Source organism: Staurois parvus, unplaced genomic scaffold, assembly GCF_062004578.1.
Source record: "Staurois parvus isolate SC_StPar_1 unplaced genomic scaffold, SC_StPar_1.0 ptg000019l, whole genome shotgun sequence".
NCBI lineage: Eukaryota > Metazoa > Chordata > Amphibia > Anura > Ranidae > Staurois > Staurois parvus.
In genome coordinates, this window is record NW_028317815.1 from 4,247,365 (window position 1) to 4,319,453 (window position 72,089).

Sequence of the window (72,089 nt, forward strand, 5' to 3'; positions counted from 1 at the left end):
TGTAGATAAGAACTAACTTATGTGGCATGTCTTAGTTTCCATTAATATTATTTGTCTAATGGATATTATTATTACAAGATTAAAGAATGTATACTTTCTGATAAAGTACACTTATGCAGTCTCACCAACTCCCCTAAATCAAAGGACACAATTTTCCCCTGTCAAAGATGTCATGGGCCTGGATCCTCAAAAACCTCTTTGTGACCATCTCAGGAGTGTCCCCAAAGTACACAGCAGTGGGTCTTATATAGTGTCAAGTACACATATTTCAACAATTTCTACAAGATTTTGGTGTTATCACTAAATCTTACTACAGTTACAGCTTGGTGTAAAAATGACTCAATAGTACATATTGATCCAGAAAAATGTTTACTAGATAGAGGCAAAAGGTAATTAATTACTACACTGCTCAGATTAAGAATGTAAAGATACCAACTCTAGGATGCCCTACTGTAGACCTGGTGGAGATTTGAGGACAAACACATGACCATCTCGTCCAAGAATAGGGCTCAAAATCTTTCATCAAAATATACTTTACACATGGGTTGATTTCCAGCAAAACGACCTTGTAGGCACACAACCTTTGGTGTTTAGAAAAAGTATCAAAAGTATGAAATATAGGCTTCTAGCAGAAAAAAAACAGTTGCCTTGTCTATAAGCGCTAGGTGTTTGATAATTTTGCACTTTTTCGTACTTAGGCTATTTGCAGATAACCCAGTAAAGTTGCTTCCCAATGTAGTACCCCCTCTATGTAGCCAGGGGGAGCTAGATAGGTTTTTTTTTAGTTAGGAAGGCTGAGTAGCAGCCTGGGACTGAGTCAGATGGGTCAAATGTAGGTCAGGGTTGAAGGCTCTGCAGGTCAGTTCCTTAAACCTCCTCCTGCTCTAGAAACTTGGAGAAGATTCTAGAAGCAGTGGGTGGAGGTGAGGAGGGGCTGGCCTGCACACTTAGAGGACTCTGACCAATCCCCAAGCAGCAGACTTTGCATGGGGCCAGGGCAGCCTTTAAGTGTGAGACAGCCTCTACAGCAGCAGGAGAGTTGGGGTAGAAGGTGAGGTGAGAGCTGGGATGAAGGAGCCTGGGAGGGGGCCAAGTGGGAAGGAGCTTACCTCCAGGCATAGCTGATGGAAAGGAGGATCACTCAACTTCAGGAGTCCCCTGAAAGAGGACCATCTGTGCAGCAGGGAAGGAGCCAGCCCAGCAGAAGGCCTGAAGGCAGCCACTAACCCAACAAGCTCACAGAAGAGGAAGAATGAGATCTCTTAAACCCCCTGGGTCAGATCAGGGGAATGGGTGTTCAGGTGGGAAACCTGGCTAGCCCCCATCTGGAACTTTGCAACTAAAGAGACAGATTCAGGGTCCCTTTGCTCAGGGATTCACCCAGTACAACTGGATGAGGAGAGTATTCATCTATGGTCTGGGGTGGTAAATCAGGAGAGGCTGGAGAGCTCTCTAAGAAGAGATTTGCTGTATAGAGACTTGTGCATAGTTGCTAAGGAGTTGTCTTCAGTTGCAGTTTCCTTGGGCATCCCTTACCCCCCTCAACCCCATCCAAGTTCAATACCCTAATAAAACTTAAAAAAAACAAACTCAAGGACTGTTTACTGTCTTCAGAATGCAGGTCTGTGAAAAATGCATGTTGCCTGCTGTGCAGGATTATGGGGGGACCCAAAATTTCAGCAACTCCCAAGGGGGTAGTGCTACACCATAGTATATATGAAAGAGGAAAACCATAATATTTCAACATGGGAATTGATTGGAGTTGGATGGAAATTGTATGCAGAAACGTCCATGAATTGGCCATTTTTAGCATACTTTTGGTGAAATATGATGGGAAAACATACATACATTCTCATTAATTTGTTTGATTGACATATAATGCTGCAGAAGAGAAACTACTGACAAAGGATGTCTCATGGTATTTTATTATGCCTTAACAGGGATATTGCAGAAGGTTTTCAGAGTGGCCTGAGGAATGCGGTTCTTTCCTATGCAGAAGATGAGGGAAAAGCTGATGCTCTGGATGCTATCCAAAGAAACCTACAGTGCTGTGGTGTCCATAGTTATAGTGACTGGTTCGAATCATCGTGGTCCTTGGAGCAACAGTTTGATCGCCTGGAACACAAAAATGGTTCAGTACCCAGCAGCTGCTGCCAGACACGTAAGGGATGCCACAATATCCCTTTGGTTATTGAAGTGTCAGGAATCCACAGGGAAGGCTGTTTTAAGAAAGTCTGCGACTTTGTAAGCGACAACATGTTTTATATTGCCACTGTTGCTCTGGGGCTGGCATTAATACAAGTGATAGGCATTGTCTTATCGTGTTTGTTAGCCAACAATATACCACTTCATCTTCCAGAAACAGTTCCAACCTGATTTATGCTAATTTGCGTACCATATTTATTAATAATGGTGTGAACAAGTCACCTTTCTAGGATTAAATAATTGTAAAAAATGGCTTTTTAAGTTTTTCTTGATAAGCATGATAAGTACTAAAGCCTGTCTGATTTCAGTGAAAAGTGCCACTCCTGACAGTGCTGACACTGGGAAAGAAAAGGTATTTTCTGGTAGTACTTTACAGTTTGCAGTATTTGGCAGAATGTACTTTAGAGGGCAGCTGACTTGGACTTCCAGCTTAGCGGCAACTTCCATAACACATCACTTGACACCCATGTGTGCTGCTATGCCTTTATGAATAAATCATTACATTATTTTTTTAAATGCAACTGGCAGAAATAACTGAATTTGGTTTGTTTTCAGTAAAGTCCCAAGGCTCTTCTGAAAGATGAGAATAGCCCATGCATAAAAGTATCCATGCATAAAAGTATGTCATCCTATTAATCTGTATGAATCTTGAATTTTGTAAACTTGCTTTTTAAAGATCCCCTCACACTTACTTTTCTGAATCCTGTGACATGTATTCACTATCTCCTGTGTAACTAGGTCACTATGTAAGTAGGCACTACTGTGTCACCGAATTCACAGAGCCTGCCTTCTGAACTACAGAGGCGCTGAAAGGAGGAGTTTCAGGAGGTGGAGTCAGTACAAAATAGTCTGCTTGCAGGCAGCAAAGTACCATGGGATATGTAGTCCTTATAAATTGAAAGTAAACAGCAGAGGAGAAGTTGCAAAGCATGCAGGGAATCCAGGAAGTTGTGGAAAGAGATGACCAGCAGACAGGAAGAACTCATGACATGAAAGGAGATTTGTAAAGAGAGCTTACATTGGATTGTCAAAAATAAATATTGTTTGTATTGATATTACAATGCTGATGTTATCAAAATAAAGTGTATGCTGCGACCATTCTTTATCTTCTTGTCTATGTACCTGTGTGCACTTGAGGAAGGGCACACTTAGCTTATAACGCTTTGATTTCTGAATAAACAAGCTATTCCCATCTTGCATAAATGGCCCAGGACACTAATATCTGGTACACAATCTAAGCTGATCACACGTGGGCTGGAGTTTCACAATTTCAAATTTCTCCTGGTAATGCCCTAACTTCCATATGACACAATTCAGGGCTCAGGGCTCATTAGCTGCAAGCAAAGGGTAAAGAATAAAGTGGAATAAATACTTTATTCCTCACTCCCGCAAACTTCCTCATTTCCATACGACAGGTCCATCTCAGTCACCCCTTTTCATTGCTTGACTAGTCTCAGCTTTCCGATGTTATCACTCACAATGTGTGGCCAGCAGGAGCTTTGGAGAGTGGAGGAGAGCACTGGCTGCTGGGAGAGTGAGAAGTAAGATAGGTACTGTCAGGGGCGGACTGACCATTTGGAAACTCGGGCACTGCCCGAGGGCACAGGGTCAGTAGGGGGCCCCATGAGATGCCCCTGGTACCTTTTTCATAGGCTTTTTTGAGTTTGGGCAAGGACACAGGGGCCCCATGATCCCCTATTGCACGGGGGCCCCATGAGTTGTCAGTCCGCCCCTGGGTACTGTGCTTAACCCGATCCCCCAAGACAAAACAAGCATGTGGCTTTGTTGCCCTGAGATGCAATGCTGTAGAGTTGGGCTGGCCATCTCTTCTGTAGGTTGGAGGATTCTCCAGGGAGATCAGCACATTATTCCAGTAGGCAGAAATTAGAATACATTTACATAATCATGCACAAATTGAGATGGACAGATGTCTTGAGTTTCCAGCCATTGACTCTGACTGTCATTCTATTGTCACCAGTTTAATATTTTATAAGAACATATCAGTGAAGCTGGGCCATAATTGGAGTCATGTCACTTACCTGTTTAATGGAATATCAAACTGAGAGATAAAGACCTCGTGTTTACACTTGTATATGTAGATTCTAATACTGTAGGTTCCATATGTTTTAATTGTGTGCATTTGTGAACTGGGCTGTACAACTTTAGAATAAAAAGCTGATGTCACAAATATACCCCCTTCAATTTTGCATTCTGCTACAATTTGGAGCTCCACTTACCTGTGTATAGTACGTGGTTGCCTGAAAGCCTATGTTACCTTAATTTATTCCACATTTTACAAAGACTTCAGTATAAATGTATAAGTTTAAAGTGGAACTTAACTGTGTTTGAGCACCACAAACTGACAAAGCTGTTTAACTCATATTTAATATTCAAAGCAAGCTCACTCATCCATCCATGTTTCCATGCTTAAGTTTGTTGAAAAATCACTTGGAAATACAGCCCTATGGCAGTTCTAGTAAGAGCCATCCTGAGTAAGGGCAGATGATTCATGGGGCATTAACCTACTGGAATCCATCTGCCCTTAGCTCAGGCATGCAGTCAGGAGGGTGTGCTTAGCTGAGAAAGCCCCTCCTCTAGACGAAAGAAAAAAAAATGCCCATGAAGACTCCTGGGATGCATGAAATTATATTGGCCTAGACCAGGGGTCTCCAAATTGCAGCCTGAGGACCAGATGTGGCTCTTTGCTAGCCTTTATCCGGCCCTTGGGGCACTATTCCTGCCAAAGATATGAAGCAGTATTCCTCCCACTGACACCAGCAGGGGCACTATTTCTTTAATTGATAACACTTGGGGTACTATTCCTCCCAATAATACCAATGATGGGGCATTACTCTTCCTCCTACTGACCACCATCCCTGAGGCCGTGTTTATTCTCACTGATGCCAGGCCTGAAACTTTTTCTACCCCCACTGGCCACACTCCGGCCCTCTTAAAATCTGAAGCACCATAAACCGACCCTTTGTTTGAAAAGTTTGGAGACCCCTGGCCTAGACCAAAAATCGGAAAGCAAGTAAAGAAATGTGAAATAAAAAACCAAGTCAAGTAAATATAACACACATATCTATTTACTAAGGCTAGCAGCTTAAGGATTAAAATAGTTATTGTTGATTGAGAGAGTTTAGTTCTGCCTATTTGTACAGGCTCTGCAAAGCTATGAATTATTCTGTAACACTATTAGAATGCTAGTAGTGGGAGTCATATGAGGATACAGTATGTGTAGAAGAACAGATACAATCATCCTCAGGGAGAATACATTAACTGTCAGTATTCTTTTATGAAGACCAGAAGGCTGAACAGATAGAAGTGTCAGTTCACTATCACCCTGCTGTAGTGGTATCAGGCTACACTTTCCTGCAGCAACGATGCACATGTACCATATACTGTATAGGCTGTATAAGATATATTGTATATACTCCAGTTATGTTACCATACTCCAGTTATGTTACGAATGAACCACTTGCCCTCCTGAGGATTTACCCCCCTTCCTGACCAGGTTATTTTTTGCTGTTCAGCACTGCGCTATTTCAACTGGTAATTGCGCGGTTGTGCAATGCTGTACCCAAACAAAATTTACGTTTTTTTTCACACAAATAGAGCTTTCTTTTGGTGGTATTTGACCTCTGCATTTTTATTTTTTGCACAATAAACAAAAAAGGACCAAAAATTTTGGTTATAAAATATAACCAATAAACTCAAAGTTAGTCATAAATTTAGGCTAAAATGTATTCTACTACGTCTTAGGTAAAATAAAAATCTCAATACGTGTTTATTAATTGGTTTGTATATTAATTGGTTTGTTGTCTACAAACTATTATATATATATTGGAATTTACGTAGCTTTTACTTTCTGACTCCCTATTACATTTCTTGAGTTGCTAAAATGCCAGGGCAGTACACACCCCCCTCCCCCAAATTACCCCTTTTTGGAAAGTAGATGCCCCAAGGTTTTTTTTTTTACACAAAGTTGTCACTTAAATGATATATTGCTCACGTTTGCCATGGGTATATGTGGAATAACACCCAAGAACACATTCTTTTACTTCTTGTTCAAACAATTTTATTTACAATAAATCAGAGTGAGACAAGCAAAGAGACATTGCCAATGTACAGTGGACATTGAAATGGCAATAGAACATGAAAAAAAACATGAAAAAAAAAAACAATATGAATGAGGGTCATAGTACAGTTGTCTATGCATTACTAGCGGAAACAGGTAGGTAGTAGTTGACAACAAAAGACATTATTGTTCCAGCCAATCAAAATGATGTCTCCCAAATGCATTAAAGAAATAGGGGGAAGTTTAAAGGGGGGTCAGACAGGGGTGGGGAGGGGGGAGGGGAAGTGGAACAGCAACAATGACTCCATGAGCGTTCGGCAGGTGTACAATAACTCCTACGTATTGTGTACAAAGGGCCAATGACAGTATCTTTACCACATAATACCCAAATCAGGGGAGAAGGAGTGATTCGTCAAAATTAGGCGGGAGAAAGCACTCTACCCAGGGGCTCCATATGCGTAAGAATTTAGGAATCGTGTCGAGAATTGTGGCTTCCACCTTTGCATGTATCATGGCTTGCGTTATTCTGGTTTGACGGCCGCGACACTTAGGGTGGGAGTTTTCCAGGATTTCGCTATAACCTGTTTAGCCGCTGTCGTAACTTGCATGATGAGCCTAAATTGCGAATTGGAGATGCCAGGGGGGCACTGGTTGAGTAGGGCGGTCATTGGGTCGGGTTGTAGGGTAGTAGTGCAAAGTGTAGATAACATGGCGAAAATTTCATCCCAAAAGATTCGGGCTATTGGGCAGTCCCACCATATATGGTAATGTGTTCCTGTGTCTATACAGCCTCTAAAACAGTTGGGCGAGTAATTAGGGGTGAATTTTGCGATTCTCGCCGGGACCAAGTACCAGCGGGTTAAGACTTTATAATTCGTTTCCAATGCTATGATGTTCTGTGAGGATGATTTTGTGTTGGCCCAAATATGGTCCCATTCAGACGGATCAAGTTCCTTACCCAAATCCACTTCCCATTTGTGGGTATACAGAGGGGGGGACGTGGTAATCGAGGTAGTAAAGAGTGAATATAAGCAGGAGATAAGCCCACGTCTATGAGGGTCTTTGCAGCACGCTCGTTCAAAAATAGACATGGTGTCTGGTCAATTGATTGTTGTGGTGTAGGGGGCGTAAAAGTGTTGTAACTGCAAGTACCGAAATATCTCAGAGGCTGGGAGGCCATGTGTTTCCCGCAGCGAGGCAAAGGATTTAAACTTATTCCTCTGTAGGAAGTGATGCGTACGGAATAAATTAGCAGAGGACCAGGCTTTGAATAAAAAGGGTGTCTGCCAGGCCGGGGGAAAAGCTGGGTTTCGCAGGAACGAGAGCATAGGATTATGTGGAGATTGGAGGAGATAGCGGGTTTTCAATTTGTCCCACAAGGATAGGAAGTGAGACGTGATGGGGTTGGATATAGTGCGGCGGTCAATTGGTCTCAACCAGAGCAAGTTAGCTGTGGATAAGGGGTCACATTCAATCGATTCAAGCACAACCCATTGAGGGATTTCAAAAGTTGCATGATATTTAGGTAACTGGGCTAAGTGCGCTGCTAGATAGTATTTGCTAATATCGGGTAGGCCTAGACCTCCACTGAGCTTAGGGCGATAGAGGGTAGAGCGAGGTATACGAGGGCGAGTATTGCCCCAAACATAGGAAAAGATGCGACGCTGCAGTGTGCGGAGGTAATGAGGGGGGACTGGGACTGGGAGGACTCTAAACAGATATAGAATTTTTGGGAGAATTGACATCTTAATAACTGCTATTCTGCCTAGCCATGCGAGGGGAAGGGAAGACCATTTGGTCAGAAGGGCAGAAAGGTGGCTTAGCATCGGAAGAAAATTAGCTGCGTAAAGGTCTGATAGCTTAGCAGTCAGTTTGATTCCCAAGAAAGGGATATGGCACTGTGACCAAGGGAGTGGTAAAATCTGCTTCAAGTGCGCCAATTCTAAAGGGGGGAGAGAAATGTTGAGTGCTGTTGATTTATTAGGGTTTATTATTAGGCCTGAGAGCTCGCCAAACTTCTCGAGAAGCCGGAGTAAGGAAGGCGAGGAAGTCAATGGAGATGTGAGAAAGAGCAAGACGTCATCCGCAAAGAGACATAATTTATGATGTGTGCCCCCTATTTCGATTCCCTTAACATCCGGATTAGCTCTGATTAAGAGGGCTAGGGGCTCTATAGCCAGGGCAAGGAGCAGGGGGGACAGAGGACAGCCCTGTCTCGTGCCTCCAGAAATCGGGAACTGAGCTGACCTGTGCCCCAGATACCTAATTCTGGCTGAAGGCTCCTGATACAGCGAGAAGATCCAGGTTAAGAAGTGTGAGCCAAAACCCCAACGGTGCAAAATATAGTTGAGGTATGGCCATGAGACGGTATCAAATGCTTTCCGGATATCTAGGGAGAGGAAACAGGCAGGAATATTACGAGACCTGGCTAAGTTAGCTAAAAGAGATGCACGCCTGATGTTATCTCCTGCTTGTCTAGTTGGGATAAAGCCCACTTGGTCGTTATGAATTAGAGAACCAATACACAAGTTAAGACGTGAAGAGAGGATTTTTGCTAACAACTTGATATCAATGTTAAGGAGAGAGATTGGCCTATAATTGGATCACTGCGTGTCATCAGAATTCGGCTTTGGGATCATTGAGATGTTCGCTTGCACTGTTTCATGGTTGAAGGTTTGGCCTGATAGTAAAGCGTTAAAAGCGTTAGTAAGGATGGGAGTGAGGAGATGAGCAAATTTCCTATAATAGGTAGCCGAGAAGCCATCTGGTCCTGGGCGTTTCCGTAATTTTAGATTTTTAATAGCATCTAGGGTTTCGGCAGGGGAGATGGGTCGCTCAAGCGTCGCCAGCTGGCACTCTGAGAGTTTCGGAAAGGAAATGGAAGTGAGAAGCATATCAGCTTGTGCGGGGTCAAAAGGTGTGGAAGAGGAGTAGAGCTGTGACAATTTTTTTTGGAAGGTCTGTAGAATATGTTTCGGGTTACTGGTAAGGTTGCCAGAGGAGGTACGAATCCGGATAGGTTTAGTGAGTTGGTCGAGCCTACGAAGAGAGAGGGCGAGGAATGTATTGGGTTTATTCGCCCTAGTATAATATTTATGTCTAGATCTACGAAGTGAGAGTTCAGCTTGATCTGTGAGAAAGAGATCTAGAGCCAATCTAGATCGTTCCAAGGCTTCACGATTGGCCGGCGTAGGAGCCGTCTGAAAGGTTTGATGAGAACGATCATAGGTTTGCTCCAGTAAAAGACGTTGTTGCCTTTTGGTTTTATTTAAGAAAGATGCTTTGCTAATGCAGAACCCTCGTAATACCGGTTTATGCGCTTCCCATAACAGGAGAGGGGATATATCGGGCGACTGGTTAAGAGTGAAATAGTCTTTTAATGCTGCTTTGATTTCTAGACAGTGTGCTGGGTTTGCAAGCAGGTTATCATTAATGATCCAAGAGGATTCAGTGGGGGATGCAGCTAACGAGGCCATAGCCGTGAATACGGCGCAATGGTCAGACCAGGGGATTGGAATTATTTCAGAGGTCAGAAGCCAAGTGGAAGAGGCGGTGGTAATGAAAATATGGTCTATTCTGGAGAATGACTGGTGGGGATGAGAATAGAAGGTGTATTGGCGTTTAGTCGGGTTAAGTTCCCGCCATGTGTCTATCAAAGAATAACGTTGTAGTATGGTTTGGAAGGTTTGTTTAGGGGCAGGGACGGGGGATGGTTGAGGAGATTTGTCGAGAAAGGGATATATTACACTGTTAGAGTCTCCGCTAACAATTAAAGTTCCGCGCTTATGGTGGTCTATAACCGATAGTAGGTGGGAGAGGAATGGTAAGGGGTCTTGGTTTGGGGCATAGTATGCCACAATGGTGACATCCATATCTAGGAGTTGCCCTACTAACAGGAGGTAATGACCCTCTGGGTCCTTGATTTCGGTGGATAGCGTGAAAGGTGTTGTGCGGTGGAAAGCAATCAGTACCCCCCTGCGTTTGGTGGTGGCAGAGGCTGTATAGACCTGACAGTATCGAGGACCAAAAAACTTAGGAGTGGAGTTGGGAGTGAAGTGTGTTTCCTGTAAACAGACCACGTGAGCTTTAAGTGTTGCAAAGGTTCGAAAAGCCTTATTCCGTTTCTGTGGAATATTGAGACCCTGTACATTCAGGGTAAGGATATTCAACGAGCCCATGGATAAAGTGCATAGTGGTTTGAATAGCAGGGCCCTCTCACTCGGGATGTAGCCTGACAATTACTGTTGGGGATGAGAGCATTACGGAGTGTGTTGCGCAAAGTCATGGAGTCATGTTGAAAGGAAGGAGGGGGGGTACGGTATGAGACAGGTAACAGGAAAGATGGGGTGTAGTAGGCCATTAGTGGCCAAAAAGGTGGGTTCCCAAGGACACCCTGAGCAGGGTGGGCCAGGGAACAGTAGTAGCCCAAGTGTTAATAAATAACCAATAACACAGGGGCTGGGGTGTAGTGTGCAGGTACGCGGACCGCGAGGATGACAGCAATGTAATTAACAAACTGTGGCAAGGTCCCGGTAAAAAACAAAAACACAGGTACATAGAAAGAACATTCAACATTCAAGAAAATCAAGGATCCTAGACTCAGACGGCATTAGTAGTGCAGGTGAGACAACATTGGCGCAGGGGTGTAGCTTCCCATGTCGCCAAAGTCCAGGATCCCAAATATAAGCAACAATGTAGCACTGAAGGGGGGTGAAGAACAATCCCCGGGTAGTGGGGCAACCAAAATTCAACAGGTAGAGGGAGAAATGATAACAACGGTATTAACCACCCTGATAACCAAACGAGTACACCGTATGGTGTGTGTGGCATAAAAAAGGGGGGGAAAAGAGAAGAATAAATGTAGGACCGCGTTCAGTCCATGGTATCTTGTGAGGTTAGTCCTGGAGACGAAAAACGCCCTCTCTTGTGGAAATTGGATTGACCTTCAGTTGCACGTGCGGGGAGGGACTTCCGCGGCGAGCGAGATGTGGACCTCCGCTTGGCGCTTTCTGAAGGCGTCGCTGGGGGATGTAGTTGCAGGACCCGTAGGGTGTCTAAAAGATCCTCTGGAGTTTTGCATGTGAAATCTTGGGACTGGTATCGGAATCGCACTGCGAAAGGGAAGCTCCACCTATATTGTATAGCGTGTTGTTGAAGCACCTGTAAATGGGGTTTCATAGCCCTGCGCTTGGAGATTGTTGTGGGGCATAGATCTTGGAATAATTGGTAGGAATGACCTTGGAATTGTAGAGATTCCGCGCTACGGGCAGCTTGTAGGAGTTGCTCCTTAGTACGGAAAAAGTGGAGCCTGGCAATAATATCGCGTGGTGGACCATCTGCGCGTCGTGGCGCTAACGCCCTGTGGACTCTGTCCAATTCCAACCTGTCGATTGGGATAGCCGGGGCAAGCTCTTGGAACAGAGCTGTTATCGTGGATTGGACATCGACTATCGTTTCTGGAAGGCCACGGATACGTAAGTTTGAGCGCCGCGCTCGGTTTTCAAAGTCCTCCAGTCGTGTTAATAGTGTTGCGTTTTCGTCACGCAGAAGCTCCAGGTCATCCGCATATGTCTGAAGCGAGGCGTCAAGACCATCTACCCTCTGTTCTAGGTCCGCTGTGCGTTGTCCTAGCTCACGGATTTCCCTAGATAGCGTGGCAGTGATGCGGTCTGAGGTTTGTTTCAGAGCTTTGTGTAGCATTTTTTCAAAGCGTGATAAGAGGTCAGGATGTGTAAGGTCAGGCGTCAGGGCTTGTGTAGGGGCGTCGGTTTCAGTATCAGACTCACCCTCAGACGTGCAGGGATGGCTGGGCTGCGGGACCTGCAGAGCTGTAAATGCCCCTTCTGCATGCTTGCTTCCACGTGCTGGGGCGGTGGCCATTTTGGTGGAGGCCTTTGCCAGGGCCTCTTTGATTGTTTTAGGTGATGGGGGTACCTGGTGCCGGGATGCCCCTTTAACCATTTTGCTGCTTGTCAGGACGGGGGGGGGGCTGTTATAGTGAATTCAGCCCCCCCCAGCTCTCTCCCTCTTCAGCCTGTGTGCAGTGGTGAGCTGTGTGCTGAGGTGAGCTGTGTGCAGCAGTGGGCGGGCCTGTGCACAGCTCGCAGCGGGGATCGAGTCCTCAGTCAGAGTACTCTGACTTGGAGCAAAGGATCCGCCGCAGACCCGGGCGGATCAGACTCCGGGATGGTTGCCCAGGGGATCGGATCCCCCCAGAGTGTTTCACGGGCCGGGACCCGCCGCTTCTGGGTGCCGTCACCCGACAGGTAAGCGGAGCCTCATCGGGACATGTCCATCCCACCGGCCGCGCATGCGCACTCTCCCACATTCTTTTACTTCTACCGACTATGGGGATACCACATATGGCAGCCTAGCCACATACAAGCCCTCAAAATCCAATGACCACCTCCAGGCTTTCAAAGGGCATATTTCCTCATATCACTTCCCCACTACCTATCACAGTTTAGGAGGCTCTAAAATGCCAGGAAAGTACAAACACCCCCCAAATGACCCCTTTTTGGAAAGTAGACCCCCCAAGGAATTTGATAGGAGTCATGGTGAGTATTTTACAGATATAATTTTTGTCACAAGGTTTTGAAAAAGAAAGAACAGAAAAAATTAATTTTTTGTTTTCTTTCTGCATTTTCCAAAAACATGTGGCAACAATTGATATCTGCAAAACACTCACCATGCCTCTTAGCAAATACCTTGGAGTGTCTACTTTCCAAAAAGGGGTCATTTGGAGAGGTTGCTTCTACTATCTTGGCATTTCAGGGCCAACATTAGGAGCTTATGCCACACATCACCCACTCTTGAAGACCAAGCCTTTTCTGACACTTTTTGTTCACATTAAAAAACAGTTTTTTTGCTAGAAAATTACTTTGAAACCCCAAACATTATATATTTTTTGTAAAGCAGAGGCCCTAGAGAATAAAATGGTGGGTGTTGAAATTTTTTACGTCATAAAGTATTTGCGCAGCGATTTTTCAAACGCAAACCTTTTGGGAAAAGTACACTTTTTAGAATTGTAATGTACAAAAACACAATATATTGCCCAATTGTTTGATAAAATATAAAAGATGATGTTACACTGAGTAAATAGATACCAAATATGATATGTTTTAAAATTGCGCATGCACGTGCAATGGGTAATAGGGGCGATCAAAGGGTTAAATGTGCTAATCTAATGCATGCGTGTAAAATGTAGTGCTTTTACTCAGTGCCGTGTTCTCTCATCTCTCCCTGGACTGACGGGTGGGGGGGGGGGGCAGTGGGGGGTGCAGGTGAGTTCACACCCCAAAATAGGAAGCAACGCATGATTATGTCACTATGCCAAGAGCTGCTGCTCATCCGCAAAATGCGGGTAAGCGGTTGGCAAGTAGTTAAAAAAAGCCCTCTTATTCTCAACATGATATTTTTTTTTATTACATTTTTATTATTATTATTATTATTATTTTAATACTTTTATCAGAATAGTACAATGTTAGCATAGTAACAATGTACTACTTTTTGTGTTTTTTTTTTTTTTTTTACACTTTGCTTTGCAGGAGAAATAAAGATCATTTCTCCTGCAATGCAAAGCTTGCTGTTAAAACCTCCTCTGAAAGGATAGGATCTTGGGGCTTGTAGTCTTAAAGCCTAGTTATACTGTATTCCTCAGCAATATCTGGACTACAAATACCAGAAGTAGGGAAACTCCAAGGAATTCTGGGTGGAGATATATATTTCCTTGCTGCAGCCATGTTAACTGTCTTGGCACAGGGACTTGGAGAATGACAAAGGGGAGTGTGACTTCTCCCCAGGAGTTCCAGGCCACTGTTCAGTGGTGCATTAAGTGAACCCTGCTCAGTCGCTCTGTACCACATCACAGTGCAGGGTGACCCTCAGCATTCCAGTTACCGTGTCATTATTTGAAGATTGAACGAGGCATCACTGGGCATTGCAAAGGCCTCTTCCCCAGCGGGTTGACCAGTTGCCCAGAGGCCATCAAACAGCATCCTGTACTGCCAAGAGCCAGACATCACGCAGTGGAGTTCGGTTTTGCCACTCTCTAGGGGTTTGGTGAATGGGTGTATGCCCAGCAATCCTCCTTGTATAGACACTGTATGCAGACAACGTTAACCTGTCCTGCATCAAATTGGGATCCGCTGTGGAGGAGTGTTCTCTGTCAGAAAGTCCCTTTCTATGGCTGGTTTTTGTTGCATGGTGATAAATCTGTGCTCCAACACAAGCAGGCTGGAATTAAAGGACACACTCACCGTTGGGACTCCCCTATCCAAAGGGACTCCATCTGTGGGGAGGCTGCTAACTGTATATTAAAGTGTTACTAAACTCACAACAGTAAAATCACTCTGTATATGCAGTAAAGCATGCTTGTTATACTCACTGTGGAACCTAAGGGGTTAATCCTCTGCATTACGTAAAAAGGCAGTTTGATCCTTTCTTCTCTGTTCCTCCCCTTTTTCAAGTGACCACCGCTTATCTCCTGATAAGAAAGACTGAATCGTAAGCATTTTGCATATGCTCAGTTTGGTGTGTATTGCTAGAGAGGTTTTTTTTTCTTGGGAGAATGCATGTGGTCAGCATAGGGTCAATCAGCACTGGTCAGACAGAGGTCAGGGGTTTTGTATCCTCCTAGAGCAGAAAGAAAACTCCAAAAGCTTTAGCTAGTGCTAGGCTGGACACTGATAGAAGTCACAGGATTGCTCTAACTGCTGATGAGAAAAGGTATTTAGCAGTTTACATTTACTAAAATAATTGCATTTCCATGTTCTATGTACTGTGGGAGACCAGATATAGTGAATGCAGGGTCCTGGGTTTAGTAACACTTTAATATTGCTGAATTACTACTTGGTCATTTAAAAAAGAAACTCCTACTCAGAGTCAATATATTGTGTTGTTTATTGCCTGTGGTGTCAGGGCCTAGAGGGAGCTGAATGGCCAAGGATCTCTTCTTCCCCCTCTTACCCCTGGGATCATAGATCCACTGAAGATTTTACAGTGTCTCCATATATATTGTTATAAAATAAGGCTTAATGGTGCTACTATTTCAGTAAGTATTGTTATAAATCTCAGAGAGACTGATCTCCGTAGCAAGAGAGTATATTTGTTGGTAAAGTATTTCCTAAAATTCTAATATCTGTGTTGGTGTCTGCACTGACTCATCTAACTTGGTGTGGCAGAGGGGTAGAGTTTGTTCTTGTGGTTGAGGCAAAGCAACAGGGGACTCAAATACTCAAGTGGCTCCTTCGGGGGTAGAGCTACATATTCAATCAGCTTCTAGGATTTATTGTTCAAGCTTGATTGAACAAGCTGAAGTTAGAAGCTGATTGGTTACCCTGCACAGCTGCACCAGATTTTATTTGACCAGTTTTAGTAAATCTTCCCCAATCTCCACAAAACTAGCACATGTGGGTACATGTTCATTTCATGTTGAAAATATCAAATGAATATTTTAAGGTGGATCATTACTTTTGCTTGCTAGTAGCCTGCCACTGATATATTGTGGGGAGAGTGAGACATAGGAACAACTGGTGCAGGGCAAGGTGTGCCCACGGGGGTTAGTTTAGTGTTGAGGCCTATATAAGGGCAAGTTATCTTAGTGCTTGGGTTAGGGATTAGGAGTTATTAGTTTTAAAATTAGTATTAACCACTTCAATACCGGGAACTTTTACCCCTTCCTGCCCAGACCAATTTTCAGGTTTCAGCGCTCTCACACTTTGAATGACAATTGTGCGGTCATGCAACATTGTACCCAAACTAAAATGTTATCATTTTGTTCACACAACTAGAGCTTTCTTTTGATGGTATTTAATCACCACTGGGGGGTTTTATTTTTTGCTAAATTAACAAAAAAAGACCGAAAAGTTTGAAAAAAAAACCCCCACATTTTTCTTTGTTTCTGTTATAAAAGTTTGCAAATAAATAATTGTTCATCATAAATTTAGGCCAAGATGTATTTTGCTACATTTCTTAGGTGAAAATAACCAAAATCAGTGTTTATTATTTAGTTTGTAGGAAAGTTATAGAGTTCACAAACTATGTGACATATCTGAAAATTGATCAATCCTGAAGTGCTGACAGTCAATCTAATTTCTTGAGGCCCCAAAATGTCAGAACAGTACAGATATCCCCCATATGACCCCTTTTTCCAAAGTAGACAGTCCGACGTATTTCATAAGAGGCATGGCAAGTTTTTTGAAGTTGTAATTTTTTTGTCATAATTTTTTCGGAAAATGAGGAAATTAACAAAATTATTTTCACAATTTTTTTTTACATACTGTCACCAGTGCAGTACAGCGTCAGCATATAACTGGTGTGGCAGTGATCAGGGATACTGACTGGTGACAGTACGAAACAAAAAATTATCATTTTTTTTCAATTGTATTATTATTTTTTTATTTTTTATTACATTTTTACTCTTTTTTTAAGATTTTTTTTCATATTGCACTATGACCAAAGTAGTATAATGTTACCATAGTAACATTGTACTACTTTGGGAAAGTGATCAGTATTTTATTTTATTTTTTTTACACAATTTGATTGTTTATAGCAAATAATTTCTTTGCTATAAGCTAGCATTTAACTGAATGAAATCAAATCATTCAGGGTTTTTTTGTTGTGATTACCTGTGATTTGGCCACGGCTAATCACATGACACAGATGGGCTGTGATTGGCCCAGCCTGCGCATGTGATCACTGTGATCATTCACAGCTAGACACACTTGTATACAATGGATGGGATGAAAGGAAGCCATCCATTGTATACAACTGTCATGTGACCTGTGATTGGTCACAGCAGGTCACATAGTACTGGCAATGGGGCCGTTACACACATCTGTCATCGGCTGTTTCCGAGGTACACGGCCGGTGACAGATCTCGCCACAGTGCGGCCCTGATGCGCAAAGTGAGGTCCAGGAAGGATGCCATATGGCGCCCTCCCGGAGGGACGAAGTGTTTGCCCGGCCGCCTTTTGACCATAGGTTGGGCGGCAAGTGGTTAAAGAAGAGTTCCAGGCAAAAGGCTTATTTTCCCATGCAGTGGGGCTGTGCCTGCACTGCATGGGTTAACTGCTTGTTTTTGTTTAGGGGAATGCAGAGAGGCCACTCCCCCCCTGCACGCTAGCGTATTATGAATGGATTGTTCCTGATGTCATCACTCCCCTAGACCGGCTCTGGACATGAGGATGGCAGGAACAGTCCACCTCTGGACGTGGGGGAGCGCTGTTTTTCATAGGATTGAAGGATAAGATAAGTGTAGATTTTCCTTGCAGCCCAGGACAAAATGAGCAGTTAACCCATGCAGTGCGGGCACAGCCCCACTAGGTTTTAGGTTTAAATATTTACACTGTTAAGTCAGATTAACTGTTACAGCAAAACTTTGCTTAACTCATTGAGGGCATAGCAACAGGTTTGTCTTAACTCCCTCTAACTAAGCAGTGTATAAACATCTTTCCCTCACTTTTCCATGTCCCATACTTCTGAGTATATGACCGCATGCAGAAATGTTCAAAATTTGTTGGATGAACATACATAGCAATAATTAATGCAATTGACTTTAAAGGTACACATACTTTCCTGAATTTTTGTGTAGTTTCACATTGAGTTGACTATACCAAAATGTGTGAGTGGGGCCCAAAGGTTCCAAAGGATCCATGTCACAACACAGAAAATATCAACTTACCTTAAAAATAATATAGTATAATGATGGAGTAATAAAAAAAGTCACTCAAACACATAAAGCATGTAAAAATAATTTTATTGATAGCTGGTGGAATGCATTTGATTCAGCATTACAGTGTCACTGAACATACAGGTTGTTGGGCATCTCATAAACACTCTAGTAATAATAATAGGAATATTAATAATGTAAGATTCAATAGATTCATCACTCTGAAACACTTGAGAAATTCATCTGGAATGGCATTTTATATTGCTAATGCAACATAACACATTTTTCATAGCACTAAACTAAGAGTATCTTGGTACATTAATTATACAGCTAATACGTTGTCATATAAAAAAACAGTAGCACCTACTAGCATACAATTGTCAGTAAACACCAGGAAGGTTCTATCCAAACTGACAGGGTTGGTGATTAATAAATAACCATTATAATAGCATAATTTGCATTTGAGTATTTATTGCTTTGATGTAATACTGTCCTAGATACTGTGGTTTTTAGTGTTAGAACAACAGTAACAAAAAAAAAGATGGTTAATGTTTTCAACTTTTGGAAATAAACTTTTTTTTTTCTTCTTTTTCTAAATGAAAATCATCATTGTCATTATAAAATTTAATACAAAAATAAACTCTATATTTGTTCTTCTATTCTGGTAAACATGTGCTTTAAGACCGGTTCTCATAAAACTGAAAAGTGTAAGAAACTCTTGTTCCTGAAAAAAAGAAAAAAAACATAGGGGTGATTCCTGAAGAGTGATGCAAGGAAACGTTGTAAGAAATCTGATGGGTTACTTTGAGCAAAATCCCTATTTTATCTTTGTTCCCATGTTCATAAACTTGCCCCAGCAAATATTGCACAGCAATTCTTGGCATATTGCATTAATGAAACTTGACACACCACAATATAAACTATGTTGTCTTCCTATGAGAAAAAATATATGCAATCTGCTAAAAATACCTTTAAGCATACATATGAGTGTTTCCTATGCAGTTACAAAAGGTGCAGTTAGGGCTGTTAAAAAATGAAATTATGCAATGGCAATTGATTTAGAAATTGGAGCAAATGACTAGAGAATAAAGAATAAATACAGTAAACTATTAAGTTTGTTGGTGCTCATTTGGGAGCAATGTTTTGTGTTGTACACTATACTGCCATTTGTTTGTGTTTCTTATTGTAATCACAGGTCAGCATATAAGTTTGAAATATTTATTTTACAATTTACATCTCCCACTGATACTGTCATTTGATTTTTAAAACATTTATTTGACCATTTGATGCTATAGTGTATACTACTGTTTTACGAGTTATTATCTAAATGTTTATTGATATAATTCCTCTCCTTGAAATTGCTTATGACTATAAACTTGTATGGTCTCAGTGATCAGCAAATATCTAGTGGCCCAACATCAATGCAAATGAGGAATACTATGACACTGTTACCTGCATCTACTTTCTTTGATGTTCTGATACTATGAAGGGATAAAAATATTTTAGAGTACATACACATAGATATAAAAACTCCATAGCAATAATATTAGTGCTTTAGAGTTTCTTCTTAAAAAACCCCAAAACAAACCCATTCAGACTCTCTTGGCGTGTGCTATTAAATCCATAAAGGTCTACTGGTATCCACACACTTTCTTTAGGCTCGTTCACACTATAATGCAAAAGGCAACCTGCGTTGACATAAGTTTTGAGATGCAAGCTAATAAGCTTGATTTGACTTTTTCCCAATGGGGTGCAGCACTGGGACTGAGTCCTTAAAAAAACAATACATTTCGTTCATCCGTGAATTATGCATGTGTTGCAAAACATGTGTCCTGAAAGCTACCAAGAACTGAATTCAAGTAACATCGCTTTATTATCCCCATGCTGGTACTTTGGTAAAATACATTTTTATTGTACAGACTGCTTCTCCTAATAGCCAAAAATATAATTGTAAATTATTAGTATATATAAAGAAACTAATGTTTTGAAACTTCAGCCATTGTTCCAGCATCAAATAATAGACTAGACCAACCTTTCTCAAACTTTTTACCTGTAATAAGTCCTTACAGTAATTTTCAGGTCTCAGGGAACCACTGCTGAAATTATTATATGTATTGCTTACTTTATATTAGCATGCTCAGAAAGCTGTAGCTGTAGTATATGTGACTAGTGCAGACAGGGCTGTGGATAAGGGGGTACCACCAGTCCTCCTGTATAGGGCCCAGGTCAGCAAAGGGGCCCAGGCAGGTGGGTGAATTAGATGTGGGCAGGGAGAGTGATAAGCATGACAGGGAGAAATTACTGGAATCAATCCCCTGTATGGCTCTCTCTGCAACAGCTGGAAGCTGGCTTGTTCCCTTTCCCTTCTACTGGCTTTCAGCTGCTGCAGAGAGAGCCATACAGGGAAACGGTTACAGTAATTGCCCCACATTGGTGCACCCATCACCCTCCCTGTACACCATACAGTTCCCCCTGCTGCCCCCACGTCTGTAATGTTGCCAGCTTCCCTCCTCTCATTCCCATCGGCAGCTGCAAGCATACAATAGCATCCTTTAGAATGGAGAGTGGGGGAAGGGTCTGGTAAATATGTCACATTTACCAGCCCCTTCCTTTCCTGAATGAACACAACGAGTGATTGGTACCAATGAATGGGGCCCCGTGGTTTTGGGGGCCCTGTCAGGTTGGTTGTATAGGGTCCTGTGGTTTATAACAGCTGCCCTGAGTGCAGATCACGTGTTAACATTTTCTTGTCCTATATGACATAATTTTTTCAATAATAACCACAAAACAAATTATAACACTGATCATAAAATAAACTCAGACTGTGAATATTATAGTATCCCTTTATATTGGCAGTCAATCTAGAAGTGTCCTGTTGCACTGGTGGTCAGTGGAGAAATGCCTACTTACGATAGTGGTAAGGATTAGTGGCCCCTTACACTGGTAGTTGGTCAGTGGGAGAGGTGCCCCCCTATATTGGTTGTAAGTGTAATTTCTCCATATATTGGTGACCAATAAATAAATGTCCCTTTACATTGGCGGTAAGTGGAAAGGTGTCCCCTTGCATTGATGGTCATTGCAGATCTCCCTTACTTTGGAGGTCAGTGGTAGAGGTGCCCCCTACACTGGTAGTCAGGGGGAAGAATGTCCTGTTATAGACAGGAAAAATGATTATTAGTGTCAATGGTTACTTCCCTGAGAGACAAAAGCAGAGGCTTCACTGGTCCCAAACATGTAGCTGGCTCTACTGAGTGACACTAGGGTCAAAATTATGAAAGCACCAGAAGATCAGTTTGCCACTGCTTTACCAATCTCTGGAGGAATCCTAGTTGGGAAAGGTTGATCTAAACTGTTTTGAAACAATGTTTAGCAAAATAATAATAACAACTAATAATATGAAAGGTAATTTAATTATAATTTGCTGAAGGCTATCTTAAAAAATACATTGTACCCATTTTGATTCCCACTCTTTTCCTAATTAAGACATGTGGCAAATACGCTACCTATCTAATAGGGGAAAAACAGGGTTCATTCACCAGCTCAGAAAAGCTTGTCTTTGTGTACTCAGGATAAAGAATTCTCTATCAAGGGATAAGCTGATAGTATACTGGCTAAAGTAAAGCAAGCCTTCTATTGGTTCTGAATGGCTAGAATGTAAGCTAGGAAGGTCAACCTCTCTATTATATTACTATTTCATTGTGCATTGATTTTTGTACAAAAATAAAGTGAAAAATATATTCTACTACTAAAAACTATATGTTCCCTTTATATTGATAGTATCAATGTTATGCTTTTTAATACTCACATATTATTTATACTTACCTTTAATTAAAGTAAGAATTTGGCCCATCAAACTAGCTCAAATGTTTATTCATTATAAGAGCCAACCAAAATGAAAATGTAATCTCTTGGACCCTGTAATAAGATAAATACCCATATATTTTGCTGTGTTTTCAGTTCTATAATAGTTGTCTGAGTATTGCCATAAAATTAATCACTGAGGACTGTCAAAGATGGATATCCTGCCAGGTAGGAATATAGTGTTATATAGCACTGTGTATGCATACTGCCCAAGTGTCATGCTGCTTTATCTAATAGATTTACAGTAACTTGTGCTTCACACTGCAGACTACATGGAAAAATCATTAGGTTCCCCTTGACAGTTGTGACAAAGCTGTGTATGGAAGCTGCTGCTTGCATATTTAGAATACATTTTTCCATGCTCATGCAGTGATTTTGCATGGTGGTTTGATGCAGCTCTCAAGCCTAGTAGTCCACAGAATTGATTATTGCCCTGGGCTCTTCAAAAGGGGCCAATATGACTTGCTTTGGTGGTATAACTGAAATGATCTCTGCCGGATCAGGGGAGGAAATAGTGGTTATACGTTCATCCCTGTCTTCATATAGAGTATTAATATGGAGCAAAGGATGAGTGGGGTTGCGGTTGAAGATAGTCATGGGCTCAGGCTTGACCTGACTGAGGGTAACACTTGATGTTGAGACTGCAGCGCTCATCATGTGACCTCCGCATGTGAGAAATGTTGCAGAGACATTACCACAACTTTCAGATAATGGCTGATTTTCTTTCTCAATTACTTTTGCAGATTTTGAAGTATCTGTTATGAAAGAAAGGAAAAGTTAGAATCCACCAAATATATAAAAAATAGAGCTGTAAAGAGCAATTCCAAGGCATGCATACAGAGAGTTCACTGAATTTACCTTGAGTAATCTGAGCTCTGCATAATCTCCTGCAAAAAAATCACATACTGACCCACAAAAAGGTCAGAAGGTCGTGGAAAAGTTTTAGTGAACTCCCTAAAACTTGTGAAGTGCTGCCCTTTTTTGGTGTTTATTTACTAAAGGCAAATGCACTGCTCACTTTGCACAGGAATTTTGTCCAGAGCTTAGTGAATGTGGTGAAATCTTGTTTTACAAAGGATACCCAATCACATGCAAGAAAACAGTAAAACAGCATTTTTGCTTGCGCATGATTGGGTGATGAAAGTCAGCAGAGCTTCATCTCATTCAGTAAATTCTGGGAATAACTCCCATGCAGAGTAATCTGCATGTGCAAAGTGAACAGTCTATTTGCTTTTAACCTCCCTAGCGGTCTGATTATGTCCATATTTCTCTGCTCAAAGCGGTACATTTTTTTGCATGGAAATATGTATTTTTTTTATTGTAGGCCTGTAATTTTTAGGAATAACTCACTGAAATCTGTCCGAACAAGAGTCTAGTAAACATCCTGGGTATGTTACAATTTGAAACACGAAATCATAAATAATATAATTTAATAAATAATCATAAAAAATAATAATATAATAACAATAAATTCAATTCAATAATATAATCAAACCAAAAACACAGAAATTTTAAATATAGCGCCAAGTTTGCACATCACTGAGCAAAGTCGCAAAATTGTTTTCAGTGTCTGATGACGAATTTCCCCACGAATCATTATCACTCAATTCTGCAAGTGGTTCTAATTTACTATCGCTGTTCTCTAGCTGGTCTAAAACTGCTTTTGACCTAAAGGGACGCTTTTTGGACGCCATGGACATTTCTCAGTTTCCAGGCAGAACGAACAGTAAAAATGCAGGCAGGGCACAGGACAAAGCACTAGGGACAAAATGTATGTGAAATGCTTTGATACAGTAATGTTTTACTATGTGATTTTAGTGTATTTAGTGAATGTCACTTTTTGTCATTTTCAAATTTCCCGCCGCTCCATCCCCGTACGTCCCGACACTCACAGGGGACGGAACCCAGATGACATATGCTGGCATCCGCCGGAGGACATTGCCGGGGACACTGCACGAGGGACATCACGGGAGCGCAGGACAAGGTAAGAGAAGAACAGATTCCGGAGCAGCGCCGCATGGTAAGCCCGAGTGTAGTTTGGGGTTACCGCATGTGGTACTGAAACTTTACCCCGAGCTACACTCGGGAATACCGCCAGGGAGGTTAATAAATCTACACCTTTATGTCTCTTCTACCACTAACCACATTTAAACTTATAAGGTCAGTTTGAATTTGATTGGTGGTTGTAAGGAAATTTAAAGTAATGCTTTTCAATATTTTAGAAGCAGCATAGAGAATGTTCAAACATCATTACCAGGTACATTCCAGGATCTCCAGTTAAAAGTGGGCAGCATGGACTGAGAGCTAGGTCTACATAAAAAAACAAACTACTCTACAAGTAGGCTTTGCTAACTCTATGCATTTCAAGGTTTAGTTTGCAAGGCAGCTATGTTGGCATCGATATATACGCTCATGACTCATTACTGTATAGAAGCAGCCTTAATGACAGTTGAGTTTGGCAAAGGCATCCTGGCTTTTGCTTTTAGCTAGAATTAAAGTGGAGTTCCACTCAAAAGCGGAAGCTCTGCTTATTTGCCTCCCCCCCTCCACTGGCATATTTGGCACCTTTTGGTGAGGAGGGGGGAGCTGGTACCTGTTTTTGCCAGGTAGCCGCTCCCACTTCTGGCTCAGTTCGCTGTGGCGAAGTGACCAGAAGTCCGGCCCCCTCCTCCCTCCTGCAGTTTCCTGGGAACTTTCACAGGTTCCAGGAGACTGCTGGACCAATTGGGAAGCGCAGCGGGCACCAGGCTGTGAAGCCGCAAGCTGTCACAACCTGGTGCCCACAGTTGAGATGCCGGCGCCGTGTAGGAGAGAAGTAACAGCACAGGTGAGAACATTGCTGGACTCTGGGACAGGTACGTGTTTGTTTATTAAAAGTCGGCAGCTACAGTTTTTGTAGCTGCTGACTTTTAATAAACACAAAAATGGCTATAACTCTGCTTTAAGGAGTTTTGTAGCATTATCCCTCCCTGTGTTTTCTTTTAATTTTACTTCCAATGATAATGGTAAACATTACAAATAGCAGCAAAAAAAAACTGACAGATGTTCCAATCCACCTCCACTCTGTCCAAAACTAAAATAAAAGTTTTGCTATTAGTTATACTTTGATCTTATTCCATAGGAAAACTGAGAACTGTGTCTACTGTCAGGTCTAATAAAGCAAGCCATAATGGTCAGGTCAGATCTATGCCTTTTCTTATTATTCTTGAGAACTAATTGAATGATTGCATGAGGATGGTACAGAACTCCTAAAAGTTTGTGTTCTGCTATATTATTGCTGGCTTCAAATAATGTTGAAGTGCAGTTAGTCAGCACTGTTGATATGTGATTATTCATTATGTTCTCAGTCACTACATGGTTGTGAACAAGCCAAATCTGCACCTAAAGACTATCACAGGCTTTAGCTAGGCAGACCAGGAGAGAAGATCTTCATTCATTTATAAAAAAAAAAATCTTACCTTTTACATGTGCAGTCACACTATCTTCCTGACTTGGGAAACCATTCTCTTGGCTTTCAGACATGGCTATTGGAGCACTCTCCTGTGTCTCTGACTTGGTTTTTTTGCTACTAAGAATATATGGTTGGACATCTAATGAGAAATGTCGAGCATGTTTTTTCTCACCAATAATGCTTGGAATTGTACTACTGTCACATTTTTGAGATGAATGAGGTGAAGATTTAGAAGAAGCCTCCAGAAGTGGAGCTATTAAAGTGTCTGTTGCAGTTTTCCTTCTCATTGGCTTTGGCTTCTCCGGTTTACTATTTTCAATTTTCATTATGGCTAATTGTTCCTTAAAGGGTTGGGGTAGAGGATTGCTACTGGGGATCCACTTCATTTTCTTTCTGGGTCGCTTTATAACAAGCTGTTCATTGACATCAATATCTGCTGGGTCAACACTTGGGTCAACTGTCTGGATACCAGAGTCCCTCATGGTGGGAGTGGCATCATAATTAGACTGTGCTAATGCTGCAAGTAATTGACGAACCACATTGTCATACATTAGGTCACTCTCATTGGTAATAAAATCTAGACGATTTAAGGATTTGATATGATCACGATTTTCATTGCAAAACATGGCAAGGATATTTATATCACAAAACTGGGATTTCTGCCACTGCTTTTTAGTCTTTATGCCAACTTTATTTAATTTATCAAAAATGAAGTTGGACTTTCGGACGATGAAGAGATGTATTAAGTTGACAAGAATGATTAAATTCATAAAACTAAGTAGAAAAATATCTACTGAAGCAATGATTCTTTGGAGTTGAACAGATGGCAATTTGCAGTTTACCCTTATATGCAACTTTGAGTTACTGGTTTTAAGATGAGGCTCTCCCAACGCACAGGTGAATTCATTCTGCTTCTGAGTTGCATAATATGTGCTTAGATAAGTAATAGGTATGATGCTTAAACATATGATGAGCAAATGTCTGGCTAAGTATAGTTTGGCTAAAAAGTTACTGCGACCTCTTCTTTCCAGGTACTTTTCAAATAGGTTTTGTTCAGGGCTTTTTTCCTTTTCTGCATTCTCTATGATTTCTCTCTTCTCTTTTTCTGTAATGCCAGGACCTTTTGACTGAATTTGCTTTTCAATTTTGGGAGCACGACCTTCTGCTGCTCTATGATAACAATTGTCGATTTCTTGAAGCAAGAAGTTCAGCTCTGAAGTCAATCTAGTTGAAGCTAGGAACTCCCATCCCAGAGCAGGAATATACATGATTCCAGCAAAGGCCAGAAGAGCATATGGGAGAAATTTGTGCTCAAACAATGAAGGCCACTGACTGGCATTCACCCCTGGTAAAGCATCCTTAAGTTCTGTCCAGCAATATCCTCTGGCGTACAAGGCTTGATCCCGGGTGAAGTTGTGAGGTGTATAGCAGTATATAGGCTCCTCTGTATAACAGAGAGAAAAGTCACTGCTGTGGGGTTAACCTAAAAAGAAGCTCTGAAAAATAAATACATTTGAAGTGATAGAATGTTAAGTATATTGGCTAGACAAATGTCACATTCCCTTTACAGCATGTATAACAATACCACAAAGGTAGGCAAGACACAGTTATGTATTAGCCAAAGTAAAAATGAGTAAAAGCCAAAAAATTATGCATCTTACACACTGGGCATTCTGCTGCATTTGAAGGGACAGGCATAGTACACATGTGAAATACAGTGCCTTGAAAAAGTATTCATACCCCTTGAAATTTTCCACATTTTGTCATGTTACAACCAAAAACGTAAATGTATTTTATTGGGATTTTATGTGATAGACCAACACAAATTGGCACATAATTGTGAATTGGAAGGAAAATGATAAATGGTTTTCAGCATTTTTTACAAATAGATATCTGAAAAGTGTGGCGTGCATTTGTATTCAGCCCCTTTTGCTCTGATATCCCTAACTAAAATCAGGTGGAACCAATTGCCTTCAGAAGTCACCTAATTAGTAAATAGAGTCCACCTGTGTGTAATTTAATCTCACTATAAATACAGCTGTTCTGTGAAGCCCTCAGAGGTTTGTTAGAGAACATTAGTGAACAAACAGCATCATGAAGGCCAAGGAACACACCAGACAGGTCAGGGATAAAGTTGTGAAGACGTTTAAAGCAGGGTTAGGTTAAAAAAATATCCCAAGCTTTGAACATCTCACAGAGCACTGTTCAATCCATCATCCGAAAATGAAAAGAGTATAGCACAACTGCAAACCTACCAAGACATGGCCGTCCACCTAAACTGACAGGCCGGTCAAGGACAGTATTAATCAGAGAAACAGCTAAAAGGCCCATGATAACTCTGGAGGAGCTGCAGAGATCCACAGCTCAGGTAGGAGAATCTGTCCACAGGACAACTATTAGTCATGCACTTCACAAATCGGGCCTTTATGGAAGAGGAGCAAGAAGAAAGCCATTGTTGAAAGAAAGCCATAAAAAGTCCCATTTGCAGTTTGTGAGAAGCCATGTGGGGGAACACAGCAAACATGTGGAAGAAGTTGCTCTGGTCAGATGAGACAAAATTGAACTTCTTGGCCTAACAGCAAAATGCTATGTGTGGCAGAAAACTAACACTGCACATCACCCTGAACACACCATCCCCACCGTGAAACATGGTGGTGGCAGCATCATGTTGTAGGAATGCTTTTCTTCAGCAGGGACAGGGAAGCTGGTCAGAGTTGATGGAAAGATGGATGGAGCTAAATACAGGGCAATCTTAGAAGAAAACCTGTTAGAGTCTGCAAAAGACTTGAGACTGGGACGGACGTTCACCTTCCAGCAGGACAACAACCCTAAACATACAGCCAGGGCGACAATGGAATGGTTTTGATCAAAGCATATTAATGTGTTAGAATGGCCCAGTCAAAGTCCAGACCTAAATCCAATTGAGAATCTGTGGCAAGACTTGAAAATTGTTGTTCACAGAAGCTCTCCATCCAGTTACAGAGCTTGAGCTATTTTGCAAAGAAGAATGGGCAAAAATTTCACTTTCTAGATGTGCAAAGCTGGTAGAGACATACCCAAAAAGACTTGCAGCTGTAATTGCAGCGAAAGATGGTTCTACACAGTATTAACTCAGGGGGGCTGAATACAACTGCACGCTACACTTTTCACATATTTATTTGTAAACAAACGTTTGAAAACCATTTATCATTTTCCTTCCACTTCACAATGATGTGCCACTTTGTGTTGGTCTATCACATAAAATCCCAATAAAATACATTTACATTTTTGGTTGTAACATGAGAAAATGTGGAAAATTTCAAGGGGTATGACTACTTTTTCAAGGTACTGTATGTCAGTTTTAAAGCAAATCTGTGAAAAACATTTGAAGTCACTCTCATCTACCCCTCAACTTACCATTAGTTTGGCTCATCTCTTCTTTGATTTCTTCTACTGTCCCCAAAATAGGGTTGGCAATGTCCAACAATACTCAGTAAATGAACACTATGGGGTTGATTTACTAAAACTGGAGAGTGCAAAATCTGGTGCAGCTGTCCATGGTAGCCAATCTGTTTCTAACTTCAGCTTGTTCAATTGAGCTTTGACAAGAAAAAACTGGAAGCGGATTGTTTTCTCTGCAGAGCTGTGCTGATTCTGCACTCTCTAGTTTTAGCAACTCAACCCCTCTGTGTAACATAACCTACTACCCATGTGACAGCATAGCTCCTCCATACCTGGAAGCACCAGAATTGTGATTGATTGTTGGAAGGCATCAGAGAGGTGAGGAAGGGTCACTAAGGAAGCAGATTGATTTCTCTGCAGAGCTGCACCAGATTCTGCACTCTACAGTTTTAATAAATCAACCCCACTGTGTTATGCAACCTACTACCCATCTGACAGCACAACTCCCCCATACCTGAAAGTACCAGGATTGTGAGTGATTGTCGGCGGGCATCAGAGAGGTGAGGAAGGGTCACTAAGGAAGCAGATTAGTTTCTCTGCAGAGCTGCACCCGATTCTGCACTCTACAGTTTTAGTAAATCAATCCCTCTGTCTTACGCAAACTACTACCCATGTGACAGCACAGCTCCCCCATACCTGGAACTACCTGCGTTGTGATTGATTGTCGGTGGGTATCACAGAGGTACAGAGGAGTCACTAAGAATAATTGTCAGCACTAGAGATTTCTTAGTGCAGTTTAGGGGGAAGGGTGTTGGTTTTAAATTTTAAGGCAGGTTTGCTTTAGTGTGGGTGAGATCATGGATGTTTACCATAATCTCAATCATCAGAATAAATGTTTCCTTTTACTGCATGCAGCATCTTTACAGAATACAGCTGATGTCTGATACTGTCTGTGATCAAAGCAAACATCAATGGTTTTTCACTGCATATTAAAGAAAGTCTATGTATGACAGTTACTCCCCCCCCCAACTCAGAGTAAGCATATAAATAAATATTCATATGTATGAAGGATACCACATTGTAAGCATTATACAGAAGTGTTTTAATTAATAAGTGGGTGTTCTTATTTCCAAAAAATGCTTAAAAACTGTTCTTACTTTGGAAAAGAGGACAGGAGAGAGGCTGACAGAGAAGTGGACAGAGGTTCTAACCCTTTTCCACTCTCTGTGCGCATTTTTAGGAAGTTTTACAGCATATCCTGTCCTACTGCAGTTAACTAGAAGACTAAATATATGTTTGACAGAAACAGCACATTTCCAGAAACAATTTTTTTAATATTAATTAAAAAGACAGGAATACGTTACTTGAATTACTTGTAAGCATTGTTTCTTAAAGCCAGCCTATGGTCAACATAAAGCAAGCTTAAAGGAAGACTGTAATTAGAGAAATACGTAGGCTGACATTGCTACCAATGCTGATCATCTAGCCGCATTATTTCAGGATGTGGAAAAAATATGTTGATTGGATGTTTTGACTTCAGTTGTTGCATACATGTTTTAGATCCGTAAATCAGATACGACTAAAGCTGGAGACTGGCAGGCAGTTTAGGGTTGGAGGAATAAATTGTAATACTCATCTGATTCCTTGCTCTCATAGTCTTCCCTTCAGTGCTGGTCACTGGCTTTCCAATGTCATCACATACAGTGCCTTGCCATGACATTTTGTCATGCTACAACCAAAAACTTAAATGTATTTTATTGGGATTTTATGTGATAGACCAACACAAAGCGGCACATAATTGTGAAGTGGAAGGAAGATGATAAATGGTTTTCAAAATTTGTTTGCAAATAAATATCTGAAAAGTGTGGATTGCATTTGTGTTCAGCCCCCCCGAGTCAATACTTTGCAGAACCACCTTTCGCTGCAATTACAGCTGCAAATCTTTTTGGGGATGTCTCTACCAGCTTTGCACATCTAGAAAGTTACATGTTTGCCTATTCTTCTTTGCAAAATAGCTCAAGCTGTCAGATTGGATGGAGAGCATCTGTAAACAGCAATTTTCAAGTGTTGCCACAGATTCTCAATCGGATTTAGGTCTGGACTTTGACTGGGCCATTCTAACACATAAATATGCTTTGATGTGAACCAATCCATTGGAGCTCTGGCTGTATGTTTAGGGTCGTTGTCCTGCTGCAAGATGAACCTCCGCCCCAGTCTCAAGTCTTTTGCAGACTCTAACAGGTTTTCTTCTAAGATTGCCCTGTATTTAGCTCCATCCATCTTCCCATCAATTCTGACCCTGTCCCTGCTGAAGAAAAGAATCCCCACAACATGATGTTGCCACCACCATGGTGTGCTCAGGGTGATGTGCAATGTTAGTGTACGCCACACATAGCGTTTTGCTTTTAGGCCAAAAGTTCAATTTTTGGTCTCATCTGACCAGAGCACCTTCTTCCACATTTGCTGTGTCCCCCACATGGCTTCTCACAAACTTCAAACAGGACTTCTTATGGCTTTCTTTCAACAATGGCTTTCTTCTTGCCCCTCTTCCATAAAGGCCAGATTTGTGGAGTGCACAACTAATAGTTATCCTGTGGACAGATTCTCCCACCTGAGCTGTGATCTCTGCAGCTCCTCCAGAGTTACCATGGGCCTCTTGGCTGCTTCTCTGAGTAATGCTCTTCTTGCCTGGCCTGTCAGTTTAGGTTGACAGCCATGTTTTGGTAAGTTTGCAGTTGTGCCATACTCTTTCCATGTTTGGATGATGGATTGAACAGTGCTCTGTGAGATGTTCAAAGCGTGGGATTTTTTATAACCTAACCCTGCTTTAAACTTCTCTACAACTTTATCCTTGACCTCTCTGGTGGAGGGCTTCACAGAATGGCTGTATTTATACTGAGATTACATTTCACACAGGTGGACTAATTTACTAATTAGGTGACTTCTGAAGGCAATTGGTTCCACTAGATTTCAGTTAGGGATATCAGAGTAAAGGGGGCTGAATAAAAATGCACAACACACTTTTCAGATATTTATTTGTAAAAAATGTTGAAAACTCGAACCCCTCTTGTATTGAATTATATTGTTACTATACTGTCTCGTGTACTGTCTCCCAGCATAATGTAAAGCGTTGAGCAAACTGTCGGCACTATATAAATCCTGTATAATAATAATCATTTATCATTTTCCTTCCACTTCACAATTATGTGCCACTTTGTGTTGGTCTATCACATAAAATCTCCAGAAAATACATTTACGTTTTTGGTTGTAACATGACATAATGTTGAAAATTTCAAGGGGTATAAATATTTTTTCAAGGCACTATACAAGGCAAGACCAGCAGTTTTGCATTATAAGTGAGGATGGTGAGGACCAAATTACATCCTGGGAACATTGGAAAGCAGAGGACAGGGTCAGCTGCTTTGGAGTGAGAAATAAGGTAAGTATTACTGTGTATTCCTCTACCCCAGACCAAACACGCATTTTACTTTTGTGTGTGTGTTGGGGGCTGCAGGAGTAACTTTTTAACTATCCTGGAGGTTGGCTTTAAACCAAGCTATGTTTTTTGCTCTCCACAGTGCATAAAGTATATTAGCAAGTATACTGGCAAGTGTACAATTTATTCCCAAGGAGAAAATATATATATAGGTTCGTATTCAATAAAAATGCAAAGAGCATCACAAGAAGCCAATAAAAAATCAATTTGTAGTACTAACCGGATGAAAACTGATTGTAAGCTATGTACAATATCCTACTAAATAAAATCTGCAGTATTGGTCAGGTATTGAAACTTCTTTATGATTTCTATCAATAGAAAAAAAGTTAAGAATTTTCTCTAGTAGGTCATTCCCCATATTACAGTAACTGGAATCTGGACAAGCTGTAATTGTAATTAGACACAGATGGTAGTGAACTGAATTGTTCCGCTGTATATGAAAAAGTCACAAAGGAATATGTAGTGTCGACAAATACTGCACATGTAAGAGAATTGTGCCATCTGTCAAATCAGAATGGATTTTCATGTGGAAATAAACTAGAGTTTTTTATTTCATTAACTTCTATTTATGGAACTCTTAAGCTGCATGCCTGGAGCTGTTAACAGATTGACAAAACCATATACGCATAACTCCTATAGGAGTGGGTCAATTATGAGTATACTGTTTATTTACTGTATATTAACCATGTCGTTTTTGCTTTGTAAGTGTAATAACTAAAGAAATGTAAACCAATTTGTGAGGGTTAAAATTTTAGCTGACGTACGTGGTAGCAAGATGCATGGATAATGAGTAATCTACAATCTGTCCATGGTCCCTCAAACTGTTAGAATCTGGATTGATGGACCCCATAATTCCTAGCTTTCCCAGGAGCTGGCTGTCATTTTATGTTTGAGTGGAGAGGAAGAGAGTAGCAGAGGCAGTTATAAGTTATAAGTTGAACTAACCTGCAGAAACAGTTTGGGGTCCCCGGAAAATTTTACCAAAATGGGCATGTACTATATGCTCAAATGATGGCACATTTACCCTGCTAAGTGCTGCCCTCTAGCACTGCTATGTCTTCGACCCCCTGCATCACCAGAGCTTACATCTACTTCCAGGCTTAAAACCTTCAGCTGTCTTAACTGTCCAGCCCCAGATGGTGTAACTCCCACTAGAGACATTCAGGAGTTGATTTACTAAAGGTAAATAGACTGTACACTTTGCAAATGCTGTTGCTGCAGAGCTTGGTAAATGAGGGGAAACTATTGTTTCTCAACCAGGGTTCCTCCAGAAGTTGCTAGAGGGTTCCTTGATCAATGAGAACTGACTTCCATCATCCAATCGTGTGAAAGCAAAAATGCTTTTTTTTTAAACTTTCCTTGCATATGATTGAGTATTCTTTGCAAAGTGAAGCTTCATCTAATTTACTAAGCCATTGTTTCTAAACCAGGGTTCCTCTAGACCAGTGGTTCTCAACCTTCCTAATGCCGCGACCCTTTAATACAGTTACTCATGTTGTGGTGACCCCCAACCATAAAATTATTTACCAAGTAATTATAATTCATGAAGTGTCGTTTTACCTCCAATACTGCTGCTTTCAACACAGTAGCTGCTTTCAAGAGAGTAGCTGCTTTCAACACAGCAGCTGCTTTCTACACAGTAGCTGCTCTTTACACATCGGAAATATGTGTTTTCCGATGGTCTTAGGTGACCCCTGTGAAAGGGTCGTTCGACCCTCAAAGGGGTCGCGACCCACAGGTTGAGAACCACTGCTCTAGACGTTGCTAGGGATTCCTTGAGCAATGAGAACTTTCTTCCTCAGGATAAGAAACCACTGACACCAATGATCTTTTAACCACCCAAATGAAATTTACGTCCTTTTTTTCCCACAAATTGAGCTTTCCCGTGGTGGTATTCGACTGCCTGTGCAGTGTTTATTTTTTACGCTATAAAAAAAAACTGACAATTTTGAGAAAAAAACTGTATTTTTTAACTTTTTGCTATTAAATGTGTTCCGGAAAAAAACATTTAAAAAATCAAATTTCGTCATAAATTTAGGCCACAATGTATTCTGCTACATGTCTTTGCTAAAAAAAAAATCCCAATACGTGTAAATTAATTGGTTTACATGAAAGTTTTAGAGTTTACAAATAGCGGTATAGATACTGGAATTTGTTTTTTAATTTTTACTAGTAATGGTGGCGATCAGCAACTTATAGTGGGCCTGATTCTGGGGGGAACTGACTTGGTGTCACTGACATCCCCAGTGACACCAATACAGTGATCAGTGCTAATAAAAAGCACTGACACTGTACTAATGGTACTGGGCAGGAAGGGGTTATCATGAGGGGCAATCAAAGGGCTAACTGTGTGCTGGGAGTGTTTTACATAGGGGGTTGTGTCAGTGTGCTTCACTGTAAGGCTGTAAATTAGATAGGATGACAAATAAGCTCTATAATGCTAGCTTGAGGGTTGCAGAGCCTATTATTTGATACTAAGTCCCTTCTCTCCAATCGAATGAAGCCATTCTATACTTGGCAGTAACATCTCTTTTCTTTGTTCCAATCTTGTGATTTAACCTATCAGTAAATATAAAAGTCTGCATAAGCAAATTTCAGGTGTGTCACAAAATTCTGTAAAAACGCTGTACGTTTTATCAGTCTTTGGGCTCCAAGCAATTGACTAAAGCCGAGAAGTACAGCCTGTAAGGATGCTGTCACTAGTCTGTTGCAGGGGAAGTAAAGCATTTCTTTAGTCTCTCCTTGTGTTACTTTGACCATAACACTGTATTGCAGGCCACACATTGCTCAAATATTTACCGATTCCCGCTGAATCAGCCCACATTTAAGCTGTGGATGACCCTGTGATCACCCAGTTTGACAAAACTTGAATGAAAAACTGAATGAGCAGGATGAACAATTGGTGGTCAAACAGCAACTGCATCCAATCAGATCCAGTTACTATTCAGGTGTTCAAGCAACTGTGGATGCTGCAGCTGCTTGCATACAATAGCTGACAGTTCAGCGTAAAGGGGGGATGGAGGAGTCCGTTTATTTTCTTTCATTCACAGGCTGCAGAACAGAACTCTAGCTGTGTATGACTAGCTCTGTAGCAAGTTTGAAAGTGGGAAGAAGAGGAGGTGGCTCATCTGTGCAAGATCTGTCCACTCCACTCAGGGAACAATGGCTATGGCACAATGGCTACGGTACAATGGCTACGGCAAAATGGCTATGGCACAATGGCTACAGCGCAGGCACAATGTACCTGAGTACCTGAGTTAAGATGGCAACACCTTTAGGGGGAAAAGGGAGAGCATTGTTAGAAGGAATACATTTCTGGAAGAGTTACACTTAAACAGTATATACAAATCAAGGTCATATGGAATCAAGGTCATATGGAATCAATTAGCTCCAAAGTATTTTTATAATATACTAAACTTATATAGAATAAAATAATATAAAACCAATATGAAATTTATATAAAATCATTAAATGTTATGTGTACGGTAAGATGTAACATGATAACAAAAAGTAAGTTCATCAGTCAAATAAATAAATTGAGTTAGTTAGTAGAACGGTGACAGATAAAACTAACTGTTATCTATAAAACAATTTACATCGAACTCAATATTGAGTCCTACAGGGTAAGATGTATCTAGCTCGAAAATTCATTTAGATTCTAGTTGGGACACCACCCTTCTCTTATTTGTGCCTCTCCAGTGTGCTTTAACTACATCTATGCCCACAAATTGTAATGAAGAAGGGTCCCACTGTTTCTGTTATCTACCTATACCTTAACTTGGAAATAAATATTTTGAAGCAGTATCACGCTATATGGCCTCCTCCTTTTTTGGGCTCTTTATGAGTCCAACCATCCGCAGAGTTCTGTGCAGAGGAGAGGGAAGCTGCTATCATCCAGGAGGTACCCAGGGAGGAATCCATATCAGATGGGAGAAACCGTCTTCAAGGTGTTACAGCTGACCCAGTGAGATATTGTATTCTCAAATGCGCAAATACTTTGTGCATCTGGTGAGTGCGCAATTTACTTATTTATCACCAGAAGTGGTTGGGAAGAAATCCTCAACACCATATTTCATATCTTGACCATTACATGGACATTTGATTGTGCACCATATACTAAGTTATATGCTTTTTTACCGCATGATATATACTGTTGATTTTATAAGCGCTGCACCTTTATTTTTTAGATTTTGCTTTGGGAAGGTTGTATTGGTACCTTTTTTGGTGTCCCAGCTGCTTTGACATATAGCGCTCACTTTCTTCTTTCCAGTATATACAAATATACCTGACACTACATCCCTTTTAATTAATGGCTTCATTTTTAATGACTGCTCATATTTTACCCTTGAACATACAGTTTGTATTATCACCTATAGTATCTCCTTATCTGTGTTGAGCTGAGAATATCAGCTTGAATGATATTAAATTGAGATATGATAAAGAGGAGCTGATTCCTCTAATGCGAACAATCTCAATGCTAAAATCAGAATTATTACAGTAGTATCAAATTATTAACATAGTCCTTCACATTCAATTATTATTTTTATGCTTATATATTATATTTATATTTTATTTCCTGTTTAGTCGAAGAAACACTGCTTTGTTTGACATTTACCTGGCTTAATACTCATTTTATTTACATTTTGTACTATAATTGGATGAATGCCATGTTACTGTTTGCTCATACCTGGCTGCACAATAGAGCCCAGAAAAGTTGGATAGTTCTCTTGTAAAAGGTTAGCAATTAAGAAACTGTATAGATAATGCGGTAGTGTCTAAAATGGGACACAATGGTTTGGGGTCAATTTTTTTTTTAGTTTTTTTTTGAGTTTGTAAGTTTTTATACTGTTGTTTTTTCATCTGTTTTACAATCCACATGAAATATTTGTTTTACAATTAAACATTTAATACACTGCAAAGAATTACCAGAAGCACTTAAGTGTTACTAAACCCACAACAGTAAAATCAGTCTGTACATGCAGTAAAGCATGCTTGTTATACTCACTGTGGAACCTAAGGGGTTAATCCTCCGCATTGTTCAAAAGGGCCATTTGATCCTGTCTTCTCTGCTCCCCCTCTTGTTCAAATGTCCATGTCTTATCTTCTGATAAGACAGATTGAACCGTAGCCATTCTGCACATGCTCAGTTTAGTGTGTAATGCTAGAGAGTTTTTTTTTTTTCTTGGGAGAGTGCATGTGATCAGCACAGGGCCAATGAGCACTCTCCAGACAGAAGTCAGGGGTTTTGCAATCCTCCTAGAGCAGAAAGAAAATGCCTCCTACAAACTTTAACCACTGCTGATGAACACTGATAGAAGTCACAAGACTGCTCTAACTGCTGGTGAGACAAGGTATTTAGCAGTTTGTATTTACTAAAATAATTGCATTTCCATGCTCTGTGTACTATGGGAGACCAGATATAGTGAATGCAAGGTCCTGGGTTTTTGTAACACTTTAACAGCTTCTCCCTGGGTAGCCAGAGGTGGTGGGTGGAGTCAGGGGTGTGGCCACTCCCTCCTCTCCTCACACAGATGGCTGCTTCATTGTGGTTGATCCAGCAGCTGAAGATGGGGAAGGAGAAGGAGCAGAGATAGCAGACTGGGAAGTGTCCATCTCCAGCCATGCAGCAAGTGAGTGACTGACTGTCCTTCTACTTCAGATTGCTCTCTGACTGCTCTGCCACTACATATTGTTCACTTACTGCCCTGTCATTTATATTGCCCTGCCACTACATACTGCTTACTTACTGTCCCACCACTACATACTGCTCACTGACTGTCCTGTCACTACATACTGCCTTACTCTGCAACTACATACTGCTCACTGCCCTACCCTGCCACTAAAACGGCTCACTGCCCTACCACTACATACTGCTCACTGCCCTACCCTGCCACTACACACTGCTCACTGACTACTCTACTACTACATACTGCTCACTGACTGCCCTGCTACAGCATACTGCTCACTGACTGCGTTGCCACTGCATGCTGCCCTATCCTACCACTACATACTGTTTAATGATTGTGCTACCGCTACATACTGTCCTATCCTGCCACTACATACTGCTCACTGACCGCCCTGCCACTACATACTGCCCTACCCTGCCACTACATACTGCTTACCCTACTACTGCCCTACCACTATATGCTTTCCTACCCTGCCAACACATACTGCTCACTGACTGCCTTGCCACTACATACTACTCTACACTGCCACCACATACTGCTTGCTGACTGCCCTACCACTACAGTCAGGTCCATAAATATTGGGACATCGACACAATTCTAACATTTTTGGCCCTATACACTACCACAGTGGATTTGAAATGAAAACAAACAAGATGTGCTTTAACTGCAGACTGACAGCTTTCATTTGAGGGTATTTACATCCAAATCAGGTGAACGGTGTAGGAATTACAACAGTTTGCATAGATGCCTCCCACTTGATTTGGCTCTATACACCATTGTGGTGGTGTATAGAGCCAAAAATGTTAGAATTGTGTTGATGTCCCAATATTTATGGACCTGACTGTATATATTGCTCACTGACTGCCCTACCACTTCATCCATAGTGCTTACTGACTACCATACCACTATATGCTGCCCTACCCTGCCACTACATACTGCTCAATGACTGACCTGCCACTACATACTGGTCTACCCTGACACTACATATTGCTTACTGAGTGCCCTGCTGCTACATATTGGTCAATGATTGCCCTACCACTAAACACTGCTCATTGACTGCTCTGCAACTACATATTGCCCTACCACTAAATACTGCTCACTGACAGCCCTGTCACTACATATTGCCCTACCCTGTCACTAGATAAGGCTCACTGATAGTCCTGCCGCTACATCCTGCTCAGTGACTGCCCTACCATTACATACTGCTTTACCTTGCCACCACACACTGCTTACTGACTGTCCTTTCACAACGCACTGCTTACTGACTGCCCACCACTACACACTGCTTACTGACTGTCCTGCCATTATACACTGCTCACTTACTACCCTGTCACTACATACTGCCTGACCTTGTTGATGCACACTGCTCACTGCCTGTCCTGCCACTACATACCACTTACTGACTTACCTGCCACTACATACTGTCCTACCCTCCCACTAAATACTGCTTACTGACCCCCCTGCTGCAATCCACTACTCATGGACTGCCCTACCACTACATACTGCTCACTGACTGCCATACAACTATATGCTACCCTGCCACTACAGACTGCTTACTGACCCCCCTGCTGCTAGATACTGCTCACTGATTGCCTTGCCACTACATATTTCTCACTGATTGCCCTGTCACTACATACTGCTCAGAGCCTACCCACCTCTACATACTGTATGGTGACTGCCCTACCACTATCTTCTGCTCATTGACCTTCCTGTCACTACATATTGCTCTACCCTGCGACTAGATACTGCTCAGTGATAGCCCTGCCACTACATACTGCCCAGTAACTGCCCTGCCACTACATACTGCTTTACCCTGCCACCACACACTACTTACTGACTTCCTTCCACTACACACTGCTCACTTACTGCCCTGCTACTACATACTGCCCGACCCTGCCACTACATACTTCTCACTGACAGCCCTGCCACTACATACTGCTCATTTACTGCCCAGCTATTACATACTGTTAACTTACTGCCCTGCCACTACATACTGCGCACTGACTGCACTGGAACTACATACTACCCTACCCTGCCACTGTAAAACACAACCATAGTCCTGAATCCCAGTTTCAGATAGGATGCCTTGAAGCAGTCAGAAGCTCTTTCCTCCTGCTCACTTCACATTAAATTGAACACTGGTACTTCCAAGTTTCGGAGCTCCCAGATTGTTTTTTTTCTATTTATTGAAGGTGTGCTTTTAATTTCCTTTTATCTTACAGTATCCTGAATTTGTAATAAAAGCAGCAGGAAATCATGCCATTTTGAGCTGTATTATGGCCCCTGGGATCAGAGTGCATTTTGTATCAGAAATTGGTAAGCATGTTTAATTTTCTTGCAGCTGTTCTATTTTCATTATCACTTAAATTAAAATGTAAAACAATTATTAATTGTAATTTATTACAGCCCTTATTATTGCTATTTTTTTTAAACTATCTCAATTATTACGTCTGCTGTTAACAAAAGCCTGCTCCCCAGCGAGTTTTACTACTGGGACATCAAAGTGCAGTGCGTCATTATGAAACTGTCCAGTAGTGTATGTTTCTAGGAAATAATAAATCAATGTCTTTTCAAAGGGTTTTCAAATAAAAGAAAATAGTACATCTACATACTGAATGTCTTTCCAAAATAATGGTAACTAAGCAGCAATATTGAGACTATTACTTCAAATATGACCTCCACACCTGCAGAGTAAAGCTTTGAAGGTCATTATTATTGTGTTATGGAAAAGCCTGCACCATATGCCTTGTGCGCTTATTAATTCAAGGGCCCTAGGAAGCATAATTATTAACACTACACGAGAATGTTTACAACAATCATTATCAACAAAAAGATTTTATATCAAGCTCTGATCTGTTTGAATATATTGTACATTTATATTTATTTTATACAGTACATGATCAATACAGGTTAAAGCTGCCTACATTTAGGGCCCTTTCACATTATAATGCAGTGTGGGAAAGCTGCATTATCGCATGGCTTCCTGCACCGCATTCCAATCACACTGCCCTTGCGATCTGCTGCGGGTGTCAGTGCAAAGTTAACGGCACCCCAAACGCAGATCGCAAATGCAGTGTGTTTACCCGCACTGGCCCGCACCAGATCGCATGGTACAAAAGTACCATGTGATCCGGTTGCCGTGCATTTCAAAAAGTAGTGCATGCACTACTTTTGTTGCAGTGCGATTTTAGCTGATTGAAAATTAATGCGGCTGAAATCGCACTGCACAGAACTGCATGCGAATTGCACAGGTACCGCATAGTGTTCCGGTGTGATTTGCATGCAGTGGCTAGTGTCAAAGGGTCCTTAGGGCCCATTCACACTAGAAGCTGCGCATTTACTAAGCATTTTTGCATATGTAGTGACATGCATTTGATGTGTGTTTTTATGTGCATTTGCAGTGCCTTTTTTCTATGCTTGCACTTTCTTGAAGGTCACTTGTCTTTTTTCTTCTTTGGGCTTTTATGTGCACTGAACTGCATTGCAGTGCATTTTCATGCATTTACATGAAGCTGTGTGCATTTCTGTGCATTTGCAGTGCAGAAAACTGCTGTACTTGTACTTTTTTCACTGTACTGCACTGCAATAGTGGGAACTACAGTATGTCCATAGGATAACCTGAAGTTTGGACTGTCTATGCAGTTGTGCAGTCAAAAAAAACAGATACTATGATACTATAAGGGACAGACAAAGTTTACTTTTCCATAGAAAAAAAAAGCTAAATATTTGCCACAAAACTAGCTATAAATTAATGTATTTAGAAAACAATTAGGTTGTTTAGGACTATATTTAGTGATATGAAACTATTGGAATCAATACTTAAACTCTAAAGTGACACTAAAATATCCTAATTGTCCAAAAATTAACATATACATGCACTACATAAGGCCCATTGAAAAAATGTAAAATGATCTTGTAGTGCCCACTAGGTTTGGCTATTGTAAGGTAAATTTATTTTTGGCTCATGGTAGTGAGCGAGCCTAAATTTTTGTGGGTTCAGTGTGAGGTTAGGCTGGATAACGCAGCAGGTTTGGACTCTATCACCTCCACCTGGATCTGGAGGTCCATGGAAGCTTCCAGAAGCCAGTAGGCAGAAGGGTGGCAACCTCAATCTGCATATTCATGGGAGTCTGACCAATCCCAGGCTAAGAGGTCCTGATAGTGTGGTTGACTAGCCCATAAATATGAGAGAACCATGCTAGCAGGGGAGTCGGATGGGAGATGGATTGCTGAGAGGTGTTGCTGTGTGGTGTGTGAGGGAGTTCCAGAGGAGGAGGGATCTGCTTCCATTCTGGAGGCTGGAAGCTGAGGAGAAGCTGAAAGAGGGAGCTTCACTGCCCTGCCATCCACTGGGGAAGGACAGCCTGCAAAACTTGGAGAAGAACCAGCCCAGATGGAAGGCCTGACAGCAGTTCTATCCAGAGCTGCAGGACAAGGACAGTGTGAGTACCTCTACACCCCCAGGGCCTAGAAGGGAGAGGTCTGCTGGATGCAAGTTCTGGCAAGTCTTCAGGGAGCAATTCATAGCTTACCCAAATCCTTGTCCTGGGAACAGATACTGTAGCCAGGTGGGCTGGTATTCTGTGCACCATGTGGACCAAGAGTTCTTACACATTGTCAAATTACTAGAAATCCACTCAGTGGACACTGTCTACTTTGCAAAAAGGGGTCATTTGGGGGATATCTGTACTGTTCTGACATTTTGGGGCCTCAAGAAATTAGACAGGCTGTCAGTACTTCAGGACTGATCAATTTTCAGATATATCCCATAGCTTGTGAACTCTATAACTTTCCTACAGACTAAATAATAAATACTGATTTGGGTTATTTTCACCACAGAAATGTAGCAGAATACATTTTGGTCTATATTTATGAAAAACTTATTTATTTGTAAACTTTTATAACAGAAACAAAGAAAAACGTGTTTTTTTTCAAAATTTTTGGTCTTTTTTTGTTAATTTTGCAAAATATAAAAACCCCAGTGGTGCTTAAATACCACCAAAAGAAAGCTCTAGTTGTGTGAACAAAATAATAAAAATTTAGTTTGCATACAGTGTTGCATTACTGCGCAATTGTCAGTCAAAATGTGAGAGCGCTGAAACCTGAAAATTGGCCTGGACAGGGAGGGTGTAGAAGTGCCCGGTATTGAAGTGGTTAATGGCCCTGTAATCTATTTTTCATGAACATACTGTGGTTATCTGCTTCCCTATAACATCCTCTGTGAGCTCCCGAACAGCTCTTCATCCCCTCACTTTCGTATGTTTGGAACAAACAGTGCTTGTTAGTTGTATTTATGTTACCATACAAAAATCAGGCAGTGCAGTGTCATACAAAAAACAGTGTCACCATCAATAATAATAAATATACTAATTTTTAGTGTATTTATTTTTCTTGATTGTGACATTGTTTTGGATTGTGACACTGCACTGCCTGCTTTTTATATAGTATTATTAGAAAGAGCAGATAGAGCACTTTTTGGTTAGCTGCAGCTGCTTTACATTGGTAGCATATTTAAATTGATAGGGCACATTTAGTGGGAGATTTACTAAAGCCGATTCACTCAGAATCTGGTGCAGCTGTGCATGGTAGCCAATCAGCTTCTAACCTCAGCTTGTTCAATTAAACTTTGGCAATAAAACCTGGAAGCTGACTGGTTACTATGAAGAAGTGCACTCTCCAGCTTTAGTAACTAAACCCCCTAGTGTCTTATTAATCTCACCCCTAGGCTGACCTAACACTTAAAGAGATGCTGATACTTTGCCTATTCAGGGCAGATGACAATGTATTTGTAAAATGCCCTCCTTCCCCCCCAGTTATATTTACCTTAACAGTGCACCCGCACTGCTTTTGCTGGCTCGTGTTGAATGAGTGTCGGGTGGCTCGTGTTGAATGCTAAAGGGAGAGGTGATATCACCTCCCTAGTCATGTGATAGTGCTGTGCCCGCTAGACCACAGAAGACGAATTGCTCCCCTATGCCTGGAAGCATCGGAGGCAAGAGCAGCAAGGAGCCCTGGTAATATAAGTATAAGTGGCGTAAGTGACCATATTACAAACATGCTGTCACCTTGCTCACATTAAGTAAGAGGTCTCCCTCACCTGAGACCTATAACCTAACCTAACCCCTAAATTAGTCATTAAGACTTCAAAGAGAAGTAGGGCTTATTCTTTTTTTTCCCCATTTATACTTACCTAGGTGGATGCAGCATCGGTCCGATGCTGCATCTGTCCCCCGCCGGCTCTAAATATGAGAACTAAGCGATCACATGACTGCTCATCATTGAGTTCTCAAAGCCACTCTGAGCAGAGAGTGGGGACTGTCAGTCACCGCTCTATGCTATGTCCCCCCAGTGCTCACTGGAGCGCTGGGCTGTGAAGGGGGAGGGAGCTGCTGGCTCGGGCTCTCAGCGGCTCACTGAGAGGCTGAGCCAGGTGCTGCTCCAGATTCTGGGGTGGATCTCGACCTTAAAGTCTGGAACAGCTGAGTGATGTCAGCTGACAGTGGACTTCAGCCCACTCTCAGCTGAGAACGGATCACAGGAGTGCAGTGCGTTCTGCACTCCTGTGATCCACAGGAGAAATACAGCCAAAAGAACTTTGTATCTACTTCTCCTTTAACTTTCCCCTAACACTTATCACTTAACACAACAACTGAAAATGTATCCTTTCAAGTGTTATTAAATCCAGACTATAAAAAAAACTCTCATTACATGCTATGCAACAGAGTGTTCATAATCACAAAGCCACAAGAGCATATGATTTGTGTAGAGTGAAATATACCTGGTTGATCCTGCCTTCAGCTGTGCCTCCCATCTTCTCTGTGTCCGCATTGCAGCCTGAGATTGTGTGGACCAACTATTGAGATCTACAGATCATGCTCAATTACAGTTCCCTTCTAAGCTCTTCATTTCCTCCTTTTTCTTATCTGTGCAGCCAATGTGAGTATAGAGTTACACATGTGGGCTTATGCACAGTAGTAAGTGATACTCCCCTCCATCCCTTCTCCTCTATGTCCTCCTATTGCTAAACATAATAGGGGAGGGATATAGTATGTTGACTGATTAAATTCACTAAGAAACTCACAAAACCACTTAGTTTTATTGCAAAGTATGAAATATATCACAAGTAATTGCGAATACCTGTAAAGTAAGGAAAGGCCTTGGATGCAGATGCCATCTGAACAAAATAAAAGCTTGCGCCAATCATTTTTGATTCATATTAAAACACAAATAATACATATTTGATGTTCAATAAAGATTTATGGAGATCTGTAAAACAGTTATTTGATACGTATAATCTAATATAAATTGCTCTTCTGAAACTAATTTTTTTTAGTCATGTGATTGGCACAACACCAATCAGGGCTGTGCAGACACAGACTCAAAGGGGTTGATTTACTTTTACTGTAAAGTGCAAAATCTGGTGCAGCTCTGCATAAAAACTAATCAGCTTCCAGGTTTTTTTTTATAAAAGCTGAACTGAACAAGCTGAAGTTAGAAGCTGATTGCTACCATGCACAGCTGCTCCAAATTTTGCATTCTCCAGTTTTAGTAAATACATCAGCAGAGTAATAGAAACCCCTGCCAAAGATCTTTCCCTGCAGATGTCAAAGAATAGGGAAAGGTCACGTGAACACACAACAGCACTGCAATAATAAGGTACTTCGAGGACCTACAAAAAAACAGAATACAGTGGCATGATATGTATGATTTATGTGAATGAATTATGGCAATTAACACTTTAGCGTGATCTTAACACTTAACCCTGACCATCCCCAAAAGTCAGCCCTAACCCCTAATACCAAGGTAACCCTATAACTGGTACTTAGTTTTTCCTTGCTTTACAGCTTAGAAGATTTGCAAACAAAAAAATTCAGATATTCTTGAATGCTTCTGTGGCCTATACTGCTGCCTCTCTTTTTGCTTTGTTGTGCACATCAACAGATGTGTCAGATCCTAGTGAAAATCACTCAGTATGTGTGTGTGGCCAACACAAATGATAAAAGGGTAGAGATAAAAGGTACATTTTAAGTATCAAACGATTTATCTATGCCAACATCTGATAAAGCAAATTGTGCTATGTTTTCTCAAAGACCTTTAGAAAGACTGGATGACATACTCAAGGTCAAATGTAACTACGCATAACAAATCCACATTCTCATACGGATCATCCTGCTACTGCAGATGAACTTGTCAGAAGACTTGCCTTGAAGTGTAAACAATACATGCTACAGTGGCAAGAACAAGTATGTGAACCCCTTCGGAATTAACTCGTTTTCTGCAGTAATTTCCCAAAACAATTTGATCGGATCCTCATCTAAGTCACAACAATGGAAAAACACAATAAGTTACAATTACGAAAACTAGAGCACCCAGAATCTGGTGCAACTGTGCATGGTAGCCCTCCAGCCTCTAAATTCAACTTTTCAATTAAGCTTTGACAATAAAACCTATAAGCTGATTGGCTTCTATGCAGAGCTGCACCAGATTTTTCACTCTCCAATTTTAGTAAATAAACCCCATTGCGCTTAAACTAACAATACACAAACAATTCTAATTTCTTATGTCTTTACTGAACAATTCTGCTGTCTGCAGTGCCCCCTGTACTCATTCATGCAGTGTGGAGGCACTCTAATACAGGAGGTGTGTTACTGGCCAGATCACCAGGTGAAAAAAGAGGGGAAAAAGGCTAAAAAAAAAAGAAAACAATGTAGCCATCCAATCTAATGTTTGGTAAACATACTTTTTCTTGCCACTGTTTATTGTATTCTTGCTTTACTTGATGTTGATCACGTGTTAAGGAAAAAAAAATATTTTACATTGTACTTCAACCAAATATGGTGTATTCCAACCTCACAGCAGCAAATTTTAATGTTCTCTCACATAAAACACTGGGTAAAGTGAAGCACGCCACAAGCATTTTATTACTGCTAGCAATATTTCATGAATACTGAGTACAGGGCAATTTTAATCAATTACTGTACCAACTCCAAACCTAGATTAATTATATATAATACTAAATCTGGCTCTCACAGGGGGCATCCACACACAGCATGACGCCTTGTGCAGTCTTAACTACAGTGAAAAACAAGCACTGTAGCTGGTTTAATTCTTGTTCTGAGTCATCAAGTATATTAAGGGCTGGTTCACACCACAATGTCTGTGTTCTGGATTAATATCTGCATATGTGTTTTTCATGCATTTTTAATGCATTCCTGTGTGATTTTCACATCTTTTTTTTCTTCATCTCAATTGAGTATATGTGCATTCCGGTGCAGTTTTGATGCCTTTTGCTGTGATCCAGATGTGTTCCAAACAGAAAAAATGCGACATGTTCTACTATTGTTGACTGCACTGGAACGCACTGTGAATTAGGGCCATTTCAATCCACGTTAAACACTGTCCATGGGTTTTTGATGCAGAAAAAAATGCACTGGGCTGCATCTGATGTGAAGCTGCCCTAAAGAGTCTTCAGTCTGGAAAAAAAAAACAAAAGCCACCAGCTACAAATACAGTAGCTGCTGACCTTTTATAAACATGCACTAACAAGTCCAGGAATCCAGTGCTGTCCTCACCAGGGCTGGTCTTTGACTGTCTTCGGGTCACTGGTGCTGCCATCTTGGATGTGGGAAGCCGGTTGTGGCTTCCTGCGACTTCACAGCTGGCTCCCCACTGCGCATATGCACTTTGCTTTGTGAATGGACCCGCAGCCTCCTGGAACCTGTGATGTGTGTCAGGAGGCTGCAGACAGAGAGAGAGGAGGGCCAAACTTCCACTTAGATCACCTAGGCTAGGAAATAGATACCCACTCCCTAAAATAAAAAACTACAAAAGTGTTAGAGTAGGAGGGAAGGAGGAAGAAAAGCAGAGCTTCTCTATTTAGGTGAGAAACTATTACAAACACTATATGAAAGCAGAAGTTTCAGTGTTTTTATAAGGTTCAAATAAACGTACATCCACAGTTTTACATGATGAAGTTATTCTAGATTACAATGCATTCTCAGTTGATACTCACAGTGAAAGACGCCTGCAGCAGCATTTTATACCCCCACTATGCCAGAATGCCAAGATGTTCTGATCTACGAAACTTTGGCAATTCCTAGAAGTGTCAAGATTAAAGGAATTTAATTTTTTCTCTCTTGAGAAGGGGAGATTAAGGGGGGATATGGTCAACATATATAAATACATCAGTGGTTCACATAGTGAACTCAGTGTAGAGCAGGGGCAGACTGACAACTCATGGGGCCCCAGGGCAATAGGGGATCATGGGGCCCCTGTGCCAAAGCACACCCTAAAAAGTATAAAAAAGGTAACAAAGGTATTTCATGGGGCCCCTTACTGACCCCGGGCCCTCGGGCAGTGCCTGAGTGCTCGAATGGTCAGTCCACCCCTGGTGTAGAGTTATCCACCCTGAGGTCATCACAGAGGACAAAAGGGTAATCTTTACGTCTGGAGGAAAATTTAATCCCCCAACACGGAAAGGTTTTGTCACAGTAAGAGCTGAGAAAATGTGGAATAGACTCCCTCAAGAGTTGGTTCTGGCCAGCTCAGTAGATTGCTTTAAAGAAGGCCAGGATTCCTTCTTAAATACACAGAATATAACTGGATACTAACATTTATAGGTAAAGTTGATCCAGGGAATATCCAATTGCCTCTCGGGGGATCAGGAAGGAATTTCTTCCCCTACAGGAGCAAATTGGATCATGCTTTGCTGGGGGTTTTTTTTTGTTTTCCTCTGGATCAACTGTGGGTATAGGATTATAACTTTTTTTTTTTATGGTTGAACTAGATTTGTCTTTTTTCAGCCATCCTATGTAACCCCTACCAACAAATTCCTATTGGCCAGTGAGGAAATTCATTATTAGGAATGTGCAGGTGATAGGAGGGAGTGGGCAAGCTCCATCACTACCAAGAAGTGCCAAAGCTTTGCCTGGTCAGAAAGGCTTGACATGTGTGCAGGATTGGTGCATTGAAAGTTTCCACAGGTATGTGCAGCATACTAAGTAATGTGTAACACTTCAATGTATTTATTAGCTCTCATAGAGGTCACAGTACTTCTCCTCACAATGCCTGCATGTATCTTTCTTCCTGGAAGGGCAGCACTATTGTAGCTTGAATTTTAACTAAAGGCAAAACTCTTTTCATTTTGGATAAAGCGAGGGAGGATTATAACCCCGTCATTTTTTTTTTGCCATCTTTTGTCCCATTGGGGGGATTTCCCTTCACTTCCTGTCCCATAGCCAAAACAGGAAGTGACTGGAAATCTCTCCAAAGTGACGGAATCCTGGGTTGTCACCATGGTCCCTCATGGTTCTCAGGAAGATCACCCTTATCTTACTGTTCTGAAGTCAACCCCAAATTTGTAATTTTCTTTCTATCACTTTTGCTGATAGAAATGGTGAATCTCCCTAATGGACACACACACAGCAGAAAAATACTGACTCCAATTTTAACATCTACTTTTTGGACTAAAATCCTTCCTCTATATGACACAATCATGTAAACGATAGGCACAAAAAAACCTCTCAAGTGTAAGTGGCTTGTCATTTGACGAAAATAAAACAAACCTTCACATACAGTAGATCTTTCAGACTGTATGAATAATCTACTCCAAAGAATCAGTGTAGAGAAAAATATTGTATTCCGGTAACTGTATGTGGTTAATACCTGTAAAAATAGTATTCATTAGTGATCTGCGAACTGGCCTGGGTTTCGGTTCATGGAATATCCACAAGCCCAATCTGAAATCCACAAACCTTAAATATAGTGTGTGAACCCTTTTAAAGTCTATGGGCCCTGAATCTTACTATTTTTTTCTACCCTTTTTCAAGGCCAATTTACCACATTTTGGTTATAGAAGGGCATGGGTAGCTGGTCACTGACATAAGAGACACATACCAATGCAAAAAATGTTTAAAAAAATACAGTTCAGAGGGGAGTGAGTTTTTATATAAGGCTAAAAGGGCAACATAAAAATACATACAGTACCTTGAAAAAGTATTCATACTCCTTGAAATTTTCCACATTTTTTCATATTACAACCAAAAACGTAAATGTATTTTATTGGGATTTTATGTGATAGACCAACACAAAGTGGCACAAAATTTAGAAGTGAAAGGAAAATGATAATGGTTTTCCAAATTAAAAAAAAGTGTGGCGTTCATTTGTATTCAGCCCCCTTTATTCTGATAACCCTCACTAAAATCTAATGGAACCAATTGCCTTCAGAAGTCACCTAATTAGTAAACAGAGTCCACCTTTGTGTAATTTAATCTCAGTATAAATACAGCTGTAAACTGACAGGCCGGGCAAGAAGAGCATTAATCAGAGAAGCAGCCAAAGAAGGCCCATGGTAACTCTGCAGAGATCCACAGCTCAGGTTTGTGAATCTGTCCACAGGACAACTATTAGTTGTGTGCTCCACAAATCTTGCCTTAATGGAAGAGTGGCAAGAAGAAAGCCATTCTTGAAAGAAAGCCATAAGAAGTCCCGTCTGCAGTTTGCAAGAAACCATGTGGTCAGATGAGACCAAAATTGAACTTTTTGGCCTAAAAGCAAAACACTATGTGGCGTAGACTAACACTGTACATCACCCTGAACACACCATCCCCACCGTGAAACATGGTGGTGGAAACATCATGTTGTGGAGAAGCTTTTCTTCAGCAGGGCCAGGGAAGCTGGTCAGATTTGATGGAAAGATGGATGGAGCCAAATACAGGGCAATCTTAGAAGAAAATCTGTTGGAGTCTGCAAAAGACTTGTGACTGGGGCGGAAGTTCACCTTCCAGCAGGACAACAACCCTAAACATACAGCCAGAGCTACAATGGAATGGTTTAGATCAAAGCATATTCATGTGTTAGAATGGTCTAGTCAAAGTCCAGACCTAAATCCAATTGAGAATCTGTGGCAAGACTTGAAAATTGCATTTCACAGACACTTTCCATCCAGTCTGACAGAGCTTGAGCTATTTCGTAAAGAAGAATGGGCAAAAATGTCACTCTCTAGATGTGCAAAGCTGGTAGAGACATCCCCAAAAAGACTTGCAGCTGTAATTGCAGTGAAAGGTGGTTCTACAAAGTCTTGACTCAAGGGGGCTGAACACAAATGCACGCCCCACTTTTCACATATTTATTTGTAAAACATTTTGAAAACCATTTATTATTTTGCTTCCACTTCACAACTATGTGCCACTTTGTGTTGGTCTATCACATAAAATCCCAATAAAATACATTTATCTTTTTGGTTGTAACATGAGAAAATGTGTAAATTTTCAAGGGGTATGAATACTTTTTCAAGGCACTGTATTTCCGTTAAATAACATGCTTTGGGGATGCCTTAAACCTGCACATGAAGCGACGCACATGTAGGTACTACAGCAAAAGTGACATTAAAAAAATATTGCTGCTAAATGACAGTTCTTTGCCTACTGACTTCTGCTTGGAAAAAAATGGCTCCAGGTTCCTGGGAGATGACATTGACCGCATATTGTCATGACATACAGTATATGTTCAGTGACATCATCTGTGATCCCTTGGCTGGTTTATTTATACTCACCTGCTTGCTGGGGAGCTATTATTTGCAGCAAGTGTCTGACAGGAGAGGATCATTGGCCTATGTTGTTGTGTTTGTGTTTGCCGGGCTTCATTCATAATGCTTGACAAGGTAGAAAGCGGGCAGGTGACAGGTAGACCACGAACAGGTACCTGCGCTGCCACACCCTGCTTTTTAGTTGCCTTTTAGGTCCCTCTCCTCCCCTTTCCCTCAGCCTTCCCCACTGCTGCTGACATTCTCAGTACACAGTGGAGAGCAGGAGACAGCATGGCTGGGGACAAAAGATGGGAGGAGCTGGCCAAATGAACTTTTTATATTAATCTGCAGGTGATCAGTTGCTAGGTCGGTCCTAGCAACCAATTACCAGCTTGTTAATATGAAAAGTTCATTTGGCCAGCTCCTCCTCCCACCCTTCGTTCTGAGCCATGCTGTCTTCCGCTTTCTGCTGTGGGAAAGGGAAGGCAGAGGACACTACTGGGGGGGGTGATGTGCAGAGGAAACTGCTATGGGCAGGGCCACCCCCAAAGCAGTGACCTCTAGCCCCTCTTCCCCCCCACCCAGCAGTGTCCTCCTCCCCTTCCCTCCCATGGACTGGTATTTTAAAAATTGGAATTCCCAGCAAGTGGCTGGAGATTGGGATTTTTCTATCCTCCACCCTGGTGCCCTAAGGCAGCTGCCTAAGCAGCCTTATGCTGGCACCCAGAATATGGTTGCTTAGGCAGCCGCCTTAGGTCACCAGGGTACCTGGGGGGCAGAAGAATCCCCATCCCCATCCACTTGCTGGGAGTTCAGATTTTTAAAATACCTCACTTCCGACTATCCCCTTTATTGTCCTCCTGGTGCAGCTGAAAGCTAGCATCTCCTCCTCGCCCTCCCACCAGTGTACAGCTGCTGCAGGAGGAAAATCCAGGGGATCGTTTCTAGTAAACGCCTCCCCCGCTGCCCCTCCTGTCCTTGTTCCTCCTTTTTTCTGCTGTCTGGCCCTTCCCCTAAGTGCTCCCCTTTTAACAGGGTTCCTAAAAAAATTCTGAAAAATATTAAATAAAAATGTAAAATTAAAAACTACTGACACTATCCACTGCCCTACTGACACCAACCTCTGTCCTACTGATGCTGTCCACTGCTCTACTGACACCATCCACTGCTCTACTGACTGATACCAACCTCTGCCCTACTGACACCATCCACTGCCTTGCTGACTGACACCATCCACTGTTGTACTGACACCATCCATTGCTCTACTGACTGACAACAACCTCTGCTCTACTGACATCATCCACTGCCTTACTGACTAACACTGTCCATTTTTAAGGTAGGCTAAGTTTGTATTTTTACAGTGACATTTGTTTTATTATATTTTTCTACATTTTCCTTGCTATTTAGTTAGGTCCTGCTAGGTTTCTTTTTTTTTTTTTTAAATGGCGCTGAAGCCTGTTGATCTTTGATCTCTTTCATGTTGTTCAGGTAGATCTCCACCTCTCAAAGGTTGCCAACCCATGGTTTAGTCTGTAGGAATGTTATAGAGTCCCCAAACTATGGTATATAAAGTATCTGAAAATCGATCAATCCTGATGTACTGAAGGCCAATCTCTTTTTTCTATAAAACACTGTGACCAGAGTAATATAATGTTACCATAGTAACATTGTGCTACTCTGGTGAAGTGATCAGTATTTTATTTTTTATTTTTACACATTATAATTGCCTATAGCAGTGAATTTCGCTGCTATAGGCAAACATTTAACTGAATAAAATCGTTTAATTCAGTATTTTTTGTTGTGATTAGCTGTAATTGGCCACAACTAATCACATGACACAGATGGGCTGTGATTGGCCCAGTCTGTACTATGTGATCACTGTGACCAATCACAGCTAGCAACACAATTGTATACAATGGATGGCATGAAAGGAAGCAACAGGATGGTACACAGATCAGTCATCAGCTGTGTCCGATGGACACAGCCGGTGACAGATCTTGCTGCAGCGCAGCCCTGTGGGGAGGATGTCATATGACGCCCACCCTTATTGGCAAAAGTCCCACTCGGCCGTCATTTTGCTATTGGCCGGGCGGGAACTGGTTAATAAGTCAGCTCACTCAGATTTGCATTGTGAGGACTAGTAGTAAAGTAGAACTATTGTGTTAAAATTACAACCTAAAGGTCCTGTATAACAATCTAAAGTCCCAAATCAAGTTACTATGTGATGCACAAGCCTCATAAAGTAAACAAAAAACTTCCTTAACTTCCTTGACTGAATCAAACCCTTCTCTTTTTGCCTTTCATGTCCTCTCCCTCCCAGACACTGCAGTTCACACTGAGAGGGTTTCAGCAATAGAGGCAGAGCTGTTGTTTCAGAAAGCAGTAGGTAGGGTTAGATATGTCTAGGTGCTGACTGGCTAGTTATGGGCTTTGAATCAGCATTTCTTCATCCCACTTTAGGCACAGCCTACATGAGAATGGCAACTCTGCTGTGATATCAGGAGCAGTGCAGCATTGTTACCACACTATCATAGGAAACTACATTTGGAGGACTGGCAAGCTCAAAAGGTATTTGTGAAAGTTTGCAGGGGCACTAAGAGAAAATTGTAATTGCATATGTACTTAAAATAAAGTAATAATAGCGACTGCACCTGCGCTCCAAGCCTCATTGTGAAGCCGAGTTCCGGTTTCCGCCTTCTGCAGCACCGCTGCCGAGGGGACAGGTGCAGGAGAGGTCCGCTCTCCTACGCTCAGAGAAGACACCCTCTCCACCACCGCGGGGGACTCGGGGGGACAGTAAGTACTGTATACAACATGTCATATCACTATAATGGAGTACAGGGGAGCTTGGATATACATTACTGTGTACAGTTTTATATTTTGGACTTATTCTAAAGAAAAATGTAATTTCATAAGCTTTAAGGGGGCGTGGTTGGGGATGGGATGGGGGTGGGGTTTGGGGCAGGCCAGGGGTGGGGTTGGGGGCGGACCTGGGCAAGGTTGGGTGGGGCAACTGGTGGAGAGTAAGTTTTGTGACACACTAGTAGGTCTGGACTCGAAATTAATTTTAACCCCTGGGGGCATAGTCACTATAAAGTGGCATTTTAAAAACCAGCAGCTGGTCTTGCCATGGTTTTAGGGGAAGCACAAGAGTAGCTGTACAGACAAAGATTATTTCCAGTTAACAAATAATTTCTAGATTTCTGAGAATAAATCATGGCATTATGATATCCATGATCAAAATATTCTGAAAATGTTAAAGGGATAAGTACAATAAAAAAAATTAAATAAAAAAAGAGTACCCCTTCTGCAACAATTAGGCCTTGTTCACATCATACGTGCAGAAAAACTGATGGAAACTGACGTGCAGATCAGTTGTCATGCATGTTTCAGTGAGTTTTATACGCATTGCAGATTCGTGCACCGAAAAAAATCTGTATGTGATATTATTGTTTTGGTGTGAACAGGACATATAGAGAACACTTGATTTTGTTGTGCCCTTGCAGAACGCATGCAGAAAAACTGACGTCTCTGCCCCATGGTGTGAACAGGTCCTAAATTAGAGATATCTGTCATGCCCAGAAATGGCATATGTGCCCAACTGAGAATGGGTCAGGCAACTGAGAACAGGCTGCATAGTTCCCATAATCACCTCATCACATGTGCCAGGCAATATGCTATTGTTTTCTATAAACAGTTCAGTTCAGTTTTATAAGCAGTGCCTTAGGAAGTGTGAGTGCTGAGCTAGTAAACAGCAAAATTTGAAATTGAAACACTACACCACTGTTAGGAAGTCCAGATGTAACTTTATTCCAATAAAAGCCTGGAGTACAATCCAAAAAGTATCCAACACATTTCAGGGGTCCAAGAAAGCCCCCTTCATCAGGGCTAGAAAGAACATAAGAAGACTTGATACCTGTAAATGCACGTTAACACTAGGTATGTTTTGTGTTTTCGCATTAATTCATTTCAGTGGTCACAATGAATTATTATTCTGGCCAATGTAATTAATTACCATACTTTTACAAGCATCAAACATTTTTTCTGCCAAAACGTTGCTGCCAGGAGGAAAGGCTTCTAGGAGAGTTGGCAGAATGTCCTGTCTGCATGAGGCCCAATACAATGTCCCCTCTTTGGGATTGTGATATCAGATTGATAGGGATATTGTATTGATCTCAGATTGATATGGAGATATTTTTATGTTCTTTCTAGCCCTGATAAAGGGGGCGCTCCTGGACCCCTGAAACACATTGGCTACTTTTTGGATTGTACCCTTGCCTTTTAATCCTTTAGCGCTGGTGCCTCCAAGCCCTTTAAGAGGGTCAGATGCCACATCAGATACCAAGAGGGTTTGTAATCATGTGACCTCTGTGATTGGCTGTCACAGCGGTCACATGATCAGAAAGCTCCTAATTGCAAGTAGAGATTGGGAGCTTTCCATTAGCAGCCGGTAACTGTGCTGGGAGATCACACAGTGCGTGCTCTTGGCACAGTTTTGTTTTTTTTTGCGTTCACATACATATGGCCTCTTGTATCTAGGCCACTTAGCAGTGGTGTGGTGCTTTCAAGTGACACTAAAGCTTCGGGGTTTTTTTAATAGGTAACAAAGAGGAGAGGGGTAAGTAGTAAGTGATGCAGTGTTCAGGTGTCAGTAGTAAGCAATGCTGAGTTCAGGGGTCAATAGCAATAATGCTGAGTTTAGTGGTCAGTAGTAAGTGACTCAGAGTGCAGTGGTGAGTAGTAAATGATGCAGTGGCTTCAGGGGTCAGTAGTAAGTGATGCTAAGTTCAGGGGTTAGTAGTAAATGATGCTGAGTTCGGAGGTTAGTGAGCAATTCTGCATTTACGGGTCAGTAGTAAGTGATGCAGAGTTCAGTGTTCAGTAGTAAGTGGAACAGAATTTAGAGGTTAGTAGTGATGCAAAGTTCATGGATCAGTAGTAAGTGGCGCAGAATTCAAGGGTCAGTAGTAATGACTTTAGAAGTCAAAAGTCAGTGATGCAGAGTTCAGGGCAAAGTAGTGACACATAGTTCAGCTACAGCAGGGGTGTCCAAACTTTTTTCAAAGAGGGCCAGATTGGATGAAGTGAACATGGTGGAGGGCCGAACATTTTTCCAAACATTCTTTGAACCATTACAATTAAATGCAAATAAATTATTTTATGCCAAGTTACCGTATTTTTCGCCGTATAAGACGCACCTGACCATAAGACGCACCTAGGTTTTAGAGGCAGAAAACAGGAAAAAAAAAATTCTGAACTAATGGACTGCAGACACAGTACAGGAGATGACCAGAGACTGCGGACAGCACAGGGATGACCAGAGACTGCAGACAGCACAGGGATGACCAGAGACTGCGGACAGCACAGGGATGACCAGAGACTGCGGACAGCACAGGGATGACCAGAGACTGCGGACAGCACAGGGATGACCAGAGACTGCGGACAGCACAGGGATGACCAGAGACTGCGGACAGCACAGGGATGACCAGAGACTGCGGACAGTACAGATGACTGCTGACCTTTGGGGAGGTGGGGAGCGGGTACCTGAATTTGACAGGTACCCGCTCTTACTTCCGCAGTTGTTCTTTGATCTTACCTGTTCCTCGATCCAGCCGCGCGCTGTCTTCCCGGCTTCTGTAATGGCGCTCGGCATGACAGCCGGGTGCCCAGTGCGCATGAGCGAGAAGCACTTGCGCTTTGTGATTGGTCCGGCGGCTTCTGGGATCTGTCATGTGTCCCAGGTACCGCCTTACCATTCACAAAAAGCACCGCTTCTTGCGCATGCGCACTTGGCACCCGGCTCTCATGCCCAGCGCCCACACTACAGAAGCCGGGAAGACAGCACGCCACTGGATAGAGGAACAGGTAAGGTCCCGCTGCAGAGCTGAGCGGCCGGCCCGGTATTCTGACACGGCCGCGGTGGAAATACCGGACCGGCCGCTCCATATTCGCTCCATAAGACACACTGACACACTGACATGGAGGGCCGTATTAAACTGACCCTCGGGCCGTAAATGGCCCGCTGGCCGGACTTTGGACATGCCTGAGCTACAGCTTTGAAGATGTAGAATATTTGGCAGATATAGCTAAATTATGCAGACTACTGTAAGTAAACCTAACACAGTGTAGCTCTTTAATTTGGCAAAACAAAAATAATTTAACATTTTTAATATAAACAGTTTAAAAAAAGGGGGGGAAGAAGGCATAATGCAGTAGCTCTTAGAAATAATTAGGGTTATATCAATGGTAACTACACTTATAAAAAAGTAACATAGCATATACAATTACTACACAGGCCATATTGTAGTTGAATGTTATTAAAAATTGCCCTTCCATTTCAATCTGCAGCATTGTAACTTTCTGTAACATTGGAGTCCTTCTGTCCACAGTTCTGTACAGAAATGTCATTACCTGCTTGTGTGATTGGTTCACTGATTTTCCCAGAAGTCTGCACAAGCACTGCAAGTGCATCAGCTGATTAATAATGAAAATGTCACTCCCATTTAGATTCACTCTGCACATTGACATAATCAAATAGCTATTCCTTCATAGCAGAAACAGGTAGGACTCTGCAACAAAAGTTTGTTAAAGCTCTTGCAATGTACATGGGTCACCCAGTGGGGATTTTTCTTTTTCTCAAAAAAAGTGGAGTTACTCTTTACATTTTAAATACACTTTTTAGGTTAACTACAAATGTTATTCTGGAAATAGTGCTTTTCATTCATAGATTAATGCAGAGAGGGACTCAAACTGTTAAATTGACAGCTTAGTCCTGCAGATTACACAGGGAGAATGTGGCTGCTCCAGTGTAATCATCAGAGCTCCATGACAGCTGGATGCTGTGCTTCATTTACTAGGAGCATACAGCGTTTTTTGAACAGAGTGGGGAGCTATCACATTAACATTGGAGTGCTTTTGCTTACTCAGGGAGAGTCCTGATCTCCCTGTGTAATCTGCATGACTGAGCTATAAATTTGACAGCTCAGTCATGCACAGTGCAAGAGACAGCTGGGCAGAAAGCTCCTGCCTCAGCTGCACCCCTTGCAGCAATTCACCCAAGGCCTCTTCTGCCTTGGCTTGGCTTTGCGCATCCACCGGAGCTGGCTTACTTTGGGAAAAAAAATCTATTGGATGAGGTCTTCAGTTTGATCAGTACCCATGACCATTAGCTGCTGAAGTCTGCAATGCACACGTAGACCTTAGACTAGAAACAACTAGACAAGATAACTGTTGTCTCATGTTTATGGGTAGCTCAAGTAATTTACAAAGTAATACAACATCCCACATCAGTGCAAATAGATAGGTACATCTGAACATTCTTTGTTAAATGTGTAACAAACTGACTGGTTATATTAGATAACCTTTATGAAATATCAATGGTCTTTTTACCAACCACTGTAGCTTCCATGCTAGTCTCTCCTGCATCCCCAAATTAGTGCAATTACACTATCAACAATGCAGTTTTATAATAATATAATAGGAGGGGTCTACAATGATTAAATCATACTGGACTCACCAGCAAAGTTCTTTGTGAAGACCAAGGTGACAAGGAGTATAGGGATGAGGACTGTGCCAATGGTGACCACTCGATCAAAGGGAAGCTCCAGCTTAAGCTGAACCATGAGGGCTGCCAGGGACCCAGCCTTATCATCCTGCTGCCCTGGCAGGATCAGTTCTTTCAGTTTCTCTCCAGCTAGCAAAGCAGTAGCCATGTCTGGATGGTTATCAATGATATGTTGCATAAGCGATTGGGATTACAGTTGGAGCCTTGCCTCCTTAGCTTTTATGTATTGTCACCATCTACTGGGATGACCGTTGCTGGTCCAAAGAACAAGTCAAGTCTGCAGAAAAAAATGAACATGCTAGGAAGGAGATGCTTTAAGCTATTCAAATAAATTCAAATATTTAGACAAAATATACATAATCATGTGCGCATTACAAATATATTTAATTATATGCTCAATAACAATATAAACTTAAAAAAAAGGAAAAAAACATGATATTAAGGACTAATTTGTGTGGAAGGAAAACACATAATAATGAGGATTTCAGTCACTAAAGGAAAATCTGCATTCAGCTGCAGTGCCACTGAAACACAAAAATGAAAATATTTGTATAGATACAAGCCATGTACAGTATATATAGCCATTTTTACCTGCTGGGTGTCCCCTGAGTTGCACAAAGGTGATAAGCACACAAAGCTGCCATCTACAGATTTCAAGCTGTCAGAAAACTTACATTGCATGTCCCTGAAAGCCACCTTTGGAGGAGTATGAATGAGGTGAGAATGTCATTCGCCTTGAAAACCTGTACCCAATGCTACAAAATAGCTGGAATGATCTATATACTCTATCTTGCAGCATCAAAATGAAAAGCAGCAAGGCTTTGCTCCTGGCTGAAAAATTCTAAGTATTTTGGTGTTCATGTCAGCCATATGACAAGAGAAGCTTAGATACATAGCGTTTCCATTTACTGCAGGCTACAGAATGGAGGCGGGGTCTTCAGCATTACAGGCTTCACTGCTCTATGCAACAATATGTGTTCGCATCTCTTCCTCCTGGAGACACAATCAGATAGGCTGCTGCATTCATATTGCACTTAGGGGTTAGCTTTTATTTTTTGTATCCTCAGATGTGAACAACTAGTCAAAAAAGGGGTTAATGGATTATCAGTAAATGTTCTTTTGTAATTACGAAGTCTCTTATTTCTCACACATTTCAAAAACATTTATAATTTTATTGCACACAGGGGATCTTTGTAACTTCATAATGCACATCTGATCTACTCATGTGGTGTGATGTTTATTAAAAGCAGGACAATGTCATGATACATTGTGCAATATAAAATCTATTAGAACTACAAAAAAAACATTGTTTTAAAATATTCCTCTAGTCATTGCATGAACATATTGTCTAGGTTTTGGCTTTAACCACTTGCCTTCCAGAGGATTTACCCCCCACCTGACCAGGCCATTTTTTGTGATAGGCGCTGCATTACTTTAACCGACAATTGTGCTATCATGCAACACTGCACCCATATTAAATTTATGTCCTTTTTTCCCCATAAACGAAGCTTTCTTTCAGTGGTATTTGATTGCCTGTGCGGTTTCAATTTTTTGCGCTAAAAAACAAAAAAAAGACTACCCCCAATATTTTTTACTTTAAAACATATCCAGTAAAAATTTTTAAAAAGTAACATTTCATCATAAATTTAGGCCAAAATGTATTCTGCTACATGTCTTTGCTGAAAAAAATCCAAATATGTGTAAATTAACTGGTTTAAAAGTTATAGTGTCTACAAATGGCGGTATATATACTGGAATCAATTTTTTTTTTTTTAATACTAGTAATGGTGATGATCAGCGTCTTATAGTGGGACTGCGGAGGGCATTCTGACACGTGGGCGGGGGGGCAAACTAACTGTCACTGACATCCCCAGTGACACTAATACAGTGATCAGTGCTAAAAAGCACTGACACTGTACTAATGACACTGGACAGGAAGTGCTAACATCTGGGGTGATCAAAGGGTTAACTGTGTGCTGTGTTTGTTTTACTGTGTGCTGTGTGTGTTTTACTAAGGAGACATGCTGTTTTGTATTGCTCTGCTATGTAGAGCAATACAAAGCAGCATGCTGGAGCTGACAGGGGAGAGATCTGTATTCTTTACATACAGACCTCTCCCCCGTCAGTGATACTTGGCAATCACCGGGTGCCGGTGGGGAATCTCCGGCCGGGACCCAGTGATTGACAGCTGTAGCTGCCAATGGTGGTGCGGGTAGGGACGTTTGCGGAAATACAAAATCACATAGTGTTAAAGGGGCAGATTTGTTCTTGATGAGGGAGAGAGCAAAGTTTCTAAGTTGAATATAGCGGAAAAATTCCTTAAACGGCGCCTCATGTATATCACGGAAGTAGTCGAAAGGCTTGACATCTTTAGAGTCCAATAGAGAATAAACATCAGTAAATCCTTTTTGTGTCCACCGCTCTGAGTAAGGAACAAGGGACAATGTGTCAGGCTCAGTAGTGGGAGATATGGAGAGATGAGGCAACTAGAGTATTTGACTGAGTCCCAGACTCTAAGGGAGTGAGTTAAAGAGGGAGCCTGAGATGGTGGCCGATGGGGGTGGGGAATGTTTTCTTTGCACACAATATTACCAAGTGAGCATCATTTATATGCCACAGAATACCTGAGTATTTTTACTGGATACATGCACCCCTTTATGGCCAAAATCTACAGTATCTGTTTGGTTGTTCAGACTACAGCATTGTCAGCATTACATAAAATTAATGTGAACGTTACTAACTGAAATACCACAACCCCAATAAAAAATAGTGGCTTCCCTACTGGCTCCCAAACAATTTATAGAAAATATTTTATCTTCCTCCAGATACATGAATGCAGAAAGTTTGGAGATTAAAAGTGATGCCCTTTATTGGATGATATGAGGTATTAAAGATGCAAGCTGTCAAGATAACTCAGATCCCTTTGTCAGGCTTTTTACATTTCTGAAAAATGATTCTGGAAGTTACATATTTATGCACAATTACAAGGAGGGGCAATGAAATATACACGTCCAAAAAAACAGTCAAGAGATCAGAGTTTAGAGGTGTTACTGGGTTAATTGATAAAGTATAAAGCACAATTCTTACCTCAAATGACAGTCCTTTTGAGATTTCCATAGAAGCAATGAAATACAGTTATTGTGTCTGCACCAGGATCTAAACCCACAACCTCTGCTGGGTCCAGCAGTAGCTCTTCTTGCTGAGCCAGCTAAGAGGTTGGACAGAATCCTATCTGAACCTTTGGATAATCGTGTCTTGTACCTTGTGAACATTGACCTCCTTGCTCCTCCTCATGAACGTCCTATTTAAGCCATGCCTTTGCACTTCCTGTTTGCCAGATTATTGTACTCTCTCCAGCTGATACATTGCTCTTTTGCATACCTGCAGCTGTCCTTATCTCCACTACCACTCATTACTGGCCTTTGGCTAGTTCCTCGACAAAGCGTCTGCTTGATCCCAAACTGTAACCACTTGTTACCGACCTTTGGTTTCCTAACTGCACTTCTGCTTGGTCCCTACCTGCTATATCTACTATTTGGCCCTGGCTTGCTCACCTCCTGTGACCCTGAGGACCACAACCTGAAACTAACACACAGAAAAACCATCTCCATCACCAGCTCTGGTGAACTCCAGTTATTGCTTGGACCCCACTCCTCAGGTGAGCCTTCATCATCCGACAAGGTGACCTGCATGCATACTTATCCAGCTGTTCGGAGGGAGCCTCTCTACTGTTATAGCTACTGGTCTCCAAGCCTGACCCCTTGCGACATATTGTCAACTCAGTGAGTCCTTTTGAACTGCTCATCCTTTTGGTCAAAGGTTTCTGGAAAATAGGCTTTTATTGTGAGAGATCAGAAGGTTAATTGAAATCATTGAATTTGTGTATGAATTTGCATAGCCATTCCAATCTGTCTTCTATGATATCAACTTTCACATTAATGCCAACATTTTTTGATATTTTTTGATGTAGAAATGGGCCACTACAGTAACCTCCATTTTATTGTTGTCAATTGTGAATCTATGCACGTTTATGAATTGGCTGATGGTTTGACCACATTTGAGAATTTGTGACAGAAGTCACCCTGTTTTCAGTAATCTTGTTTGATCCTGGTATTGATATCTATCTGTGCTGAGGATAAGTGTGCAGGTCTCACATCTATTCTGCATGCAGGGGGATGCTCAATTTGATGTTGGGCTGTTTAGCGAATGATAAGCTCTCTTAGATTTGGTGGTTGTAGATATGCTAGTAGTGGTGGTTTCAGGAATATTTTTTGAAGTCTTTTAAGTTCATGCAGTAGAGGCTGGAACTCATTTGCAATCTTTCTTAGAGTTTCCAGGCAGTGGCATCCCCAGGTAGGTTCCGCACCGGGTGACACCAACTGCAGGGGGTGACACCGGACCCGCTCCACAAAAAGGTAAGTTGTAAAGCAAGCCGACGATCCCCGCAGAGTCCAATCCATTATGCTCAATCTGCAGATCCGATCCATTCTGCGGGGATCATCGGAGGGGGTGTCACCAAGTGTTACCGCACCGGGTGACACCAACCCTAGAGACGCCTCTGCTTCCAGGAATGTCTGTGACAACTAGAGGGACCCGATTCTCATATTCTGTCTCTTTATATTGTAAAAAAAAAAACTTGTTCTGGGAATGCTAGCTGCTTTCCTAATCTGTATGTTTATTGTCACTGAATTATATTGCTGTTTTATGAAATGATTCCTCAGGTTTTCTAGCTGGGCATTTCTGTCTGTGGTGTCTGAACTGATATGATTATACAATGTAGGCTGACTATAGATAAAATTTTCTTTCATGTGCCTGGGGTGGAAACGATCATATCTGAGGTACTATGGGACAGTCCTTAAATTACTCCGTAGGTTATAGGTACTCCCCCTCTATTTGCGTGATGGGAGGTCAAACCATGATTCCATTATCACTCCCATCTACTGTAAGTAGAGATCTTGGCCTAAGGAAAAGTAGTTCTGGGTCAAGATAAAAAGTGTAATTAGGGTAATTTGTTCAGCAGTCTGGTCCAGTTTCTAAAGCTATTGCAGGCAGGCTGCATTACTGTCATCATGGGGAATGTTGTTATATACAGATTCCAAATGCATGGTGGTGCTCTTTGCACTTGTGTCTTGTGTCTTTGTGTTACTATTACTCTGTTCTGACTCTCGTGACTCTCCTGGTATTCTGATTCGGCTTGTGACTTGACTATTCTTTGTATTCTCCTTTGATCTGACCCTCTGTTGCTGAACCCGGCTTGTGACCTGTGATTCTCGTCTGCTGTCCTGTACTGTTTTGTCCTGTTGTTGTTGACCCCGGCTTGTCTGACTACTTTTTTGTTTCTTCCACCAGCTACACGCCACTGGCGGCGGCCATTACCGCAGCTGAGGTGTCTCGGGGGCCGCGACCTGGTTCCTGGCTGCGTCAAGTCCATCCCCACCATCAGGGGCCCTGGTGAAGGGCAGCCTGGGACTTAGACTCCGCGCCCTGAGGGACTTCGGTCTGTGGGTGGTGGTTGTCGTCAGTGCGTTACATTGTTAGGCCTGCCTGTCCGTTCCTCGGCTCCTGCCCTGACATTACACAAGTGCCATGAACCCTGACGGTGCAGGCACGCCTTCGCTCCCAACGCTAGTCGCCAGACTCGATCAACAGGATCACCTGTTGGATCAGTTCGCTCAGGCGTTGCAAACTCTGCTTGCACGCACTGCACACCTTGCTCCTGGTGCTATTAGGCCGGTAGTCACTCCGGTGGTCTCTCCCGCTGCTTCTCCGCCTATTGCGTCCACCACCTCGGTGGCTGCATCAGCGGCACCCAGAGGTATGACTGGCTCTGCCCCTCTTCCACAGTGCTTTGGGGGTGAGCCGAGTCAGTGTCGTGGATTCCTCAACCAGGTGGGTATTTATTTTGAATTAATACCCCACGCCTTCCCGTCTGAGAGGTCAAAGGTTGGGTTCCTAATTTCACTACTCGCAGACAAGGCCTTGGCCTGGGCAAATCCCTTATGGGAGAGGAACGACCCGGTTATTCAAGATTTTTCCGGTTTTGTCGATGCCTTCCGTAGGGTATTCGATGTACCGGCTCGTTCCGCCTCGGCGGCCAAGCTGCTCATGACCATGCATCAGGGTTCACGGACCGTGGCCGAGTACGCCATAGAGTTTCGTACCCTGGCGGCAGAGGTCGGTTGGAACAATGAGGCTCTGGTGGCTGCGTTTTCCCATGGTCTTTCTGACACACTGAAGGACGAGATTGCTGCTAAGGAACTGCCTGTGGTGTTGGAGGAGCTCATCTCTTTCCTGATCCTGATTGACACCAGGCTCAGGGAGAGGCCTTCACTCAAGGAACGCCTGCGGAGGCCTTCCAATCGACTGGCACCTGCGTTTTCTGTCCCACCCGTTCCTCCCTCTCCTCCCACGCCTCCTGGGGATGGATTGTCTGGTGGTGAGCCCATGCAGCTGGGGTTTGCTCACCTTTCCGAGGGGGAGCGGGCCGCTCGGCGTCGGGAGGGTCGCTGCCTGTACTGTGGTCTTGGTGGGCACTTTCGGCAGTCCTGTCCGGTCCGTCCGGGAAACGCTCGCACCTGAGATCCTGTCGGGGACAGATCTTGGGTGGAGTCTCCTCGTCCCCGGCGTTCTGCAGAGATAAGCCACTGATCACCGTTGTCCTCTCTTGGGCGGAGGGCTCGGTGACGGCCCAGGCGTTGGTAGATTCTGGGGCCAGCGGGTTGTTTATGGACAGCTCGTTTGCTGCCCAGCACTCCATTCCCCTGCAGGCTCGAGTTACCCCATTGGTTCTCGAGGCGATAGATGGCAGGCCCCTGCAACCACCGCAGGTTACCCATGAGACTGTGACAGTGGAAGTAGCTATTGGGGCTGTTCACAGGGAGTTGGCCTGTTTCCAGGTGATTTCTTCTCCGCACTATTCGGTGGTTTTGGGGTATCCCTGGCTCCAGATGCACAATCCAACCTTCAATTGGCAAACAGCCGAGATTCTCTCGTGGTCTCCACAGTGTGGGGCCGGGTGCATCCGTGGGCCGGTTAAGGTGTTGTGTGCCTCCTCGGACTCTGCGTTGCCCTCTGATTATGGGGAGTACCAGGACGTGTTTGATAAGGTACGCGCTGGTGCCTTACCTGCTCATCGTCCTTACGACTGCGCCATATCCTTGCAACCCGGTGCCACTCCTCCGCGTGGCAGGGTGTATCCTCTCTCGGTTGCGGAGAATAAGGCCATGGAGGAGTACGTTGCGGATGCGCTTTCCCGGGGGCACATTCGTAAGTCTACTTCCCCAGCAGGAGCGGGTTTTTTCTTTGTAAAGAAGAAGGGTGGTGAATTGAGGCCTTGCATCGATTATAGGGGTCTTAATCGAATCACCACTAAGAATGCCTACCCGATTCCCTTGATTACTGAGTTGTTCGACCGCCTTAAGGGGGCAACAGTCTTTACCAAACTTGACCTCAGGGCGGCGTACAACCTCGTACGGATCAAACAGGGGGATGAGTGGAAGACCGCGTTTAACACCAGAACCGGTCACTACGAATACCTGGTGATGCCCTTCGGGTTGTGTAACGCGCCCGCAGTTTTTCAGGAATTCATAAATGATGTCCTTCGTGACTTGTTGCAGCAGTGCGTGGTAGTTTACTTGGATGACATCCTGGTTTACTCTGCCTCCATGGAGTCCCATATCCAGGATGTCAAGCAGGTGCTGCAACGATTACGTGAGAACGAACTTTTTTGTAAACTTGAGAAGTGCGAATTCCATCGATCCCAAGTTGCCTTTTTAGGCTACATCATTTCTGCGGAGGGATTCTCCATGGACCCTCAGAAGGTTTCGGCGGTTCTGCAGTGGCCTCGTCCCAATGGTCTTCGGCCCATTCAGCGCTTTTTGGGTTTTGCCAACTACTATCGGAAGTTCATCCGGAACTTCTCCACGCTGGCAAAGCCTCTCTCAGACCTAACCAAGAAGGGCAGTAATCCTCACGAGTGCCCACCCGAGGCCATCATAGCGTTCGAGGCTCTGAAATCCGCCTTCGCGTCGGCTCCGATACTGTCTCATCCCAATCCTGGATTGCCCTTCGTCCTTGAGGTTGATGCATCCGAGACGGGAGTAGGTGCTCTCCTGTCTCAACGTCGGTCGCCCGATGGACCCCTACTTCCCTGTGGGTTCTACTCCAGGAAGCTTTCCTCTGCAGAGTGCAACTACCAGATTGGAGATAGGGAGTTGTTGGCAATCATTCTGGCTCTCAAGGAATGGAGGCACCTGCTCGAGGGCTCCGCGGTTCCGGTCCTCATTCTTACCGATCATAAGAACCTGACTTATCTTTCGGAGGCCAAAAGATTGACACCCCGCCAGGCCAGATGGGCTCTGTTCTTGTCACGCTTCAACTATGTGGTTTCATATTTGCCTGGTTCCAAGAATGTCAGGGCTGATGCGTTATCACGGCAATACTCTGAGTTGTCCAGGGAAGACTCTGAGCCAATCTCAGTTATTCCTCCAGATCAGATCCTGGCTGCCATTCGCACCAGTCTGACCTCTCCTCTTGGGGAGCAGATTTTGGCGGCTCAATCTGATGCTCCCCCCGGGAAGCCGGAGGGTAGATGTTTTGTACCCGAGGGATTGCGCACCCGCCTGCTGCGTACCTACCATAACGCCAAAACTGCCGGGCATCCGGGGAAGAACCAGCTGTGTTGGGTCGTCTCTCGCTTATTCTGGTGGCCAACCCTCCGTGCCGACATTGCCTCTTATGTAGCGGCATGTTCGATCTGTGCCCAGAATAAGTCTCCACGGCATCTCCCTTTGGGTCTTCTGCAACCCATTCCCAATGGGGAGCGTCCTTGGTCACACCTAGGTATGGACTTTATTGTAGACCTCCCGGTGTCTCGGGGTCATACGGTCATCCTCATGATCGTCGATCGGTTTTCCAAGATGTGCCATTGCATTCCACTCAGGAAATTACCAACAGCGCAAGAACTGGCCACGGTCTTTTCCAGGGAGATTTTTCGCCTGCATGGGTTGCCTAAGGTGATTGTCTCGGACCGCCGGAGTCAGTTCGTGTCCAGATTCTGGCGCGCCTTCTGCTCCCAGTTGGGTATTAGTCTCTCCTTTTCCTCAGCCTACCACCCGCAGTCCAATGGGGCCGCGGAGCGTTCCAATCAGGCCTTAGAACAATTCCTTCGATGTTATATTTCAGACCATCAGGACGATTGGGCCGATCTCCTGCCTTGGGCAGAGTTTGCCAGGAACTCGGCGGTCAACTCCTCCTCCGGGATGTCGCCCTTCATGGCCAACTATGGGTTCCAACCTGCAGTATTACCTGAGAGGTTCTCACCACAGGACATTCCGGCTGTGGAGAACCATCTTGCTGCCCTGCGTTCTTCATGGGGGCAGATCCAGAGGGCCTTGAGGGACTCAGCTCAGCGCCAGAATTTCCAGGCTGATCGCAGACGGTTGCCCGCTCCTTCATACCAGGTCGGCGATCGGGTGTGGTTGTCTACTCGCAACCTCAATCTTCGGGTGCCCACACCCAAACTAGCTCCCCGTTTTGTCGGTCCTTTCCGCATTCTCCGCAAAGTGAATCCGGTGGCCTATGCCCTTGCCCTTCCATCTGGGATGCGGATCTCCAATATCTTTCATGTTTCCCTGTTGAAACCTCTGATCTGCAATCGCTTCACTACCTCTCTGCCTCGGCCCCGTCCTGTCCGGGTTGACGGTCATGAGGAGTATGAGGTGAGCCGGATCCTGGACTCTCGATTGGTGCGCGGTCGATTACAGTTCCTGGTTCATTGGCGCGGTTATGGTCCTGTGGAGCTATGGTTCCTGGGTTCCTTCCGCGGATGTCCATGCTCCTGCCCTCCTCCGCGCTTTTAATACCCGCTTTCCTCAGAAACCTTTTGTTGAGCCGCGGAGGGGGAGGGGCCCTTGAGGAGGAGGTACTGTCAAGGTCCTACCTTTTCCCTGAGGTTATGTTACTCCATGTGCTGCGTCCATCTTGGATTCTGCTGTGCATGATGGGAATCCTTTTTATGCCTTCAGGTCTCTGAGGTCCACCCCCCAGAGGGGCGTGGCTGATGACATATAAGCCTGTGGCCCGCACATGCTCTTTGCACTTGTGTCTTGTGTCTTTGTGTTACTATTACTCTGTTCTGACTCTCGTGACTCTCCTGGTATTCTGATTCGGCTTGTGACTTGACTATTCTTTGTATTCTCCTTTGATCTGACCCTCTGTTGCTTAACCCGGCTTGTGACCTGTGATTCTCGTCTGCTGTCCTGTACTGTTTTGTCCTGTTGTTGACCCCGGCTTGTCTGACTACTCTTTTGTTTCTTCCACCAGCTACACGCCATTGGCGGCGGCCATTACCGCAGCTGAGGTGTCTCGGGGGCCGCGACCTGGTTCCTGGCTGCGTCGAGTCCATCCCCACCATCAGGGGCCCTGGTGAAGGGCAGCCTGGGACTTAGACTCCGCGCCCTGAGGGACTTCGGTCTGTGGGTGGTGGTTGTCATCAGCCAGTGCGTTACATTGTTAGGCCTGCCTGTCCGTTCCTCGGCTCCTGCCCTGACAATGCCCCATCAAACCAATGGCCTGCTTTATTGATGACATTTTGATTATCTGGACTGCATATCAGCACAGGTCTGACCGTTGGAGTTCAGGCAGGCTGTGCTTCCATGGCCTGGCATGGTGAGTTTGTGTTTATCTGCAGCTCCACTGCAAATGGGAAAGAGGCACTTTATTATAGAGAAAAGACCATAGATTTAGCCACATACTTATAAACACTGCCATCTACTGGATGAAGAATATATCTCCACTGAATACTGTTCCTGATGTAGTTGTTGTACAAAAATACATAAACATTGTATTCCAACAACACTCAACAACTAGTTACATAGTTACATAGTTGCATAGTTAGTCAGGCTGAAAAAATACAAAAGTTCATCCAGTTCAACCAAAAAAAAAAGAAGTTATAATCATAAACCCACAATTGATCCAGAGGAAGGCAAAAAAACAAACAAACCAGCAAAGCATGACCCAATTTGCTACTGCAGGGAAAAAAATTCCTTCCATATGTTACTTCCTTATTCTTTATGTTAGTCCCATTTTGGATCTATAAATCTGTTTTTGTAAGCAGTTTTGTGATAGCATCTGCAATCAAGTTATTAGTTTAACAATATGTAAGCACAATCAGATTTTGTTCAACTAGCTCATGAATGTAACAATGTCTGACATCAATATGCTTTGTTCTTGCATTGATCCTCTGATTGCTGGCAAATTTGATACATCCTTGATTGTCCTCATATAAGGTTGAGGGCTGGGAGTACACATATCCTACAAGGTTCAAGTAATCAACTGTAGACAGCTTCAGACTCAAGGTCTTTAATTTGTATGAGATATCTCATGACTCTCTTGATTGATGTCCAGTCTCTTTAACCGCCTCCCGCCCGCCATATAGTAAAATGACGGACGCAAGGCGGTTCTCTCGTTCTGGGAGGACGTTATATGACGTTCTCCCATTCTAACCGCGCATGCACGGCTCCTGGAGCACACAGCGCGGCAATCGGCGGTGCGCTATGTCCCTTGGACACAGCGGATCACCGATCCATGGAAAGAGCCGAAGATGTCGGCTTGGTCATGTGATCAGCTGTGTCCAATCACAGCTGATCACATGTAAACAGGGAAATGCCGGTTATAAGCATTTCTCACCCCACGAGCTGTCACACTGACAGCTCATGAGGAGAGGAGAGGCGGTAATCGGCATTCCTTGGAAGGGACATGTACACAGATCATCAGAGCACTGATAATCAGTGTGCCCTGATGATCTGTGTAGCCCCAGCAGCGCCACCTGTCAGTGTCGATCAGTGCCAGCTCTCAGTGCTCATCCATGCCACCTGCCAGTGTCCATCAGTTCCACATCAGTGCCACATTTCAGTGCCCATCAGTGCACCATCAATGCCACATATCAGTGCCCATCTGAGCTGCCTTTCAGTGTCACCCAGTCAGTGCCACCTATCAATGCCAGTCAGTGCCACCTATCAGTGTGCATCAGTGCCGCCTATCAGTGCCTATCAGTGCCAGTCAGTGCCACCTAACAGTGCCAGTCAGTGCCGCCTATCAGTGCCAGTCCGTGCCGGCTATCAGTGCCAGTCAGTGCTGCCTATCAGTGCTGACTATCAGTGCCATATATGAGTGCTGCCTTTCAGTCCCCATCAGTGATGCCTGTCAATGCCTATCAGTGCCACCTACCAGTGCCTCCTCATCATTGCCCATCAGTGCCACCTATCAGTGTCCATCAGTGCAGCCTATCAGTGCCCATCAATGCAGCCTCATTAGCGCACATAAGTGAAGGAGAAAAATCACTTGCTTACAAAATTTTATAACAAAAACTAAGAAAAAACTTTTTTTTTCAAAATTTTCTGTGGTTTTTGGTTTGTTTAAGAAAAAATATAAAACCCAGAGGTGATTAAATACCACCAAAAGAAAGCTCTATCTGTCACAAAGAAATTATAAAAATTTCATATGGGTACAGTGTTGCATGACTGCGCAATTGTCATTCAAAGTGCGACAGTGCTGAAAGCTGGAAATTGGCCTGGGCAGGAAGGGGGTATAAGTGCCCTGTAGGCTAGTGGTTAATGTGGTTCACTCACGTGTCTACAGAGAACCAACATGGCAGCTACAATGTCTGGAAGTGTAGTGGATGGAATATTTAGCAATGCCCCAATGATTGTCTGTATTAAACATTAGCAGGAAGAAGATACTATCTCCTTCCATTTTTAGGTATGCTGTGTCCATAGGAGTACTTGCTTCTTTGGATTCAGTGATGTCAAACCGCTGAAGCACTGCCTCACTTTTAGAATTTTGATTTCACAGGAAACTGCCTTCTTTAGAAAAGAGAACAGAGATCCCCCTCTACACACAGCTGGCTTTCGGGATCCAGATGAGGGGTGGCCACAGACCAACAGCAATGGTAGTGACCTTTGATACACCGTAGGTGGACTTATCAATGCCTGTTTTTCTTTGCTAAAATGGCAGTTGTTTTAGTCACCTCTTCCTTGAATAAATAGATGACGATCTGCACTTAGAGGCGCTTCTCTGTTCTCTTTTCTTTGCATGTACCCTGGAGACCACTTCTACTCCAAACAAACGGCTTGCACTGAGATGCTGACACTTCCATGCTTTAGCATTTTT

At 42.7% G+C, this 72,089-nt stretch overlaps 2 protein-coding genes across 4 annotated transcripts in view; one reads left to right on the plus strand and one right to left on the minus strand.

The window, feature by feature from the left end:
• The window catches only part of LOC149472861 (tetraspanin-7-like), a 13,131-nt gene extending 9,826 nt beyond the window's left edge, over positions 1–3,305 (plus strand). The window contains exon 2 of the mRNA XM_089686804.1: positions 1,941–3,305. Coding sequence (XP_089542930.1) covers positions 1,941–2,376 — 436 coding nt within the window. The 3' untranslated portion in view covers positions 2,377–3,305. The remainder of the gene's footprint in view (positions 1–1,940) is intronic.
• Positions 3,306–18,024: 14,719 nt separating this feature from the next.
• PANX2 (pannexin 2) lies at positions 18,025–59,876 on the minus strand. Of its 3 annotated transcripts, none has more exons than XM_089684612.1 (4): positions 59,594–59,876; positions 58,872–59,196; positions 25,274–26,710; positions 18,025–22,570 (listed from the first exon to the last, which is right to left on the minus strand). In XM_089684612.1, the coding sequence occupies exons 2-4, from the start codon at positions 59,095–59,097 to the stop codon at positions 22,221–22,223; spliced, it is 2,013 nt and encodes a 670-aa protein (XP_089540738.1). In that variant the 5' UTR covers positions 59,098–59,196; positions 59,594–59,876; the 3' UTR covers positions 18,025–22,220. The 3 variants fall into 3 exon arrangements, with proteins under 3 accessions (XP_089540738.1, XP_089540730.1, XP_089540747.1); XM_089684604.1 differs by having other exon boundaries at positions 59,511–59,875; XM_089684621.1 differs by lacking the exon at positions 59,594–59,876 and having other exon boundaries at positions 25,274–26,762; positions 58,872–59,008.
• Positions 59,877–72,089: the final 12,213 nt, after the last annotated feature.

Coding starts and splice junctions, on each gene's coding strand:
- PANX2 (XM_089684612.1), bottom strand. CDS start 59,097: ATGCAACATATCATTGATAACCATCCAGACATGGCTACTGCTTTGCTA. Junction 26,711..58,871: donor CTTCACAAAGAACTTTGCTG/GTGAGTCCAGTA, acceptor TCTGTTATACAG/AGGAGCCTATATACTGCTAT. Junction 22,571..25,273: donor TGTGACTGCACATGTAAAAG/GTAAGATTTTTT, acceptor CTTTCATAACAG/ATACTTCAAAATCTGCAAAA.